General features: G+C 32.4%; 8 protein-coding genes across 8 annotated transcripts in view; 4 read left to right on the top strand and 4 right to left on the bottom strand.

Annotated features, from left to right (window-relative positions):
* Positions 1–375: 375 nt before the first annotated feature.
* TRIADDRAFT_57917 (uncharacterized protein) lies at positions 376–4,172 on the top strand (the record flags this gene model as incomplete). Its single annotated transcript, XM_002114240.1, has 8 exons — positions 376–450; positions 1,476–1,550; positions 1,819–1,910; positions 2,519–2,581; positions 2,779–3,004; positions 3,299–3,373; positions 3,834–3,887; positions 4,080–4,172. The coding sequence occupies 8 exons, from the start codon at positions 376–378 to the stop codon at positions 4,170–4,172; spliced, it is 753 nt and encodes a 250-aa protein (XP_002114276.1).
* Positions 4,173–6,187: 2,015 nt separating this feature from the next.
* On the bottom strand, positions 6,188–10,472 carry TRIADDRAFT_57916 (uncharacterized protein; the record flags this gene model as incomplete). The annotated part of the gene is made up of 4 exons (XM_002113922.1): positions 6,188–7,327; positions 7,870–7,927; positions 8,622–8,731; positions 10,413–10,472. 4 exons carry the CDS (start codon positions 10,470–10,472, stop codon positions 6,188–6,190), a joined length of 1,368 nt encoding a protein of 455 aa, XP_002113958.1.
* A 1,423-nt stretch (positions 10,473–11,895) lies between these two features.
* Positions 11,896–14,737, top strand: TRIADDRAFT_50465 (uncharacterized protein; the record flags this gene model as incomplete). The annotated part of the gene is made up of 7 exons (XM_002114239.1): positions 11,896–11,986; positions 13,632–13,754; positions 13,881–13,951; positions 14,139–14,231; positions 14,351–14,420; positions 14,496–14,545; positions 14,636–14,737. 7 exons carry the CDS (start codon positions 11,896–11,898, stop codon positions 14,735–14,737), a joined length of 600 nt encoding a protein of 199 aa, XP_002114275.1.
* A 6,867-nt stretch (positions 14,738–21,604) lies between these two features.
* Positions 21,605–22,678, bottom strand: TRIADDRAFT_57914 (uncharacterized protein; the record flags this gene model as incomplete). Its single annotated transcript, XM_002113921.1, has 2 exons — positions 21,605–22,065; positions 22,174–22,678. 2 exons carry the CDS (start codon positions 22,676–22,678, stop codon positions 21,605–21,607), a joined length of 966 nt encoding a protein of 321 aa, XP_002113957.1.
* A 13,728-nt stretch (positions 22,679–36,406) lies between these two features.
* Positions 36,407–38,914, top strand: TRIADDRAFT_57913 (uncharacterized protein; the record flags this gene model as incomplete). Its single annotated transcript, XM_002114238.1, has 8 exons — positions 36,407–36,490; positions 36,717–36,877; positions 36,986–37,128; positions 37,311–37,416; positions 37,709–37,812; positions 38,405–38,511; positions 38,620–38,743; positions 38,847–38,914. The coding sequence occupies 8 exons, from the start codon at positions 36,407–36,409 to the stop codon at positions 38,912–38,914; spliced, it is 897 nt and encodes a 298-aa protein (XP_002114274.1).
* A 750-nt stretch (positions 38,915–39,664) lies between these two features.
* On the bottom strand, positions 39,665–44,723 carry TRIADDRAFT_57912 (uncharacterized protein; the record flags this gene model as incomplete). Its single annotated transcript, XM_002113920.1, has 12 exons — positions 39,665–39,757; positions 39,975–40,050; positions 40,180–40,238; positions 40,395–40,467; positions 40,575–40,696; positions 40,770–40,858; positions 40,971–41,042; positions 41,129–41,222; positions 41,789–41,881; positions 42,100–42,146; positions 42,229–42,284; positions 44,626–44,723. The coding sequence occupies 12 exons, from the start codon at positions 44,721–44,723 to the stop codon at positions 39,665–39,667; spliced, it is 972 nt and encodes a 323-aa protein (XP_002113956.1).
* Positions 44,724–47,495: 2,772 nt separating this feature from the next.
* Positions 47,496–53,908, top strand: TRIADDRAFT_27868 (uncharacterized protein; the record flags this gene model as incomplete). The annotated part of the gene is made up of 15 exons (XM_002114237.1): positions 47,496–47,834; positions 48,710–48,949; positions 49,166–49,231; positions 49,370–49,462; positions 49,569–49,776; positions 49,947–50,254; positions 50,481–50,636; positions 50,704–50,844; positions 50,953–51,102; positions 51,274–51,493; positions 51,637–51,836; positions 51,992–52,151; positions 52,228–52,556; positions 53,401–53,546; positions 53,677–53,908. 15 exons carry the CDS (start codon positions 47,496–47,498, stop codon positions 53,906–53,908), a joined length of 2,988 nt encoding a protein of 995 aa, XP_002114273.1.
* Positions 53,909–69,685: 15,777 nt separating this feature from the next.
* The window catches only part of TRIADDRAFT_63331 (expressed hypothetical protein), a gene marked incomplete at its 5' end in the record, with an annotated part of 2,968 nt that continues 564 nt past the window's right edge, over positions 69,686–72,089 (bottom strand). Inside the window, 11 exons of the mRNA XM_002113919.1 lie at positions 69,686–70,024; positions 70,106–70,172; positions 70,278–70,353; positions 70,460–70,522; positions 70,600–70,642; positions 70,736–70,815; positions 70,943–70,973; positions 71,062–71,157; positions 71,636–71,679; positions 71,788–71,869; positions 71,949–71,975. Coding sequence (XP_002113955.1) covers positions 69,959–70,024; positions 70,106–70,172; positions 70,278–70,353; positions 70,460–70,522; positions 70,600–70,642; positions 70,736–70,815; positions 70,943–70,973; positions 71,062–71,157; positions 71,636–71,679; positions 71,788–71,869; positions 71,949–71,975 — 675 coding nt within the window. The 3' untranslated portion in view covers positions 69,686–69,958. The remainder of the gene's footprint in view (positions 70,025–70,105; positions 70,173–70,277; positions 70,354–70,459; positions 70,523–70,599; positions 70,643–70,735; positions 70,816–70,942; positions 70,974–71,061; positions 71,158–71,635; positions 71,680–71,787; positions 71,870–71,948; positions 71,976–72,089) is intronic.

The following is a 72,089-nucleotide window of genomic DNA, read 5'->3' as shown; positions in this document are numbered from 1 at the left end:
GAGAGAGGAGATGTGAGGCTACAGTGTACAATCCCATACTGTACTGTACTGTACTGTAGACAGTGGTACAAAGTTCATCCCTTACAGTACTATCCACTGTAGACAGCAGGACGTGCCAAAATTTGAAATTTCCATCGCCGTTTACGTTGGACTCCTGCCACCAATACACCAATTGCCTCAAGTTCTTCTCATGTGCATTTCAACTTTTCCTCTCGATCATTTCTTTTCTTTAATGTAGAAAGGGACAAGTAGGGAAACATCATCTATTTTATTCACCTTGTAATATCAAGACTTATTTTATCGTGTATTGGACTGGATCCGCTGCATTTTCTACTGGATAGTTCAAAAATTGGAAATTAACAAAGTGGGAGTAACATGTCTGCATATACTGTGGCTAAAAATTTACGAGATTTAGCAATACAACCGCAAAATCGTGTTGCAATTGTAAAGGTAAAACTCACCATTGACAATGTATCCATTGAACCAATATTGAAAAATAATGCTAGAAATAGTTTCTGTAAAAGTTTATTCAATCCGTTCAATACAATGTTATGGTACAAAGGATGTCCATGAGTTTCGTCATGATTCAAATCGTTCTGAAAATGATATACTCTACAGGAAACTGTATATTCTGTCCTCCAGCACCGCAGAGACTTTACTCGATATTTTATAAATTGCTTGTAGTAGGATACTGCTAAGATTCATCAGCCTTGTGGACATGTACAACAAAGTAAAAATTGTATTAGTTTTCCTTCTAAAGTAAATCAGCGATATTTGATTCAGAGGATAGTCAACACTCTACACTGCATATACTGCATATACCATACTGTACAAGTAGACATATAGATATCATATACTTACACAGTAGAATACCCATATATCATGAAGTATTTTCCATTAGGTCAGAATTATGCGAGTATTATAGGTGTCAAGATTTGAGTCTGTAACTCTTCTTACAGTATTTACTAGCGAAAATCACCAATGTACATATAGTTAGTAGACTATCATGGATTACTAAATATGTCATTGAATAATAATAATAATAATAATAATTACATTTATCCATCATAGTCCTGCGTGCAACTTCATCAATCCCGAATGTAATCAATTCCTACTGTATGGTAACAACCAGATAGTACTCATTGCATGCTCCCATACTGCATATTAACTCGTTTCAATTTTATCACCCTCTATTGAGCAATACGTAAAGTTATTGACTATAACCCCAGTTATTACTCTTTCAAATTGCCCATGTTGAATGCTGTTATGATGGGAGGCCACGCGGATGTCGCGTAGCTGCTATCAAAAATACAAATACTATCTTACAGTTCTTATCCTCGACATTCCTGTGCGATTTCAAGTGATTGAAATGACTTACTCGTTACATCAACAATGCTAATTTAAATTTTTCTTTCAATTATAAAATGACTTAACTGATGCAACTTGAACTATTTTTATTATTTACGTGCATTTAGGATCAGGGATGCCTTCCAGGATTGGTTTTATTTCTAGATAACGATGATCCTCGTGTAGTAGTATTGGCGTTAGAGGTGGGTATTGTAACGTACATGTATGATGGTAAAAAACTTCAAATTTTGCTTTCAGTAGGTCAGTTTATTAAAGAGTTTCAATTCATCTGTTTATCTTGTGATGATAACTCTTTTACAAAATACGATACGTCTACGTTATTACACAATATCTCCTCAGTAATTTGGTGTACTAAACTATACTCTTAAATGGTTAAATTGCAACAATCTACGTATAGCCATAGACGTCTAGTATTATTATCCACTAAGGATGCTTTATTTAAAATTGAAGGCACTACGTTATCTATCACTATGTCCATCTAACCGTACTCCTATGAGAAGTGAAATTGGTATGTTGGTTAGCTTGAAAGCTATTATGAATAGGTAAGAATTTGCTGTCAAGTATTGCTACCTCCTGCAACCCTTATCTATATAGCCGTACTATTTGTAATATGAGATATTATTCAAGGATATGTTAGAATCCAACTGTAATTTTTTAACTTTTCAATTCCCAGTGGTAGCAAGTATCCAATAAAGTAACCTTTTCAATTTAAAATATTTCATGAACTTGAAATATTTTGAGTACACTTAATATCTGCCTAACATTCAATTGCAGTTGTTGTGTGAATTAAAATTAAAATTATAATATACTGCCGAACGATAACCAATACCAAACAAACATTCCTTAAAGTAGGATAAAATAGTAGTAAGATGCCCTATATTGGCATAATTTAAACAGATAAATTCTTTCTGCTATTGCGATTTAACTGATTATAATATTACAAAACTGAAATAGCATATCAAGTATTTTCTTCTCGATCTTTTAATCAAAACAAACATTGTACATAGTAAATTAGAGGCAATTATAATATAAATCCATCAGATAAGATGTACTTTAGTCATTGATATATTCTGACAAGCTAATATGGTTTACTTTGAATAAAATTGTTTATAATATGCTTCTTAATTTGTGATTAATATCAAATCTATAGCAAAGATCAGAAAGCTTGCCAGCTTGCTAGCGAAATTCATACTACATTAGTCCCAACCACTAGGTATGGTCAATATTACATCATGTTATCGAAATTTTACTGCTATGTTTAATATGACTAGTGTAGAAATGATTACTTTAACAATTACTTGTCTACGAGATATATTACACTATAATCATATTTTAAAATAATATAAATAAAAATGGAATATAAGTGATGCTCTAACTGTTCTTTATACAAATATTGATACTTTATTTTAGGAATACTCGCAGTCGTAGGGCCGGTGCCACTTCTGGACAGTATTTTCTAAGCAATGCAAATAAAAATGCACGAACAATAATATTGCAAATTTCTGGCTTAACTGATAGTGCTAGCAGATTTAAATGTGAACAGAGATTGCTTGCTACTCCTGGAGTAGTAAGTTTTACTTTTGATTTAGTCAAAAAACGCTGCATCTTACGAGCTCGTCCAAACCTTAAAATAGAGGTAAGCTAAGTTATCGTAACTATAACACTATTAAATTGCAAAAGTCAGCCAGTTTAATAGTCTGTAATTGTAGTCTTAGCAAATTTTCATAAATTGCTTTTTATTTTTTACAGTTGCTAGTACATCGTTAGGTAAAACTTTATCAACTGACATTATTTTTAATTGATAAATATTCTTCAAATACTGTCAATATAGATTTTTATAGTATACTGTTAGAGTCATTAACGATATTCTAAAGTTCCCACTATAGGTTCTAGCAATTATAAGCATACTATTTCTTATTTATAATTTAAGACAATATGCCAAGCTGTTGCTGAAACTAAGACCATGACGGCGCAACAAATTGTCAAAAATGACATGGGAGAAGAGGTAAAAGATTGTTGGTGTTATATATTAGTATTAGCGTCTACCTTTGATGCAATTACCCTTTTTTTATTGTATACTAGACAGATGTACGCGTATTGCATTAGTAGCATGCAATAGCTATTACTAGTTTTTGCGTAAATTTTAAGATTCACCGTCACCGTCAGTACTTTAATAGATGATTAAATTGCCTTTTTGCGATTAGATATTTTTAACCTTTGGAAGCAGCCCTGTTTCCTCATCAGAAGATAAGGAGGCAAGTAGTTATAATGACAAGTCTTTAAGACTAGATTAAGAGCATAATTTGTTAGTATAGTCCTTTACTTCTTGTAAGGCTAGCCGTATTTGCATTTAAACATTATGAGTCTTCTTAGCTTCTTGAATTTACTGTTAAATATAATTATCTTTATTTATTTAATGACAGTAGTCATGACGGCACTCTAAGATTTCTGTTTTAATCGTATAGAATGCTATGCCAGATTATTTACCAGAAGATGATGATAGTACAACAATACAAAAGGTAAATAAACGTTATACGTATTATAATTAGAGAAGAGTTACGTTAGTGTAAATGAATATATCTATCGATAAATTTTTTATAACATGTAAGTAGTATTTAGTCAAATTATCAAATAAGTGTACCATTGTAGCTTAATAATAATGATCTATATTTTTGAAGTATAAATATAAACTTGTTGCTTAATATTTACAGGGAGCCGTCGCACGAATTGATGATAACAACGGAAATGGCAATGGTTGGATTAGTAGTGTTACTAGTTTTATCAGTAAATCGTTTTATTGGTAAAAGAATAAAATATTTCAGTGCAATTAGATATGGTAAAATATCGAAGTTAGGATAAGAAAATACTGCAAAAATAATGACAAAAAAGGCTGTAGATAAGAGATTATTATCCGTAATCACATGCAGAAAATTTAATATTTTCCATACGCAAACATCATAAAATAGCCCATTTCTACGGTTGCATCTATCGTAGTATTTTGCCATCGTGTTGTGGTATTAAGGTGATTATAATGTTAATTATTTACCTTCAAAGACTTCAACAGCTTTAATATCAACATATTATTTGTGTCATTTCAGAATTTGATACTTAAAATGTTTTTAATATTAATAAGCAAAAATCAATATAAACATTTTAACTACAAATTTTGAAAATAATTTGTTTATATAGCTAAATTTCTGATATGTTTCTAATTGGTTTGTGAATTAACGACATTAATTTCTAATAACTGCTGTACCGTGAACTTTAATTAATGAAAGCACTGTAGAAAGTCATCCAGTGATAGAGTTAATGCTGGAACTATGTTTTCTATCAGTACAGTTAGTACAAGATTTATATAAGTTAATCTTCTGATCGATCGACTTGCTGTTGCTACTTAATCTGCTTGAAAAGTGTAGCTTATTGTACTACTGCGTAGAATATATATACACTGTCATCGCAACTTAATACAAAATACTCATATAACATAGCTTTTCTGAAATTTTTAACGTTTTAAGCAAACTGTAAATAAAGAACGTTTAAAGTAAATTTTCTCTATTCCAATTTAAACTAATATAAGCGTCTGAAATTATAAAATGTAGTCATCTGCTGTAGTTTGTATTAAAATTTAATCGATTTGATAGAATAAAGACTACGCAGAACTGCTGTATCTGATGATTGATATATACCGAATAGCGATTTATTGCACTTACGCTTGCGCGACACGTAAATTCGTTATGCAATCAATCACATTAAGTGCTATAAGTTACGAAATAATCTTCAATTTTTTGACTACATATTTCCGAGCAATAAAATATGCGATTTTAATTCCAAATATAATCATAAGCAAAAATGTTATATAAGTCGTGATTACTATTACCAAAATCTATGTCGTATATCGATTATTCTTGCTGAAAATTTGAACGTAAGAACTATTTGAATAAGTTTCGCTACTTCAGCGCGTACGATACACAACTACAATACGGATAATACCACACAAGACAATAGTGTAAAATTTTAAAATTTTTAATCCAATTTTGCTTCTATGTCAATTGAAACTGTACTTTAATTCTATGTTAACATAATTGTCCTATACTTGCCCTACTGTATTGGATAAGCAAGCTTCGTCGGTTCTATAGTATCGAGGTTATAAAACGTAGTAAATCTATATTCTCTAAGCAAATTTAATAAACGAGTATTCAGATTCCAGTAATTTCATTAGAGAATATAGAATAAGTATACCATATCAAATGATAACTCTCAGAGCGTGGCTATTACAGCATTGATCAAACCTGTCATCTGACAATGCCCACTTTAAGCAATTTTAAAAAGCCAGGGTTACATTTATACCCAAATAATGGTGATAATAACTAGCGGTATCTCGTAAGAATCTACCTTATCTAGTTTGATATCTATAATATTACACCAAATTCTAATTCATAATTCAGTTTATCAATTATTTCAGAAATCAATTAATGATCAATTAATGAGTACATACATATATATTAATTGATGAAAGACATTTAGGCATTTCATGATTAATTTCATTTGACGGCATTTCCATTTAAGCCAATAAAAGTAAAGTTATTGTAGTGTATTTGATGGTAAAAGTATGATATTTGATCACAGCTGTAAATAGGGTCAATAAGTACACTTTAACTAAATACGTTTAGCATAGAGTGTAAAGATAAATTCTCTTCTATCGAAAAAATATAATATTAATACAGAACTATATCCGGCTTATAAAGCAGCAATGCGAGTTAAAATATACTTTCATCAATCATCATTGCTTATATAGCTACATTTAGCTATAGAATTATGCCTATTCTGATTTTTTTGAAACTACTTTCGTATCAGTTTTTAATTTCATACCAGCACTACTAACGTCGGTATCCGAATTTAGCATTGCATCCCAATCATCATTCCAGCCACTATTATCATCCTTCTTATCTTTAGCGTCAGTTTGCTTAGCTGTAGATCTAGATCCTATCACAAACTCATTCCACTCACTATCTGCTTGTACCTTTTTCGTCGATGTATGAGTAGCTTTTGTATCAGGTTGATCTGAAGTTTGTACGTCGAATTTTGATGAATACTGCTTATTTTCAGAATTAGGCTGTCCCCAGCCGTCATATTTACCCCAAGAGTTCCATTCATCGCCTCCATCATCTTCAATACTAAAATTTTTCGTTTCCTCTGTCAAGACATCATCATCATATGGATCATGATCGTTGTCCATTCCCTCAGTATTTACTTCTTCCCTTTGTTTCCCCTTCATTAAAGTTTGTATTTCAGTCATTCCACTTTCGCCAGCAGTTTTTATTTTTGTTGCAAATGTAGTCATAGATGTTGACATATTGTCGAGTATTTTAGAATCATTAATCTTTTGCTTGGTTGGTTTGACTACAGTTTGATCGAAAGTTGTCCCAAATTCCTTAGCTTTCTCACCAACAGGTTTGAAAACGCTATCATTGATAGATGAGCCAAACTTTACAGCTTGATCTTGTACAACACCACCAAATTTAGAAGCTCCTGCAGTAAATGAGGTCCAGCCCGATGAAAAACTTGACCAAGCGTTATCTATAAATTCGTTTTTATTAGCGTTGTTGGGAACCTCCTTTTTAGATCCAAATCCGACGTAACGTCCTCCTTGGCTAGGTGGTAGATCATTTGATTTTTGAGAGTTTTCTTCCTGCTTTCTGCGAAAGAAATCGTCACGTTTATTAGCAATTTCTTCATTCGAGATACCTAGCCTAGGATCAACAGATGCTGTCTCTTTCGGTGGTTCATAATTAAACGCAGGTGAAGCTTCCATTGACCAAGTACGACCATCTGCTAAAGTAGCGATCTTATCACGATATAGTGCAGCTGTCCTAGATTGGTACTTTTCTTTTATATTGATTCCATCATAAATATCGCCCTGAGATTTAAAAAATTCCTTGGCTTGTCGGTTTCCGCCAGTCTTTTATATATTTGAATATATGATAATTTTACGAAATTAACCGAAAAAAATCTCAATTAATAGATAAGTTAAAATGTTTAACTGCGAAATTGTATTTATAAGTAAATATCATTGAGCTACTATTTGTCGTAGCTCTTTACAGATATACCATTTCTTACAATGAACTGCGGTAATACGGTCTAATATCAGCTGTGACGGTTGCTATATATACATGGAATGGGAGTAGACTATTGGCACTCTTATGTATTAATAATTACGACGATGTTAAAGTGCTTTCGAAACGATCATTAAAAAGATTTATTTATTTAGAACGATATCTTAATAATTCTTATAGCTTTTTAGAATATCAATTACTAAAATTAATAAAACGATACAAAATCTAAATACTATTTATGGTTGCAGCCAAAAACGACGTGTTTGTTTAGTAAAGCAGTATCGAGTATCCAATATTATTATGAGTGACAAAATATTGTATTAATCACAATTACTACTTTAGTATTAATGAATTAGTCTATTATTTATCAAAACATGGTGAGCTTTACCCTCATCTTTGCTAATTCTTTATCCTTCCACTTGTCCATGGAAGTTGATCTTACAAAACTAAAATGTGTAGAAGAGACAAACAATTTCAATAAATGATCCTTTTGCAGATCGTTGTTGACACTAATAGGTATAACGCTCACTAATTTTTTATGGCAAAAATTTCTAGTTGATTTACGAATAAGTTAGTTGTACATGAATTCAAGATTCGCATTATAGGATAAGATATTCTCTTTAACTATGATATTGCGAAGTAAGAAAGTAATAAAATGCAACAGCTTGAATTAGAGTGTACACATTGCTTGGAAATATCGGTACGCATAATATTTATGCTTTTCATCTATTTTCTGTGATGATAATATTATAAATAGTCACTGAACTATATCTATTCGATATGCATACGTAATTAAGTATTTGTTAAATTTCTTAGCAATTAGCTAATCATGCTCAATTCTAAATATAGCTATTGAGAGTAATGACAATATTGTTCCATTGAGCTCGAGAAGTTTGATATTTGGTGCAATAAATTATCAAGACAGATATAATTATCGTTTCCTAAGAAATGAATATTATATAATGTAAACAGTACTTTAATGGATGCAATAAATTTAATTTTAAAACTTTAAGATGGTAGCAAAATTGTAAGTATACTGGCTAAATAGAATTTCGTTTCTAAAATTTTTACGTAGCAAAGAGTTGTAGCTGTCGTAGAAAGTCAATAATTATCAATTGTAAAGATAACTTGAGATCGAACCTGATATGAACACCAAGACCTCGATGTTTACCAGAGCATTCTAAACAGATCCATGTGCCATAACTAACGGAGGCCCATTGAGGACTGTGAGCACCGCATTCGAAACATAGCTATGCAAAAAGAAAGAAAACACATTATTTACGTTATTCATTGGATGTTAATATCAATTGCTAAGATGCAATGGTCAATCACGGGACAAATCGATTACATCATCGCTGCTTCATCACATCCAAGTAATGAAAAGAAAAATTTACAAATTTCTGTATGACTGAACGATAAAGTGAATAATACAGGTAGAGCTATCGTTATCACCATAAAGTTAGTTGAGCTATATGTGTGGAAGAAGAAATGGCTACGTTTCAAATAAATTATTACTACAACCGATGATCAGGTAGCTGATATAACATACGAAAGCGAATACCAATGTACCTTACTTATATGCGTATACTCGTAGTATAAAATTATCTAATCTGGCTACACTGCGTACGTATTACTATATATATTGTATATCCGGCATTTTCATTTGTAATATTGAAGCAGATCTTGAGAAGATTTACGAGCCACTTTGTAATTAATGTTCATATATAATATTTACATTACTACCTTGTTACCTCAAATACATGTCTATTAATGAATAAGGTATCGCGGGAATTAAATTATGCAAATGTACACAGACCAATAGCAAGACAGATTAAATAAATTAAATTAAATTAATTTGCTGATGCATTAATGGAGCATCATTATATGATTATATGGTATGTAGTGATGTAGTGATGAGGAGGAACGTGAGCATTTCTACAAGTATCGGATTAATTATGATTGAAGTAGTAAACTTTACGTTACTGTCTGATAGTACAGTACAGTATTGTAGATACCAATTTCGCGATTTTGATGTATATGGTGTACTGTATAGTACAATAAAGTAGTACGTTAACACTTCTAGTAGCCTACAGTATAAGCGATAAGCGTCAGATTTAATCGTTATCCGAGAGCGCCCATCAGTCTTACTTAAAAATGATTGAATACTTAACTGAAGTCATTCAATAACTAACTTGATGATAAAGAGGATTAAGGCTCAGGTTATTAATGTAAAAGTTATTATACCCTCTGATGAACTGAAATTTAAAATTCTAAACAACAGCAGTATCGTATCATCTGTCAGCGATGGAAAGTTTGTTAACCAACATTGTCCTGGATATTTATAGTGAAAGCTCAAGTTAAAACAAACTTGAAGTAATTACAGATCAATACGGTATACAGTACTACCATACTCTTATACAAAGTATAGCATCGATCATGCGAGTACATACAGATCGATCGAAAATACAGTTTAGTAATGTCGAAGTATTGCAATGGTTAGTATTCATTATACTATACAGTATTATTGGCTTGAAGATATGAAAAGTCTGTGACTGACGACTACGGTACTCTAGATTGACCACAACGATTGTTCACTATGTAATTTGAAATTTTTTTTAATTTGTCGCTCAAGCCCACTAAAGGGTATAAATGAAAACTAGTCATAGAGATTACAAATATCCTATAATGTAACTTCAATGATAACAGCGTGTCTAAAAATAAATAGTTTAAAATTAAGGAGAATCAAGGTCGGTGCAAGTCAACTGTACCCTATACAGTACTGTAGAGCAGCATCGCACCTTTCCTCATCGTGACTATGGAATCGTAAGATCAAAATCGACTTTGGTCTGTCCATGAGTGAAAAAATACAGCAACTCTATCATTGAAACTGTCGTACAAAGTAGTTGTGTCAAGTAGTGCTATAATACTTACATTGTTATCATCTTTAAAGCGTAATTCTCTTAAAAGTCGCTGTGTTCGAGGACTAGCCATTAAAAATAGTGCTAAAGTGGCTGCTGCTGCTTAACCAAACTAATAGGTTCGTTGCTGTTAAAAAGGCCTGCAAGAACTAGTCTCAACTCCTTCTGTCTTTCTCTTAATTACAACAGATAGTCTCGTTTGTTGTCGAGTTTGCTTGGTTGTAGATGAGGAAATGCAATAGTAACAATTATGAAACTATGAAATGATTGCAAAATCAATGAAAAATCCGAAAATGGTGAGCGATTTTATTCAATGAATTGATCGTCTGCGACAGATGACTTACGGTTCCCTTCGTTGCAGTAGCTTGTGACATAATCCTTGACTGCTGGTACTGTACAGTACAGTACCATACTGTCAAACCATCCATCTGCATACAGTACAGTATGATACCGTACAGTACAAAGTTCTCGAACTGGCTGACGGCTTGTTCGGGTCACGGACGGCACGGATCGGAGCGTTGCGGCTCAGAACGCTTCAGACTGGGACTGGAAATGAATCGTGTCTGCGAAAAGCAGAATCCACGGTCTACAGTAGTTGTGAGCCACCGTAGGGTACTGTACACTGTAAGCATAGTACTGTAACATCTTTTTTCTTTCTTCCCGTACTACAGTACTGTACAGTACTGTACTGTACAGTTGTAAGCTTTTCTACCGACAGTACCGTACTAAGTACTGTACTCGATGGGAGCGGTACTGTAGATAGCTTCACCCGACAGTAGTACAGTACAGTACAGTACAGTACAGTAGTTAGGCACTTACCGTACAGTACAAAGTTCTTGAACTGGCTGACGGCTGGTATGGATCACGGACGGTACGGGTCACGGACGGCACGGATCAGAACGTTTCAGACTGGGACTTGAAATGAATCGTGTCTGCGAAAAGCAGAATCCACTGTCTACAGTAGTTGCGAGCCACTGTAGGGTACTGTACACTGTAAGCATAGTACTGTACTGTAAAATCTTTTTTCTTTCTTCCCGTACAGTACGTACAGTGTGAACCAGTTCGAATCAGAGTACTTTAAGGTGCCCTAAAATGACGAGAGTCAATCAAAATGTAATAAAAATTATACGAATAGAAAACTGAATAACTTGGCCTTTTAATTGAATTGATTAAAATGAGGTTAATGGAGCCACTTTTACCTAATATTGTATTAATGTACTACAGTGTAGACTGCAGTACAGTACTGTACAGTTGTAAGCTTTTCTACTGTACCAACAGCACCGTACTAAGTACCGTACTCTACAGGAGTCGTACTGTAGATGGCTTCACCCGACAGTACTGTACTGTACAGTACAGTACACTGTACAGTACAGTAGCTCGTAGTTAGGCACTTGAGCCTGGTCTGCTCATGCTCAATGCAACAAACGACCTTAGTCACGGTGATTGAATCCCTTTTGCGGCAGTGTATTGCTTGTACGTCGTTCTTAACTTCCAAGATGGAGTTCCTTATTGGGCTAACTGGAGAAGACTTTGTTCTTGTTGCTAGCGATTCAACGGCTGGACGCAGTGTAGTTGTCATGAATGAAGGTAATAAATCATGGCTATGCAATATCAATAAGTTTTAAGATTTTCCGTCTTTGAATTGACAATGTAAAAGTGGTAATACGAATTAGAATTCGTATAAGCGCTGTCATTTTCTCTGAAAATTCACTGTCAACCATGTCAGTGAACTTTGATGTCAATGATTTTAGTCTATCATATACACTTAAAACATAGCAGTCCTAGTGTAGTCTACGGTATGAACAATTTTAAAATGGAGAAACTGCTTTTTTACTGTATTACTATTGCCTAGTTTTAGTCAACAGCCTGATATCTACAACCTATCCATAGGAGGCGCATGCTTGATACGCAATGATAGTCCGGTCGACTTAATCCACAAAAGTCGCAAGCGCATATTCTGTAAAGAGAGTTTTAACTTTTTTATAGTACATATTTCATGCTGGAAATAAATCAATGTCGTCAATCTACGGTTCTTTTTTTCAAATTGCAATAACCTGAACTTAAATTAGTAGAAATGTATCATGGATACTGTTGAAAAAAAAATGACTACTGAACCAGTGGTCATCAGTTGATCGAATCAAGTAGTAACGAATCCCATCATTTTTGTGACTTACGATCATGAAGAAGTTCTCAATTTCTTGCCTTGTTACTTGTACCGTAAATAGTAGTAATACAAGGATATTGCTTTGAACGGTTTCATGTTACATAGTAGAGAGCAGTACTGTTGCTAGTAAGATGCACGCTATGCTATCAGTTTGAATACTCTCAAGTACAAGAAACGCTATTTCTGTACTTTTACCTTATTCTATACGTAAGCGTTTAGCAGAATTCCAACTACTGAATCCTGTTGCAGCTATAATTATTACCTGCAAACGAACGGCTCCTACGATGCAATGATCATTTTTGTAGCTATTTTAATTCTTGTCAATAAGTCATTAGTTATACCGGAGCTATAAATATTACAAACAGCCAAATCTTATTATTTGATAAAATTAGATTTAAAATTGCACGATAAAAGGCAATGCTAGCAGTGGTGGATTATGTTGAAGCAGATGACATGTCATCATGCCATCATAAAATGTGCTTCTCGTTACCGCTTCCAGTTCGAACAGTTACTATAAGTATCGTATCAGTCAGTAGAATAAATTTAGAATTACTAATACATTGTCAGAGAGAAAATTTGGCGTGCTTATAATGAACAGTTAGAATCATCATACTGTACATACGGATTATATGCAATGGTAGAACAACACATGTTAGTATTATACATAAATTATCAAAATAGGACTAAATTAAAATCCGATGTATAAATTAATTTTGCTATTTATCGCTTATCTAACGATTTGCTACGATACAGTCAGCAACAGAATATTTCATCTTCAACCCTACGTAAATCACTTTACGCGTAAAATGTTCTACTGTCTATACACACACTGTAATTGTAGTATAATGTCAAAGCAGTTGTTCAGAAATCTCCTCTGTGAGTTACAATATCCGATAGTATACTGTACACATTTAGTAAGAATATATCACTGTAATGTCACTAGCTGATTCCTCATCAATTCGAAAATGGAGATTATGATCTAATGATGATAGTTGAGCTATTTTGCCGTACCAGTAATCAGTAAACCGGTAACTTTTTCTAATCACCTTTACATGGCAATCTATGTAGCTTATGACAAGACTTTCAAGCTTGGCGATAAAGTCATGATGGCATGCAGTGGCGATCCCGGTGATTCTGTTCAGTTTGCTGAGTTTGTAGCGAAAAATGTAGAATTATATAGAATAAAAAACGGTTTGTCTTACGAAAATTTCTTGATATAGAGATAAAATTAAGTAGTCATTTGTACTACAGTACTAATTTACCACGTTTATCATTTGCAAATAGACCTTCTAATATTATATTTGAATACATATTTAGGCTACTCAATGACGCCCAATGCTGCAGCAAATTATACGCGCCATCAACTTGCTCAGAGTTTAAGAAGCTCGGTAATTTTTAAATCATTAAATCTTATTTAAAATAGAGTACCAGAAATTGTAATATTGAAACTGGATGGGCTTTCAACAATTGCCATAGAATAGAATTGTTTGCAGTAATTTATTTAGCAAAATTTTCAATAGAAGAGTTGTGCTATCAATTATGATAATTAATGAATGACAATATTCGTAATGATAGACACCCTACACAGTAAATATGTTAATTGGTGGTTATGATGAGTATGATGGCCCGTCGCTATACTATTTGGATTACCTAGCATCGTTACAAAAGGTAATATGGTTTATTTTGCTGAATTAATTTCAATTCGCTGGCAAAAGCTGCTATCAAATTTGCACTATTGTAAAGGAATGATCTAAACATAATTTATTACGAAATCTCTCTTTGTAAAGTTACCTTTCGGTGCTCATGGTTATGGATCTTACTTTACTTTTAGTATTTTGGATAGATATTACAAAAAAGGTATGATAATACCATAACTTTATTATATCTTTATAGTATCTACTCAACAACTAAAATAATGTGTTTAAAATACAGGAATGTCTAAAGCTGAAGCCTTAAAGGTTCTAAGTTTATGTCTTGATGAGGTATTAGTTATACTACGCCTATAAATACGCTAAAATTACACCCTGCTATCTGATACACTAATTTGTCTTATCAATGGTAAACATTTACAGGTGAAAAAAAGATTTATAATAAACTTGCCATCATTTAATATCAAATTTATCGATAAGGACGGAATTCATGAAACAAGCTTACAAGATATACAAGCATCTTAAGTAGTAATTATTGGTATTAGTTAGCGAGGTGTTATCAATGTTATAGAACCTAGAATCAGTTAGCTATTCAGCTGACTTCTACTATTTTATCCTTTTGATCTTATGTATTGTTCGTAAATAATTGTAATAATATCATATTCTCATTGATGTATTATCGTTTGGTACTATTTCAAGTTGTAATTTCTTGCTGGTTTACAGTATTTGATGAGAGAACAAAGTAGTACAGTTTTGTACGCAAGTACTGCATTGTTAAATTACTGTATACTGTACATAAACATAGTGGATCAGAAGTAATGAGAGCTTCCGCTGCGACATGCAACTACCTTATGAGTTTCTGTTCTAATCTAGAAATAATTCGTCAGACGGTGTTTAAATTTAAGTCTGTATTTCACATTGTCACGTTGTTTTTCAGAAATATTAAAAGTATTTAATGATTCTAATATAAAGTTGTCGTTAATATAATTGTAAACATTTAATTCAGAGTTAACATGATATAATAGTTCGTTTTTAGTTAAATGCCAAGCAGAACCTATCAGTTATATTAGACTGATCCGCTGCTAACACTTCTACCCTGCCATCTAGGGAGTGCTTCATCTTTTAAATTGGCTAGCTATTGATATTTTAATTGACCGAAAGTATAGCAGCTAGATTACATAATCATTTGTAAGTTTAAATGACTCGAGCTGAACATCTACTAGACGATCAGTGGCTAAGGTAACATTAAGTCTTACCTGGGTCGTTCATCTTAACTATTAACGAGAAATGTACTGTATACTTTAAAGTCTATCAGTTAATCTATTTAAGATTCTATCACCTTCTACACGTACTATAAATTCATTTCAGCTGATTTCGAATTGATTCTTTCTTTTAACCATTACTATCTTACCCAAAATTTCTCTTAGACAAATGACACTACAGCATATAAGCGATAAGAACAATTAATCAATGATGAAATAGTTTTTTTAATTTTGATCATTTTATCCCTATTTATAAAAATACCACTGGGCCTCAACACTGTTTACTGCGTTTATTAAGCTATACACGACATTGCTAGGCCAAAATACTGGTATAGCTGTCAAATTCTCTTTTTACAATGTACTATAGTCTATTGCGTACTTGATGAGTGGTTACTTTCGATGATACGAATTCGTTAATATCGTATTCGTTGCGTTTACTACCCGAACTAGGACTTACTTGTATAACAGATTCTTACAGATCTATCGTGTATTTTTCTACTTCTTCTAGCTGGTATATTGATCTTCTCAACATTTATTAAATGAGCTATTCTTGGGGCGAATATATCAGTTTTTTGCAATACCCAAAGGTATAACAATGATTTTGTAGTTTGTCATGAATGTGAACCTTTCTGTTCTAATACACGTGTATGTAGTGATATTATAAGCGCCTTAGATACGTAGTCGCCTAAAATTGTAATCGAACCTATAGAGTAGTAACGTTTTATTTGAAACTTTAACTTCACTCAATATCTTACTCCATTTAAGGTATTGTATAAGTATACAGGAGTGTAAGACACGAACAGACTAGGTTTCTACTTATCTAATTTTATAACGACTAATTCTGGCTGTACTGTATTCCATATGCCAGTCACGAAACATTTGGCGTTAGTTTAGTAATAGACTGTGTTTTGATACTACATACCTTAAGCATTGATCTTACTGTGATAAAGCTAAAATTCTAAGGGTAAGGACGAAATGTCAGTAATACAGAAATTATCAGATCTAATTATGCATAAAAAAGAATGTAATCAGTATCATTACAGTGAACGTTAATAAATAATCTTTTTTTAGAGACTCATTAATTACTAAAAACTGCTGATTAGCATCTGTATTTGTAACGTTAATATTAGTAAACAGTTAATAAAATAATAATTTCAAAGTTACGAATTATTAATGATTTCTAGAGCGCAACAATAATAGTCTCGATTAACTCTGGCTGTCACAACAGTTTAGAATATACTAGTATGTTTATTCCGTTGTAGAACCACAGATTTGATTAGATTCGTTTAAGTTAATGAGCATCTTATGTTCAGTATATTTGCTATAAATAACTTTAATGTTGTTCGCTCTTGCTACCTATATTAAGATACTCGTTATACAAATTGCCAAGAAATTCACAATAACAATTATGACGAAATTTTACCCATAACATATACCGTACGTTATTAATAGCGAAGAGGTTTGTAATACGTACTGTTACTAAAAATTTTATCATTTTTTCGACAATGTGATCTATATTCGCCGATATCACAGTGATGTAGGATAGGAAATTGTATACGTTAAGAGGCCAAGCGATGAAGTTGATTACTATATTTTTATGTACTAACTGTATATTCGAGTATAATACCGAAACCAGTGTGACTTATTTACCAACACCATAATACGATGTTTTTTATCATTTCTATAACAATTACAGTGAATATATTTATATTAGTAAGCTCTAAGAAAATTAATTATTGAAAGAGTACTTTTACTTTGAACTTGTGCAAATGAGTGTTAGTTCAATGATTGGATAATCTACAGTATCACTACCTCAGAATGTATTGACGGACGTAGTATTTGCTTAAAAATGATCGTTTATATCAAGAATAGAAGATAGCCATCATTAATCGCTAATACTTGATATCGTAGTAATTAATTATTATCAAATGTTATTTATAGCATTCGATAATGATTAGTGGATGTATTAATGGTTTCATAATTTAGCAGATAGAACTGAAAATTTACTTGGCTTATAGCACCAAGAACAAAGATAACTGCAATTTCTGTATAAAGTATCATTTAAGATAATTAACTCTAAAAGACTAAAATTACATCTCTACGAATTAGAGTGCGAGTATTATTGTTTTTATTTTATTCTATAGTAGACTATAATTTCAAGATAACTTATAAATTATGTTAATGCATACCATACTATACTATTACTTATTAAAAAAGAAACATTATTTCCGTCAGCTACGATATTCGAATGTAGCAATCATTAGGTAAAAGGTGAATAGATTTATTTAAATAGACGATTCAACACTGATTTAAATTTGTTTCAACATTTTTCCAGATAAGATATACTGTCTTTGGTTAAATCACAGATTCCAGATTTATAGAAGATAATAGTGCAGTGATTTGTTTTCTCTAAATACGATGACATAACTATAGCTTCAAAAGTACGATGAGATTGACTGTATCCGTATACACGTATATACTGTGATAAACGTCTAGATAAAATAGAGTACTTGGTGAATGCTGGATCAATTTCTAGATAATACTTGACACAGTACATTACGTGACTTCCGAGGAAATAGATCAATTAATTATTAAAGTAATTAGGAAATTAAACTTTCTCTTGTATTATGTTATAATCGAAAATAGGAAAATAGACTAAGATAAGACAATTATTTCACATTTAAGTATTACAACAGTATTCAAAAAAATACGCAGATATAAGATCGATCTCTACTGCTACTGTACTCTGGATAAATTATCGATAAAATCAATCAATTAAACCGAAAGCTATTGTACAAGCTGAATCTCAAAAAATTCATTATCATTAGGGGTAATAATATTATATCATTCTTGGGGAAAACTAATTAATAGCATCGACATGACGACATATGGAGTTTCACTTATGTATGTATATCCATGGTATTTATTTATATATATATTAATTTTTCTCAATTCCTATCTATAGACTAGCTTCTGAGCTCTTACTATTCGATTAGTAATCAAGCTTATTAGCTATATAATATAAATATATACTCGTATCTCTATGTATAACGTATATGTATGCCATACGAGTATATATCATGTAAACAGTATATTTCTGCTAGTACGAGGAATTTCTAATTTATCCCATACATGATTGTATGAAACCCATATTATAGTACTACCCGTACTGTACTGAGTGTTCTATAGTCTGGTATGCCTGATTGGGAAGACTGTCTGATCGAGGATCGTTCTGGTATAGAATTATACTGTACACTGTACAGTAATAACGAATCTCTATTTCTACAAATGAGTGTACATGCTGTCCATCTCTTTCTTTTCTTTTCATGAGTCACAGGAATCACTCACAAAAAAAAGATAATAATAAAAAAGAATAATAGGGAATAAGAATAATAAATAAATAAATTGGATGAGGAATCGCAGACGACGGTAATTTATACTCTCATCTTGTTTTTGGAGTAGTCCCCGACCTCGTTCAGTCCGGCACATACAGATCTCTAATATTTACGATAGAATTGGACGTGTTTTAAAGAATTGTCTGAAACTTGTCTAAACTATCTTACACTTAATAATAATATTTCTTCAAATTTGAATTTTTAAAATTTACAGTCTACCCAAAGCTCGTTTGATTAAAAATCGTTAAATTGTGTTTACCCTTTGTTTTTATATTGTACAGTACAGTACCGTACTGTACACTGTAAGTGCAATTTGGTTTAGTCAGGTTTTGTACTGTACAGTACAGTACTGTACCGTACGGCCTAAAATACTGTACAGTACAAGATACTGTAGTACTGTACTGTACAGTACGGTATGTCGCATCTTTTTCCTCCTCATGATGCTAGTGATACAGTATACTGTAGCTTATTGGTAGGACAGCCTTTGAATGAAGCACAGTAGTAGACTGCAGTAACTGGATGCAGCAAATTTGTGTTCTAAACAACAATTTGTTGGTAGTATTGTTCTTTTCAGGACGTACTTTAAGCTGCTTTTATCTAGATAAGAGATTTGGGCAAAACATTTTCTAACAAATGTGCCTGCAAGCGTTTTGCAATCATTGTTTAATTGTACATACGTGTATTGAACATTAAACAAAGAAATGGACATTGTATTGAAACCAAGTTGAATGTTAATTAGTTTGATGTGTGAAGACAATCACCCTTCGCCAAAGCTAAACAAAAGAGCCTGTCTTCTTTCGCGCCAAAATCGACCGCCACATCTGGTGTCTACTGTGCTGTACTGTACACCGTGCAAACGATACATAATGTCGCATACTGCTCGTTTATCAATACAGTATCGTATGATCATTTACAGTACGTAGCAGATACTTTTTGACTTTAACAGTACAGTACTGTACAATTCAGGACAATTCTTTAAGCAGGTTATCGAAGATTCCCTGCAGCTGCATAAATTATGTCGGTTTTCATACTAGGACGACTAAAAAAAGGAGAAAAAGAGATCAATGAAAGTAAAAAGTATTCAGTATGATACAGTGTATGTTGTCCCTGTGTAAGTTGAACAGCTCAAAACAACAAAATGGCAAGAGCGATGGAAACTTTGAAAATTTTCCATCATGACTTGAAAAAGAAAAGGGATTAACGTATTTTCGGTTATGATTACTTTGACTCTCATCCATTTTGATCGATAGTGATGAGAAGGAGTTAGCTTCGTAAGTGAGCCAAATAAATACCCAACTTACAGATGGAACTGTTATCCATCAAAAATCTTTTCCACATTCGTCACGTTACTTTCGTTACCTTCAGCGTAAACAGTATTATCTTCTCCTTTTACAATGTGTTGAAAGGAAACGCGAAATTACTTGTACTATCGTCATGACATAACTTGAGAAGACTCAAATTTCACGAACATGAAAATAAGTTGGAAGGCATCCACAAATAGTAAAATCTACAGTACTGTACATAACTCAGAAGCCTCCAACTGGGTGTCTTGTCGTTTTAGCATAACCAATCTTCCATGATCCACTTTACAGTGCTGCTGTACTATAGCAATGGAGATGACGCGTACGATACGATAGTGTAATTAATTAATAATAGACTACAATTCTTGTATCCTCATTTAACGTACCTACCTGTAAGTTTTATTGTCTATATTGTTGCGGTGTTTGTTAAGCAGACTAAAATCACAAATTTGCAGGTGGCCAAAGTACAGACAGTGTCAGACATCGATACTTCGATTGTCAATTTGCTACCGTTAAAAATTTTAATCGATCCATTACCATCCATGGCATTATTGAATTTTTAGATTAATGATCGACTCGGCAATGAGTAAACTATGCAATGTTACAACTTTGTAATAAGGTTCTGATTCCCTCCGTATTGTGCTGCTTGAGCGTTTGTCGGTACTGTTCCTTTTTTCAATTGATTGATTTTAGATTATTTGTCAAGACGTTTGATCAAAAGAGACGTAAATTAATAAAATTACTTTTAAATCTTGTTGGATTGTTCACGCGTAGAATAGTACATTTTATTACAGTTACTACATGATGATGTCTACGAACTAACGATACTACGCAGCTTCAGCGAGTTAAAACCATTTATATTATAATAATCATCAAGATCAACAAAGTTGGTAGTAGGGTTGATATCAGGCTTATTGTATATGGTAGTTAACTATAGTGTAGTAGTTACTGTAGAGTACATTGAAAAATAAGTTATCGTGAGCGTACAGTTTTATTACAGGCTGGAAAATTTCGTTTTCGTACTGATACTGAAGATAGCACAAAAAGCAATACAATAAGCAGGCCGTGAAAATAAATAGCGTAATTTTCCTTCTTTATTTGCTAAAGAAATGAAAAAATTACATAAAATTGTGTAGTTGATACCCTAAAACAGGTCTGTTTCAATAATATTACTGTAACAATCTCATAGCAAACAGTTACGTGTCGGCTTTACAAATTGTACATTGCCTTCCATTAGTAACTGCAGCTAAACTATGTAGTGCGATCAACTCAATTTCGAAATTTGTCAAGGTATTTTACATTAAAAGAGCACTAAGCATACATACAGTACTGTAGTGGCAATTTTTCAAATTGATACTTTGCATAAAATCTTTTTATCTCAGCTACCAACATCGTCAACGATATATCAGTGAACCAGAGTACATGACGATCAGTCTAATTTCTTTTGCTCTTTAAAATGTCGATTTTGGCCAAGAGAGCTTTCCTTCTTTCTCTTTCCGTTTCTTTCATCGAGATTAGCTTACTCTCCTCCTCTTTCAAGAACTTGATGTACTCTGTTGACTTCTTTAAAATGTTAACTTTCGGTGCACGTTCGTTATCTTCCAAGTCCGGTATTTGATCACGGAGCGTCTGGAAACTATACCTCAGATCATTGCGTCTCTTCCTCTCTAAAACATTATGAGTTGCACGTTTAACATCATTATCAATATCCGGCTTTACGGATAACCCTCCCTTCGGGCTACAAGCTTCTTTGCCTTTGGTACTTATTTGCGGAGATTTCGCACGTTTCGTAGGGCTTTGTAAATCTTCGGTCACTTTGTGCTGCTGAGGTAATTCAATGGAACTTAGCTTTCGTTTATTCGGTTTTTCTACTGTTACTACATCAATTTCCTCTTCTAAAAAAAAAACAGCGTAAACTCGTCAGACAATCAAAATAGTATAAAAAACAAGGCTAACTATACTACAAAATTTTTGAGTTACATACTATTATTTCAAAGCAATACCTGAATCGGACTGAGCTTCTACAAATTGTTGTTGTCCTTGATCGCTAAGAGTGTAAGGAAATACAGCGATGGGATCGACACAGTCACTAGTCGAAATAAACTCTTCTGCTCGCGGTGGCGTTGCACAAGGCGTATCAAAAGCACTAACGTTCGTGTTAACCAAATTCTTCTTGTCGGTTTCACAAATGCCAGCATTCCACATGCAATCCTGGATTAAGCTGGATCGAAGTTTCGAACCACCATTGAAAATACTATTGGTATCCCCTACCATGTCAATCAAGGCATTGTCGAAATCTAAATTTTCGGTTACTTGCAACAATTTGTCAGCGAGATAATTTGATGAAGTATCAGTTATGTATTGCTGGCGAGCCGGTGACAATGGTGGAGTTGGCATGATGTCAAGACAACTCCATATGTTATCATCTTCACTATCTTCACCCATGTAGTAAGAGCCGTAAGGCTCAAAATCTAACTTATTTGAAAAGGCTTCCGCATGAACTGCCATCTTGATAGATCTATATACATAAAAATTAAAATAGAAGTTAACACTTTTTCGGAAGATTGCCAGAAAGTGAAAATTTCTAATAGACAATTGCAACAAGTGTATAATACATCTAAAAAAGTATAACCATACGGGATAATCTCTTAACACCTACAATCGGCTGTACACTCAAAGTATTTATAGGATTACTATTTGTTTGCCAGCATCAGCTCAACATACTTCATGTGCGTGTTTTAAAATAGGCAATATTTTGCTATTTACTAAATTTGAGCGGGCATTAAAATTTCCTGTCCAAATTTTCCAAGTTAAAACATTCCTTTTAGCCTAGTAGAGGCGACATCTTTATCGTTCTCTAATGACCTTTGGACTATACGGCGTCGTACTAATTGCTAATTATATCATTTAGGCGTATATCATAGTATAATACTGTTTGTATTGCAAGGATGTTAGTATTAACAAATCCACCTACCGTACTTTAATTTCACTTATACTACATATTCCAATTACTTTCTGTGCGTAAAAATGTTAAAATCTTCTCTAACATAGTGCAACAAATTGTAGCCATAGCAGATTACAGTTCTAGTAAAGTGATATGTACCTTCTGGAGAAGGATTAATAGCCAGGACTGCAAACTGTGCAGAGGAAGAAAAGCGTCTTTAAAAAGGATCGCGACTGTCACAAATGTAACAAACGCCGGCAGACGTTCTATCTTGCTACCGACTGGAGGTACGGGAAAAGGAGCGAAAGAATGTGTAATCATCGTACTTATGGATTACGAATAGCCAATCACGTAATAGAATATTTGTATAACTATGGCAACCAGGCTCACGCAGAGTCATTGACAGTATTCATTCCATTTACCACGTCAATCAATATACTGGCTATTGTGTGTTTAAAAAATAGGGCGGTTCAAACTTATCATGCAGAACTTGGGTTATGCAAACATCACAGATTATTTGAACACTACCTCCAACCACATTCCAATCTCAGTTTGATAGAATAGACTTTCTAAAGTTTACAAGTCTAATTTTCCTATTAATTTGCGGTCTATAATAACAGGCCATACCTCAATCAAATAATTTCGTGATTGACAGACGCGTTTTAAATTGGTGGCATTATGCAGTTAGTGGGTTGATAAGTATGATACATCATTGTACCGTAGAATTATGACTCTTAACCTGTATTTTTACACCTTACAGTACACCCCTATTTGCTGTTTAGCTAGCTAAAATTCAGACACTAAGTACAGTATTCATCTTTAAGCTAAGGTAAGTGTTCAAAGTTTAGTAGAGCCAGAACTGTAGGCATACTGTACTTTTGCCGATCCCACGTATGCATTTTCCTAAACCCCATCGTCAGTACGTAAACAATATCTTATTACAATCTTGCGCTCATATGCTGCAGCAGTGTTGGATTGTAGCAATAAACTTCATGCGACCAACATACAACATACTATAGATCAGAATTTGTAGCAAAGTCAAATGCAGGTCTCAGTAAAGGGCTAATGTATTATAGTACAAATAAAAAACTTAGAAGACCAGCATCTTGTGCAAAACTGATATAGTCATGTAGTCAAAAAGTTCTATTGCATTTCAGCTTGTATCATATACTAGCTCAAAAACGATAAGTATCATTTGGTTTGGGTAGTGAAATACTGTATTTTCAATGAATTAAATTTATTTATACCATGCTCTGAGTCAAGTTATACAAGAAACTTAATTTATTTGCATAGCATCGAGCTGAATGTTCGTATTCGTATCTGGTTCCATCCATAATTATTGTTAAGTGCAGCATACTACGTATTTAGGATAGCAGAATAGTAATCCAATGTACGATACAGTACGGTACAGTATGGGAGTAGACGCAGACAGTCAACCGTAATTAGATTAATCTTTTGCAGTCTAGTGATAAGGCGGGGAGTCGCAAGGTCGGCAGAAAACACAGATTAAAATATTCATTGCAATTAATTCTATATTATTTGTGATAACCGAGAAAATTACTGTTTGCCCACTCCTATGTTATTATAAGAACCTGCTCACATCGACTAAAAAGCTGCAGAAATGCTCTTTCAACAGACAACGGTAATATTACGAATTCATTCTTGACAATGCGCATGCGTAGACAGTGCAACGCTGCAAAGTGCCATACTGCAACTGCTGTAACCGTGCGCCATATGGAGTCGTAATGACTCAGATGTTACTGTATGTAGTACAGTACTAGCGTACAGCGTATTAATGATACGCAATCTGGGGAAGAATTTTTTAAATTTTTGCCTAACCCCTATAATGATGAGTGTAATCTCCACTACTACTGCTTTAAAATAGACCACTGCTTCTTTGCACTAGACGCTAAATTTATAAATTAGTCACGACTTCTTGCAGTCCATGACAGATATCCTTTTCTTGATGACTGCACGCAGAACTACAGAAGCTGAGTCTGGCCCCAACAGAGAAATCAGATGGGTGATGGCTGATGCCATCTACCACAGTCCTCTACTGTAAAGCTCAAAATTGCTGTTTTTGGACATTTCGTAGCATAGAAGCACCGAAACTTCTTTCTGATAACTTTAGGGAGTATACTTTATATATGCAACGCACGTAAAAGTACTAATTGAATGATAAAACCCTATATTTCCAGTAATGCATTATGCACAATAATTATTGACATTTCATTGTGTAAAACTTTTTATGTAAGTTGAAATAATGTTCATATGGACCCACCCCACCTACCATCCAGTTAATTAAAAGGTTAACTAGCACAAATGCTTATATTCAATGATGCTAAAATGGGAGGTTGACAACTAATAAATTACTAACAAATAATATAATTATCATATTTTTACTTTAAAGCAATAACTAAGCATTACTCATAGATTATACCTTGATAAGCAACAATATATGTATAAATTATAATTATTATTTTATTATTAAAAAAAGTGTGTGACATTACGATGAGTGGATGGTAGGATTGAGTCAGCAGGACTTACTGGCTTAGTTTTTTTTACTACAACACTAAATACTCAACAGTTATGTACCATAAATCAACTGACGGGCTTGGTTATCATTTTTCAGAGGGTAGTTACCAGTTTTGTGCATCCAGTAACAAAAAAATAAAATAAAAAAGTAATTGTAATTAATTACTATCATTTAATCTATACCGTCCGGTTCAGTAACGGTCACCGTAGTCGTAAAACTTGAGCACTGTACCACACCCCTCTACGTCGATTTTTGGTTGATGCAAATTATGCGATTAACATAATTGATAATTACGACTAATTAATTTGTATTGTATTTAGTAGTGATCATGCGAGACTCGCCTGCAGTGTCATTATACAGTTTAACCGTCAGTAGTGTGAAATTGCAACTTCGCAAGGCATATTATGCACGTAATATACAGCAGAGCTTTAAAATAGCCGATTTAGAAAAAAACTTTCCATCAGCTAACCTACTATATAGAATAAATGGCATCGTGCCATGGATTCTATTTTATGCCAGCTATTTCACATTTTTACAGCACATGACAGTTGCAAATCGAAATGAATTTATCGTACGACGCGTTACTCACTTTAAACTATGACCCCTGATTTCGTAACATAAATAATGCTTTATATCATACGATGAAAATAGAATAAGTGCTATACTTTATAAGCCAGAAATCGATTTTAATTTAATAATTACGATAAATAAACATGAATAGCAAACACAGTACAGTATATGCCGCATTCTGGAAGTATTTGCTTCTGTATAGGTAGTAGAGTACAATAAATTAGAGCTTCAACGGATCGAAGTAGTAGAGTACAGAATTATACAGTTAATTAATTTAGGTTTTTGACGTACGCTAAACCGTAAAGTGATGCGATGCATTTGTGAGCCAAACCAGACTACTGCACTAGACTAGAAACGTAATTTGTAGGTACTGTATTATTAATAAAGTAATCCCCTACGTACATTGACGTAGATTAATTAACCGTGTATCTCATAAAATTTTTTATCACAGGGAAAAAGAGGGGTAGCACATTCTATGCGATTATGATAATATCATGTACGGTACGTATAGTATAAATCGTTTAAAAATATCGGTTAAATGACAATGTATATAATAATCCGTAATACGTTGCAGTAAATTAAACGATACTAACCGATTTGAAGGCGATTTCAGCATTGAAAGGTTCGTTGCTCAGGATTTTATTCCAATGGAAAGACGTAAAATAATGCGCTGCTTTTATAGCTGCAGCTGCTAATTTTAATTCTCACAGTATTAAAGTGCGAGATTGTTGGATATATTAATTAGTATTGCCTAGTAAAAGCACTTCCGGTTTACCACATTGAAGTGTATATTACTGTACTGTACTTCACAAGATTGTCATGACCCTAAAATTAGATGTATCCTTATATAAATGTATACTGTAAAATGTGATGGCAATCAACTGTTCGATACTGTAACTAGCTCTTGGTTTAAACCTAATAAAACTATAAAACCGTACCTCAGTTCTAAATTTAAGGAAGACGTACGAATCGATTCAAGATACATCTATCACTTTCTTGACATAACTCATAGTAAAATTTAAATTTTCGATTTAATTTAAGGAGGAATACAATTAGTGAAGGTAATAGACAACTAATGATTATTCAATATATGTCAAACAGAGGATAAATTGTTTCAAGGTTTGAAATTTTAAACAGTTCATAGTTTAGTACGTTTCGGTAAATGCCGAACTTGTACAGAAAATTGATAACCCAGCGCCCATTCGTAGTCAAGGAATTCACTAACCATAAACAAGCTATAAATGAGTTACACCTACAAAGTGTTACAGAAAAAAATGTATTTTACTCATCCTTTACTAACACTTACTAGAACATTATCAGCTGTTGTAACAGAAGTATGTACAGTATTTTGACAATCTACTGAATTGAGCACCGCGTGATCGCTCCGTGAACTGTTTAATACTCCGTATCAAATATGGTATAGTACGGTATATTCAAAAATTTTATTCCTTATAAGTTTATATCACGTACTTATATTGCATAACAAATTGCATTACATATTTTAACCTTTCCATTGTGGAATAAATTGTTACCTTAATAAAGTTACGTTTCAATTGCGCAATATAGCAACTATCACTCCATGTTATAATTGTAGTTTCCATAAGTTAGCTTAAAAAGCCTTATTTAATGCATGGATAATTTCATGGTGTGCTTGTACAGATTGTAACAGTTTTGGATGATTTTAGAGCTATACTCTTATGTCAGTCTTGATACTTCTATATATGAGATAGTAACAATGCTGGCGATATTTAGGATTTAGGAACAAGTTGTTACTATAGCTGGAGGCGTTAAGAGAGCAGTAGCAGCTATACTGAGGATAGATGTTTGGAGATTAGATAGTAATTTTAGATCGATATTATCACAACTTACAGCTATGTACACAAGAATATCAATAATAGCTGGTGCAAGATTAAAGATTTTAATTTATATTTGTTATCCTCTACATATGGTCTACCAATGTAGGCATACAATCTGTGTATTGCAATAAGGAATAATACTACAGCGCTGGCTACTCAGTCAGTGCAAAAGCATAACATGCAACCGGACTCGATGAAGTAACTAAATTTCATGTACACCAGCGTCCAAATAATATAACATTACTGTATATGATGAAACACAGAGGACTGTATATCTTCTGATTTCTACTTTGCACCTGCTCATTTTGAAATAGTGTCTCCGCTAGTAATTAAATGTGATACAACTGTTGTAATTATTTGTAAGGCATGTAACATTATCAGTGTAGGTAATTAAATTATATTTTATTAGTAACGTCCTTTTTTAAATTTCGTAATTCATAAATCGCCGATAAATATGGACAGAAGATAGCAATAATGTATCAACGATTGTAGAAGCAAATGTACAGATTTGATGACTTTCAAGTCAAAAACGATCTACGTTATCATTTTAGTATACTGTACATCTTTACAGTCAAAGTGGCACTTTACTGTATGGCAACGTTAAGAATAATATTCGCGAGCATCGCCTATTGGTTCTTCATCACTTTAGAATTTAGAAGATTTAAACGTAGAATCTCTAAACTAAAAATAGCACCAATTATATAACTAATAGCACACTTAATGGTGCGATATGTTACATACTTTTATGGCATTTATTTAATCCTTATATCACTCCTTTGCATCTAATTAACTTCATTAAGATAGTATAGCCAAATTAACGCATATATTTATGTATACAGATAATTATAAAGCTCTTAGAGCTAGTTCCCGTTAGTTCTAATGAACGTCGCATTCTGTCTGTATAAGAACATTAAATGTTCAATAAAATATTTTCAATAACTTTCGCTATATTAGCTCTAGATATGACTATTATATACAGTGGTGATTTAAATTGAGGTTTTACCATGTTCCATATGGGCTGTGCTTGGTTGTTATAGCGATATAACCTGAGTGACGTATGTTTGCATGGATGATATTGTATGTACTTATACGTAATGTAAATTAGCGTTATCATGACTACAAATGTGCTTAGTGGATAATAACATCCAGTAAAATTACGATATTCTACAAAAAATAAATTAAAATTTTAAATTTAAATTTAAACTAGATAAATTGAAATTAAATCATTCGAGCAATAATCTTAGAATGCGCTTGCCAGCTTACGACTTTAAAACAGGAATTTTGGGAATATTATATTAATTTATAGCTATATTACAATTATTTGTAGGTCTGTTTTTGCTAGGGTGGTTGTTGCAGATTGGTAAAGTAGCGTATGTTAATGCTACTGCCACTTCTCCACTAAAGCATATTTTTGACCTTTAGTTATCCGGTACTTCTCGCATATAGTAGAAGAAAGTCAATGTTAAAATATATCAATGAACAGTTACAGCATGATTCTTGAAATACTATATTCTAATATTTTCAGTTATAATCAGGTAAGCGATTACTAATTAATTAAGTATAGCAAGCGTACGATTATCATACAACGAGCAGTTGGTAATTCCGCGAGCCGTACGTGTTTTTCTACATGTTCAGTTTATTTCTCTTTCATTTGAAATATCTCAATCATGCATATATAATAAAGTTTTAAGTCACAGCAGACGACAGACGGTATCATTCTATTAGATGTCAAGTAGGAGCGCATACGGTAACTATTGACGCTTTCATTCATTAACATCAAGTACTTATTTCATTGTTATTTATTGCCCTAACCAAATAGTATCAATAATAATTTTTGGCTGATAGTAAAGCTAATGGTGCTGTGAAAGAGTATTAATCTGATTATAGTTACTGGCGTATGTGACGGACATAGATCTGATTGTTTACCTGATGGTAGAAGACTAGATAATAAACAAATGTTAATTTTATCTTTTTTTCGTTCCCATTGGATTCGGCATATTTATTTATTTTTTTGTTTATTTATTTGTTACTCAATACAGGAATGAAGTAATGTTGCGTATTATACCGTATGACATAAAGACAGCTTTATCCAAAAATGCCGATGAGATTTCGTGGCTGTAATATCACTTTTATCGTAATTTACTAATAGAAAATAACCTTACAAAGTTCTATTTGCAGTCAAATCATCTATACTGTTAATATTTATCTCGATGTATAAACGTCAACTGATTCAAGAATTCTACAAAATATTGACACTTGATGTAAGATAAGCGGCACGCCTTCTGATAAATTAAATCTAATAAGGCGATGAATAACAGCATAATTAAAATCATTCGACGAATAAATATAATTTAGTCCTTATACAGTAAATACGCTAATCCTTGCGTTTAATATCTTACTGAGATTTCAACGTTATGTCATCACCATAATATATCGGAATGTTTCTAACATTTTATGGTTTTCATTGAAAAATATGGGACGATCCTCCCATCAAGATTTAATAACTTAATGCGCATATGGTAGATTGCCAATAATAATATGCCGCAATACAATTATACTGTTAGAGAATCAAAGAAAAGCGATCGGCATGCCAAGTTGTAAATTTAGCAGTGTTGTGTCACGCCAACATTTGCTAGTAATCTTTGTAAAAGTACGGTATGATTGTAATAATTCATTAGATTAGTGTTTCATATGTTAATCATGAAATCGATATTATCATTGTATCCTTTATTAGAATCTGTAACCCTGATATCGTATACTAAGTAATCTTTATTGATTATGTGATTGCGCTACTCGCGTCTTATCAGATTAATAGAGAAAGTCTTAAAATTTTACTCGTATACACAAAATGGATAATTCTTAACTAGTTTAAAAAATAAGACATTCGATATATTGACCCGGGTGATTCTTATATCTACAAGTATTTCACAAGTTAGAATATATGATAGCTTTTATAAAACGTATGGATCAGTTCATCTTACTGAAAAAATTACGTAGACAGTTCTTCATTCTTCGTGTGATGGTTGAGTAGATGAAAGGCCAAATAAATGATTCAAAAATGGAGTCGTGTAACGATTACGTGATCATTTGCTTCGTAAACTTAGAGTATACTGTACGTATGTAAGCAGTCTTTAGCATGTGGATAGTTTCTGGATTAGCTATTTGACAACTCAAAAATCATCTCGAGATAAAATATCTTGAAAACTAAGATTGCTAGCTCGATAACAAAGAAGCTATATTACTGAAATCGATTAAATAGATTTTTAGGTTACGTACGTTCATACAGTAATAACTGCTGTCAATCTTTAATGTTTCTCAAGCCTCTGCACAAGTTGAACGAGGTTATATCATTATAAAACAGCAAGGATAGCATTTTAATATCGCATTGTTACAACCACGTTTGCGATATTTAACTCCATAATTTACTACCGTTAGTTTCTATCGCACTGTATCCCTACGACTAAGCGTCACTAACTTCACTAACCTAGTGTATGACCTTAAGCAACAGTAAGTCACAGACAAGAAGCTTTTTGGTAACTATTTAATGTGATCTTTATCGATGATAGCGTACTCTACTCAGTAACTTCAATTAAATCTCTCCTATATTTATAAATGCATCCTCTTTTATTCATTTACCAAGCTTTCCTGTACAAAACAATTGATTCTTATTGTAATCAGCTTACATCTCATCATCATCTAAAAGCCTCACCGTCGTTGATGGGAATCCATTAACGATTTAGCATCACAGTTTTACATCTATAATAATATTGACAATGGTATTAGATCAAAGTTACTCTTAACATACAAAAATATCTACATTTATTTACGGTAAAGCAAATCCGTAACACGCATACATATATTACTAACAGAAAATTAATTTAATATATTTACTAGGTAAAATACGGGTATTTACAATAATAACTGTCGTCAATTTTTTATACTGCGTACATTGCTACATAAGTTGAACTAGGATGTCATTATAAACTATGAGGATAATATATAAATATATATTCTTTGTGCGGCATACATGAAACAGTTGAGGTCATAATAATTTCTTATATATGAACAATGGTCTGTAGTGCTACAAAATTTTAGAAATTATTCTATCTTGACTGATATATTGGTAACTTGGATAGTTACATTTTTAATAGCGCACCTACATAGATGTAGCATCTATTAAACAAAAATTTTATGATTCCAAAAATTTGCCTAGGACGCAATTACGACCTCAGGAAGATACATATTGAATTAAGAGAATAGTAACTCTATAAAGTTATATGTATTTAAAACTGGTGATAGCATAGAAGCATATTAATTGCAGAGGTTTTCTTCTTAATATACTAAATGAACTGTATTGCTATTGCAACAATCCTATAATCTCTTTCTAAATATGACAAAAACAATTCAAAGCTCTATAATCTCTTAAAATAACATGTTATTGGTTTAAGTTCTCAACTTGTTGCACATACTATAAACGTATGTTTCGTACATTAAATTCGTTTTGAGTCATATGATATTATTAGGATAGTTTAAGTAAGATTTTGTATAGATAGTTAATTTATTTATGAGAATAGTTTTACTTAAAATGGTGTGATCATAGGAAAATCGTCATTCTATGTCTTCCTTAAATAATATAGATATATATATTTACATTTTCAAGTTTATGCAATGAGAATAGGCTTACAGTATAGGGTATGCGGGTTATTAATACTTACTAGTTTGTAGTACATCATTATTAACTGGAATCGAAGTATTGAAGCTACTACAAGAGATTAGAAGTTCATTTCAATTTTCAAAATAAGCAATTGAGAGATGTTGATGTGTACCGGTAATCTGAAGCTGGAAAATTTATTATCGGTATTAAGCTATGTATTTCTTTCTATACTCTAAAAAATTCTTAAGTCTCCGATAAATTCGCCAATCTGAGGTTGAATAGCTGCATGATAAAAGCATTTATATATTGCAGTTTTGAAATAGCATCACGCAATACCTAGTCCTTTTTGAATTTGTTAATTTATGATACAGAGAATGAAATATCGAGCTGAATTAAATTTATATTAATTGAAAATGGAATCATTGCTAATGCTTCTTTCAGATAGGTGATCTTGATACCAGTAGTTTTAGCTATAGAGTTGTAGAACGATTTGTTGGCTTACACGTACCAAGATAAAGATTAACTGTATGATACCACCAAATGAACGTCATGACGATTTTGAACTTATAACGGGATAAATTAATAAATGATAGAGAGCATTTCATTTCATTTAAATTTCTTACGGCACTACAATCTTCATTATTAATCTGTAACATTAAAATCGAGATAGTTTAGTATACAGATAGTTAAACGGATATATACCTAGACGCGTATACCGACCACTAATTCTAGAAGGGAAATACTTTGGTGCAGCTATTTCGCTGCTATATTTCATTGTCCTGTTTGAGGAATACTCTGTAGCTTTTTTTCCTATCTGGTCTGCAAGGTCTTTTTATGTCTGATAATACTGGATAAATAATGATAGCGTTTCTAATCTCGAATTGGATAATGCTAGCCTAACTAAACTGATATTGCTTCTTAGTTACTGGTAAAGGTAATCGAATAGTTAATCGTTAGGTGAAATTAGCCAAAGTATTATTTTTACACTTGAAGGAAAAATTTTTTCATCGTATTAATGTATGTTATACTATATAATGCATGGATACTCATCAAAATATAGCAAGACTTTAGCATAGCACGATTTTAGCCTAAGTATTACTATAAATTGATGCTTTAGCAGAAAGCTCAGAGACGTATTATAATATACTCATTGGATTATGTGATAATAAAAAATATATTTAGCATGATATCCATGCAGTTTATAATCTCAAGTATGGATGTGATTATAAAGTTACAGTATTTTATGCTTGCAGTGATGAAATGTTAGCGTATTTATGTTCCAGTATATATTGCATCAACTTCTTACCGAGAATTTCCACTTCGAAGTCCATGACTGAATATAATATGAATTAATATTATCAAAACTCTCATTCTGACAGCACGATGTTTATTTGAAGGTAGATGTAGTTCAGTCATTATAGTTTCTTCATGGTATGTTGTTGATGCATGTGGTGATAGTATACTTCAAATTGGGTTAACGAAATAAAAAAGGAAATTTGAGAACTTAACAGAACGGACTGATAGTTTTATGACAGTCCTATTCTGGCCATTTTCCTATATTGTCTCATTGAAACTGTGCACGGTACAAACTAAGGTGCACATTAACCTAGCCGCTTATTCAGATAACCTTAGACAGTACGGTGTACGGCTGCAGACATATTATATACTTCAAATGATCAGTAGAATAGTCGGCCTAGTCATTTTAGTAAAGGGTTATTTCCTGTCCGCTATGTAGCCAACCATTTTATTCATTCTCTTCAAGCGAATAGGTGCAATAAATCCAATCCAAAGTCGCAGAGATTTGTATAATACATTGCTGTACGGTAGTGTATTGTACTGGTGATACAGTACTATACTACGCATAGTGAAACATGCGCAATGTAAAACTCAGTCTAGAGTAACTAGAAACATTTACAGTAAGCAACTGCTGCAAAATGAGATATACGAGTACTGAAGTCGTGAACTAATTTCCTTCCTATGTCAAGCCGAGACTGCTGAGCTTCCTCAACACGATATTATACCACTAAATCATCTTGTATCCGACTCATGAAGAGTTGAAATACGAAGAGAATTCATTATTATCAATCAAATCAACGCGAAGCAAATTGAAATTTTGCGTCCCTTGATGTTATTACGCAGAGTAATGAGCAATACATGCAAAATATTGTCTACTCGTAGGCCTATAATATTCATTATGGGAGCTACTGGCACTGGCAAATCCTCTCTGGGTTTAAAGCTAGCCTGTGAACTAAATGGAGAGATTATTAGTGCAGATTCGATGCAGGTTATAGTAACTACGTACATTTTATTCTCAGTGAAAGATTATTAATCGATAGTGAATTGAAAATAATAAACAGTTCTTTATAGGAATACGATACTGGAATTAAAAGATTGATACTCTTTGATTAGTCTATCTTCCATATGATAGTGTAATGGTATGGAGTACAATTCGTCGATGTCAATGAATAGCAAGTATATTGAGTCTAAAGGAATTGCATTTGAAAACGGATAACACCAAACTTGGACAGTATTGCACTAAACAAATCTCTTGTCGAATTAGTTAATTAATGGCTTAAATCAAAGCATACATCCATTGCTAGAACAAAATATGAAACATTTGTATCTTAGCTACTTTTAAATCGCTGTAATCGGTCAGCTTTTACATCTTTTTTTTGCTGTTTACATGATATTTGAGATGATGATACTGTACCACAGACGACTATATCCTAGGATTGAGTAATCCAGCAGCTGTGCTCAATTTACAGTTGAAATTGTGTATGACATATAATATATATATACGTATGATACTTGACGAGTATCTGGCTACAGTAAACAGGTGTACTTATTGTACTGTCTAGTTTAGATCTTGGCGACTAATTCAAGAAGTACTCTATCACTCTATCGTCTTGCATTAAACCATTGCAAGACGTACGTTATTTTAGAATGTGACATTTACAGTTTTTCATTTTGTACTTATGTAGTAAACTAGTATTTCACACAACTCTAAGGTGCAGTACAGTTAACGAGTACGAATGTAAGAACGTGCTTACATGTCTTCAGAAGTTCTTCAAGTAACCCTAAGCCTACTACCGTGTTTGGCAACTAAAAATCTCAATTAAGCGCTAAAAATTATCTTTACTTACTAATAATAATATTCAGCAACAACCTAACAAGTGACAAAATTTTTCTCTTATTTATAGGTTTATCAGGGATTGGATATTCTTACGAATAAAGTTAGCAAAGAAGATAGAATGTTATGTAATCATCACTGCATGGACTACATTCATCCAACGGAATATTCTACAGTAGTCTCATTTAGGGATAAAACACTCCCTATTATATCCTTTACTTGATTATACTTGTGCACATGTTAGTTTTTTGTTTATGCATGTAAAGAAGAAATCATACACATAGTTATTATCTTTAAAGTTATTGTTACTGTAGTCTTTCTCAATTGTAGTAAAATTTCTCGACCTCTCTTATATTAAATACCACTGTATATAGGCCTAAGATAAATTTTTTTATTATTGTTTGATTAATATTACTGAACAAGCTACCGAAATAATATAAACGATTACATTTCTTAATTTCATGGACCTCATGATCACTGCAATCATTAATCTTAGTTTTATACCCCTGCGGACATTTCCTTTACTATTAATATATTGAAGATATAATGAAGCGTCAAAAATTGCCCATAGTGGTTGGTGGTACTAATTATTATATCGAAGCATTATTGTGGGATTATTTAATAAAGGAAGTAAGTGATCTATTGAAGTAACTTTTCGCTTTTAGATGTTTATATATATACTTATACTGTATATGTAATACCATAATATACACAGTAGAAAGTATTAGATTTAATAGATTTAAAATGCTTCAGATTCACAATCGGGAAAATCGATAAATACGCGTAATATAAACACTCGAATTATGTATATTACCAGTAACTGTTTACTGTACGATCTCCATAACTGGCTTTTAAGGAGAATATATCAGCAGATGAAACTAATGCCAATGATTATCAAAATAAACCTTTATCTGATGATACCGAAAAAAAATCTGCAAACTCGTACGAAGAATTGAAATTATTAGATCCTGAAAGAGCTGCAATGTTACATCCAAATGACACTAGAAAAATTTTACGGTACGAACATTGATGTATAACTGATAGAAGCTTTCTGTCCAATATTGGTGAATCTATTAAGATATTGTAAACCACAGTATGTGCTGAATCTTCTTAATGTAACAATAGAAGTTTAGAAATTATAAAAAGGAATCAAGTCAAACATAGTAGCTACATAGAACGTCAGCGACAACAACCTGGTGGAAGTTTCTATTCAGGACCGTTAAGATTTTCATCTGCTGCTATATTTTTATTGGAATGCGATCAAAATGGTAATATGCAAATATTAAAAGTGATCTAACTGGTATTGTCTGATAGCCATATGCAGAACTTCGTATAGATACGCATTATAATTCAGCTGTGATTCATGTTGATCTCTTCAGATACTTACTTCTATATTAAACTAGATTCTATGAAAGCAAACTTGAGGCTTGTCATTCATCAATCCTGTTAGTTTTAGATCAAAAATTAGATGCGAGATGTGATGAAATGATTGAAAAAGGCCTTCTACGGGAACTGTATACTTTTTATCAGGATTGGCAAGTACATTCGGGCAGTAGGTAAGTAACGATAATTATATTCAGCAGATCGTAAGCGCTGGTGTTATAATTAATTAAGTTGTTATGTGTGGGTTTCATTGATTATTTCACTTTCTGACTAGCAGTACCTAGCTTACATTGTGCTACTATTTTGAATGATGTTGACCTATGTCCTGTATTATATTATACGATATGTAGTATTTCACACTATATCCCAAATACGTATAGTAACAAGTTCATTTGTGTTGATAACTTATATGGCAGATATTTCGCTACAACTGATATTGCTATTTTACTTTTACCTTTACGCTAGGCCGGTCAATACTGAAATAGGCTTATTTCAAAGTATCGGCTTTAAGCAGTTTATGCCATACCTTCAACTTATAGAAAAAGAAGAATGCTCTTTAGATACAAAAGGTTTGTTGGCTTGTTAAGGCGTCGATTTATTGCAATTTTTGACCACACCTTAAGCTGTATTCTAAGAAAATATCATTGGTTGAAAATCGCATTACCTATACCATATAGTAGTGATTATATGTATGTGTATCAAAGTACGGTTAGTGATAAATATTGTAACAACAGACCATAATAATCCCCACCGGAAAGTATTGGATGAATGTATCTTAATGTTTAAACAAGCAACTAAGCGGTACTCAAAGATTCAGGTAATGCTCTAATTTATATAAAATAATTTAAAATTCGTATATATGACAGATATAATATAAGCAGGCATACATGTGTTTATGCGAAGTCGGTCCGTTACAAAGTATTTTTTTGGAATTGAAAATATAATCTCGCGTATCAATTTCATTTTAGAGAAAATGGATAGAAAATCGATTTTATAGAAGTTAGTATATTCTAGACTTTAATAACAAAGTTGTTCATGATGTAGCTACTGTACTTATATACTGTAAAAAGATTATGTTAGGTAATTATTTATAGTTTATAATTATAATCGATGAAATTTTTTTAAGTGAAAAATATTTTTTATTTGAATTAATATCTTTAGGACCATCCGATAATGTACCAGCAATTTATTCATTTGATGTTACCCCTAATAGTTTGAAATCTGAAATATTGGAGAGATCAGTCTCTATTACCAAAGCTCTGATCGAAGTACAATTTGCATTCTATTATTTGAATAAACTACAGACGTTACGCTACAATCAAGCATTTGTTGCTTATCAAACAATACTTACTGAATGTGAATTAATTCTTTTGTAGGGTAAAACACCTACAGAATCACCAGTAAGGAAATATACAGGTTACTCGGAGATCAGTAACAGATTACAACGATTCACGTGTGATTTATGTAATGTTACTGTAATAGGAGAGAAATCTTGGATAGGTACAGTATTTGAATAAGAATTAGAGCAGGTGTATGATATATTTAATACATGTTATACTATCTTATCACGATAAAATGTTCATTCAATGAATTTATTTATTAGCTCATAAGGGTTCTAGAAGACATCGCTATAGCCTTAGGAAAATTCGTCGAGATTCTAAATCTTCGTAACTTAATATCTTATAGCAATTTAATACTTCTGTATCAGATCGTTTTGTCTCAAACCAACTACGATACAAAATTTACCGTTACGTAATTTAAATGATATATTAAATATCATTATTAACTTACGAAGTATATGTAGTATAAAATTACTCGATGATACAATATATGTTAATAGAGTTAGAATTAGATTTTACTAGTTTATTTTCTTTGGAACGGTGTAGTAATTAGCATAGTTTTTACCAATAATTATAAATTTGGAATGTTACAGACGATATGGTAGAAAGAAATTGCCTAAAATTATTACATACTGTACATGGAAAATATTTGCCACGATATTTTATAGTTATTTTAAATCTTTGAGCAAATTCGCTCTCTTATTATTAATTCTATTTATTGATGTACAAGAGAGTAATGGAATGTAATAATGTAACGAATATCTGGATGTTACTATGACTGCATAATTTATATCACGTATTTTATGACGAAGAAGGTTCATAAATTAAAGTCATAAAGACCTTTCGAGCAAGGAAATTAAGACTAATTGTAATAAATGTTTCGAATTCGATAGTTTATAATAATGGGCATGGCATATATTCGGATAATAGTGAGAGAATTTCTTGCAAAACACATAAAAATGACTTTTTCCGTGAAGAAATTAATAGTAACAATAAATGTTTTAAATTCGAGATTTTAAAAATTGATATGGGATGTAAACGAGTAATGAAAACAATTTAGAATTGTATCGAATAATTTTAATTATGTAGAAAATAGACTTATTAGTTTCCTTGCTGTAAGAGGCGTGCAAGCACCGGCGAAATCGATTATAGATGAGCAAGGGTGTCCATATTTCTAGATTAAAATTAAGAGACAGTGAATATAAATTAATTTTTGATTGCTAATATCCCAATACAATGCTAACAAGGTATCTAGGGGAAGTGATTGATTGTACAGGAAACGGTAATCCAACTTTAGCCTATTACGTTATCAAAAATTTCGCATGGTGCCGACTCATTAAAGTGGCAAATATTAACATAATGAGGCTAAGAATATATCATGTCTAACTAACCTGCCAATAAACAAATCCACATTGATCACAGAGATATAAAGGTTTGCATTCTGAGTCTTGTCGAATTCCATATTTTCTGTGATGAGTTGAAATGAGAATAAGTAAAGCTGAAATTAATCAGGAAAAATTTAACAGCAGTACAGCGCGTAAGGCTATCTCACAAATACCTCTTAGCGAGATATTTTAAATAAATAGAATAACCTACTTATACAAGATCTTAAAAATACTTTTCCAATCGTAATCCTTTTCGGAATACTTTTCAATCTACGTAAGTGAAATATTATACTGGTTAATAGTACGCAATGTTACAAAGCGCTTATATATTCATGATAAAAAATCCTTTCATAGCCGAATGGTAAATATAATGATATGTTTAATTTAGAAATGCCATATAATAACTGCTGAAGTACGTGTAATTACCTCTTCTTTCCTGAAGTGATACTGACAAAGCTTTCTCCAAGTGTACGATTCATTAGTGAAATAATTCAATCGCCTGATTTTTTAAAATGATTTATAACGAAAATCATTTCTTATTTAGTGCACTAACGATAAACTGGAATTGGGCCAAGTTTTAAGTAATTGACAAATTTGGTAACCTACTTATTCACACCCGATAGTGATATTATGTCTCGGTGATCAGAGAGAAATAGTATAATGTATTGAAGACAATCGTCAGGAATATCCATCAATTGCAAATGATCATTTTCCGAAGAAATGTTAACCTAAGATATTTTTTGTAATAAGCAATAAGTAAATCAAAAACAACCAGTATAACTAAATATTTAGGATGATTACCCCATCATTAGTTAGCTTTAGTTCACATTGTCGGAGATGTTTTAATCTATCTTTCCAAACAGTTAAACTGCCAATTAAGTGATAGTATTCTGAGATAAGATTATTTATAAAAAGAAGAAATGTGATACCTTTCAGTTAGTGAAATAGATGTATAAACTTATTGTTACTTTATATAATATCCCGAATCTCTGGTAAGTATACCTTTCTCAATTATCTTCACCGTGATATTTATTAACCGCCTGACATGCAACCTGAAAGCGTGCCACTGTAAAGCTATATTGATGTGGAAATTACTATCGTTATTATTTAAGGCATAGGTGATTGCACAATTCTATTATCGTTGCTTATAAAATATATACCTAATTTTACTGCGTTATCAATCAAATTATACAGATATGTCAGAGATGAACTTCCAAGCGATAATAGTTTATGTTCGACAATTTCTTGGATAATCTTGCGGTACAATTAATTGGTTTTGAATCATCGAGTAATCAAAAATAAGCAGAATTGCAATTAGTTTTTAAAATTATTGATACTGGAATATGTAAATATCAATTAAACTTTATAATTTTAGCATTATATAGTGATGTTGCGAAATAGAGATTTGATTAATAAATTCAACACAGTACAGTAGTTTTAATACGGTAGCTATAGTACTAAGTAATTCCCATAGTGATTATATGTAAGTAGTAACCTAAGCATAGCTTTATAGTAAGAAGTTGTAGGAAAGATTCTAAGCGAAATATTTGCCATAATGTATTCATCTGATATATTATTTAAACTCTAACAAATTACCACAATAAGCAGAGAGCAACTGTGCAAAACAAATATTAAAGTATAGGTTGTTCTAGAATACAAGGCGTAAGCGGTAATAGTTGAATTAGATCGAATTTAAATAGTTGAGTTATAATCTCTGTGGTATATCTAATGCTTGATAAGTTACTAATTATACACGCGAGGAAATGAATCACTTCATTTTTAACTCAAGAGTTGAAAATTTTACGTTTAATTTTACTTACTTTACAGACGTATAGAAATCGACTATAATCGTGCAATGCTCCATTTAAATCTAACTTGTCCATGACATCACCAAGCGAACGATAATAAGAGAGCTATGATTAAAATAAGGAAGAGAGAATCAAGCAATGCCAAGTCTCATTTCTTTTATCCTAAATTACTTATTATGAAATTAGAATTTTAAGAGTATATTTGTTATCCTGTATTTCCTTACAGAACTACAATTACTGTGCTATCATATCAGTCTGTATAACTCGTGCATATTAAGCTATGGCGATCACGATTTTATGATTCTTACTGCGCTATTGCTAACCTCTCGGCTATTTCTGAAAATTGAAATGTAACGGGTGGGCTGATTTACTTTGAAAAAAGATATCATTAAGAAAAAAATTGTAGTTATTATTCGGTATGTATCAAATAATTAGATTACTGGGATTCCTACCATCACTTTCATTCTTTCCAGTTTTTGCTGGTAAAGATGGTTGTTCTTTCGGGTTTCTGTATAACATAGAATAATGCATAATGATACGTAGATTTTAGCACGTGATATATCTTTGATGAGCAAGAAGATAATGATGTGTTTTACCACTATCAATATTCAACAAAAATACGAATACTATGATAACGTAACGTAAGCTTGTGGTACTTGTTAAATCCATCATACCAGAATGGAAATTTCTATCTTACATATTGATTAGCTTTTCACTAATGCGATTGATAGTACGCTAATAAAAGGATCAATAATTCAGATTTAGGCGTACTTTTTACGATTAATTTTAGCAGATATCTTAATTATTGCGAGGTCTGAGACCGTCGATAGAAGATTGAACATTATAATCGGTTATAGATGTTCTATTCGCTAATTATATAACAAAGTATTGATAATAAACAGAATCTTTCTCGTACGATAGAAGATATCAATGCTATAACACTAGTTGTGGCAGACATAAAATTGTAGTTACTGTATACGTGAAATCTCGATTAGAACTATTGTAAAAACGATATATGATACGCGTATTGTACTGAATAAAGTATTAATAAGTGATTGTACTGTATGTATTATAACTAAATATTATTGCTGAGATGCTATAAGAATCAGTATATAATTTAGCAAATACTGCATTGTGCCATTAGAATAATCGTATGATAGTCACTATTAATAAATTGATAGAGAAACAGTACAAGAAATCTTTGGACTATTTTAGATTATGGGTTCGACGATATAACATACTAGGAGGCCGATTTCGCGAGCTGGGTATATTATCATTCATTCTTAATATACGCGTATATTTGCAAAGATATGAATATCGTTTACAGCAGTATGGAAGAGTTGTAGACAATGAATAGCAATCTTATATGATCATCGTTTAATTGTATTAAATTGATGATAATTTTATCAATGAATATTGGTATACTATAAGTAGCATTGTCAGTACAATTTTTTTACAGTCGGTGCTATTAATCCGTTATCATCTGTTATCGTAACATTATTATTCATGATCCTAAATCATGATCGATGAGACATAATATGTCTGTCTGTGCTATTCTCATCGTTGGATATATAGCGCTGTATTGATTGTAATTATCTACTGAAAGCCAAGTTACTTAGTCCTGTATTGCAAACACGAATTACGTTTATCAGAATTGAATTAAATTTAATCTAGTTTAATTGAATTATGGGTGAGATAGGAATGTACTTTTTTGGATAATGCATTATCATTAAGGACAATCTATGACGATCCATATAAGTATCCTCTTGACGAAACCACCCTGTCATTCTCTTTTAATTGGTTTATTATTATTTCGTGATTAAGATGAATGTACAGTACTCTATTAGAGGGAGTAGAGTGGTCTTTTCAAGTTCTAACGACAGCGGTCGTTACTACTGTCGGCTAGTAAGTATTAGTTTAATTTACCGCGATAGTAGTCCATATGCCTTATCGTTTAAAATTCATATTTAGCATGGTGTACAACTTTCAATTATGAATAGAAGTTAATTTACTAGTTACAATGTTGAACGAGAAAGCCTCAAAGTAATCAGTTGGATTGACTTTTAATGCTGTCTCTTCTATATAGTATGCAGTGTACTTCATTGGATAGAAGAAACTATACAGTACACTATATACTGTAGTATGGATGCGTTATTATGAATGTATCAATACGCTGTATTGTATTATATAATGTTATTTCTGTCCAATTTCTTAATGAAGTGTTCAAGGTTGTTTTATCCCTTTTAGTCATTCTTAATCGTATGTGAATTACTCATTCGGTGTGTATACTTCCCTTTGAAATGATCCATTCTATAGTATTACAGTAGGGCGATAATTACGATTCGATTTCAAGTGAACAATCGCTAAAAAATGATAATAATATTACGAAGACGGTAAGATAGCGAGCGATCCATCGGAACTTGGTATGGAAATAATGGATCGCTCTATTCAATTCATTCACGTTCCATCATTTCTTTTTCATTTCTAGCATTAAAAATACCCATATAGTATCTAGGGAAATAGATTCTGTTCTGTAGAATGGACAGAAAGTCAAGTCTATTTCTATTCGTCCATGAGTCGGACCATGACTGAATGGATTGACTATCTTACTTTGGAGAACGAATCCATTGATTCATTTGGCGCAATAACACGGCATAGTAAAGTAATATTATTATTTATTGGGTTTCATCGTTTAAAGTACCAATACAACTCTATCGTAAGAACAACAGAACAGAGTACTTTTCATTTTTCTAAATCCTCTATTTGTGATGAAAACGATGAAGATAGTGGATGAAAATAGAGTCGAGAGTAAATCCATCTTGGATCTTTCTGTGATCGACAGTACTTACGTCATCGTCACACGAGTAGCATCGACTGTTTTCCAACCGTTCTCCGTTTTTCGCCAAACATAACCTGATGTACGCCATGCACCACCAACATAAGCCATGCTTGTCTTTACCAATTTTGTCAATGAAATCTGTCAAGAAGTCAAGAAAAATAGACTATCCAAAAATGCTCTTCCGCGATCTACTTTAAAAGGAAAAAAATTGTTGACGATGATGGACTGCTGCTACTACTACAATTTGGAGTTGTTTGTTTACAGATTGGCTAGTCTACAGTGTACAGTACTGTTGAGTAATCGACTGGTACTGTACACTGTACAGTACAGACTGACTAAGTGACCATGTCTGCCACTTGAAAAACGGACGGCCGGACACCCATCTGGAAATGACAAAAATGGACCATTTGAATAATATCCAACCTTTGCTTACCCCTCTCGGAGCTCTCCCAGGGACTACTCAATTAATTAATTAAGAGCTCCCCCTCCCCCTCTAAAGCCACTAAGTAAAAAAATTTCCCATATACTAAAAAAAAACTCTCGGAGCTCTCCGAGTACACGGTAAAAAGTTACTGAACCTCTGACAGGTCTATCAAATGGTAATACTATCTGTTAAATGAGCACATTATCGTAAACCGTCAGCAAAGCGACGGGAGTTTGCAGTAGTACTAAATAAAAACATCGGCTGATACTCCGACCAGTATACAACGGTAATAGATTATATTATATATTTTTAAAATGTTGTCGATTAGAGAAAGTCAAGATTAGAAATCATTTTAATATGTTTGGATGGTCTAATGTACTGTACTATACAGTCGTGCTTTTTGCAGCTTTCTTCTTATTCACTCCGATATAGCCATTTTGCGTAAATTAACTTATATACTTCGTTTCTTAATTATAGCTGTCTTATTAATGATACATTAGACATATATGGATATATCTAAAAATGGATCAGGAGGACAACTTAAATCAAGTGTGTAAAGTATTTTATGCAAAATGGCTAGAGCTAGTTTAGTGTACGTGCTATGCGTCCTATTTTGCAAGGCACTAATGCCTAGTGCGTATGTAGATTACTATGTACAGTACAGAAGAGGAACAGCGCGCTCACTTGAATCGAAATAGATCACCGGATTTATCGTCAGATCATTAGTTATTAGTGTTAGCTATTCAAACGATTGATGGCGTTATCATTAAGCTTCTCTGCGATGTTTATTTGAAATGATACAGTAGTCCATGTTGGAGGAATTTATTTTGCGCACTGCTTGATGATGTACCTTGAGTACAAGTACGTTGATTTAGTAGTCGACTGCAACTATGTCCTAGTTCCATGTAGTAATTCATATGCATCAAGAAAAAAATTTTAAAATTGGTACAAATTTGGGATAGTATACTTACTGTATCAATATTCTAGTGACTATTAAGCAGGAATATCCGTCAAGCATGTGCATGCAAGCGCTACATGTTAGCCGCCGAATCATACTTGGTAGATAGAATGTTCAATGCTCTGGACTCAATGGAATATCAACGCAGCTAATTAATTATACCTGTGCATATATAATTATTTCAAAACGTCACTTGGGGCCTATTTTCGACGACCCTACGGTGCCATAATCATTCCTACAAAGCCGCTAGAGTACTTTGACCGATCGTTTATCCAGTAGGGCCATTTTTATTTCATCCTAGTTGAGTTCTGTTGTGGTAAAAATGGAAAACAGAATGATTATGATTTTAATACTGTCGTAAATGGTCTTGCTGTACCTTGATTTGATTTGATTTCAACTGACTCTATCTCGCTGATTTAGTCAATAAAAATGTTGCATGATTTGAATAGAACAGCTAAGTTTTTCTCTACAATGTACCATTGCCTTTTTATACAAAACATTAGCGAGTAGTGCTACAAAATAGAAATTATTTCACCGTAACTAGAAGAACTTATCAGAATGAATATGAAGCTTCTTGTTCTAAATCAGTAATAACATCAAATTGGGTAGATCGATTGCCCTTTCTTACTAGATGCTATCAGAATTTTCTAACATGAATTTTTTCTCTTATCGTGCCTGAGCAAATAATAAAAAAAGCGCATAGGCTGATCTGAAGTAAAATTCTTAATGTAATCACATAAGGTATCATGAATTTATAGGGTAGATGAACTCGAGAAAGATTGATCGATGGTAGACTAAGGCACAGTACATGGACTACTGGCAATTATACCTTCTATTAGTTCATGCCGGGTATGAATTATTTATTCGATGTACAATCGATGTAGTTAGTTAGTCTATTCTTACAGTAGAGTAGTCTAGGGGTGGGAGCAAATTGATTATTATACAGTATTTGCATTCTTGAAATCATTGGTAGACAGTTGGAGTCGAATTATTTTTGATTACTTATAGTGCTAATAGACAGGTGAGCGAATTCATACAGTGTCATGGAGGGTGATAGATTACGAGTAAAGAAAGCATTTGAAAGCAGAGTCATGATCAAGCTCCAATTAGATTTTGATTATTTATTTAATAACATTGCGGTGGTCTGATTCGTTGTCAAATGCTTAATGTACTTCGTACGTGGAAAGAATCAGGTAAACAATCCATTTTCAATAAATTTGCATAATAAAGTAAAATTTCAAGCATATTTTTAACTTCTCAATAATCATATTCTATATAAATTTACCAATTTCGCAACTGCTTTTAGCTAGATTAAAGTTCTAGGCCACAGAGGGGGCATACTAGGTGTCATTGAATTTTCACGGAAGATAGCAATCGAGGAGAGAGCAACTAGAAATAAGATAAGAGAAAAAGGAAAAAATTACCAGATTTCTCCCTTTATCCTTTATTAGATTATCGATTGATTATCGATAAGAGACAAGTCCATCTATCAGAGAATATGAAAGCCGTAGATCAGTTTATCTCTTCAATCATTTTAGTAGTAACTTTAACAGCGTCGTTAGTACAAGGACAAATTTTAGATGCAAGCGTTCGCGATTTAGCACCGTCTTCTTCTATAGCTGCTAGCGCAACATGTGGTACTAATAGGCCGGAAAATTTTTGCCTACTGGATCGGCCAGATAGTTGTTCAACTTGCGATAATACTGCTAATGCTCCAAGCAATCAACGCCATCCAATAGGATATGCTATCGACGGAACAGAAAAATGGTGGCAATCTCCAACGTTAACAAATGGTTTCGACTATAATAACGTAACCATCACTTTAGATCTTAAACAGGTAAGTTAGCCTGAACTACAGTGTCTTTCAAAAATTCCACCTTCTTCTATTTTCCTTATTCTACTCAAGTCTATATGCTCTCAAGAAATTTGGATATACGATCAACGCTTTAATTAAATAAATGATAAATCACAATATTTGATTTATTCGATAAACGCGTTATACAAATCAATCATGCCCGGGCTATTTTTTCTTATACTAACGATTATTAATGATGAACGTTCGATTTAAACTGCAATCTAGCTAAAAAAAATAGCAAATTTCTTGACTAATCATCATCATACCATTAGACTAAAAGTCTTTACCCAGTTTGATATTCAGATAGTTATAATGTAACTGAATAAGATGATATAGTCGTTCAAAAAATTTACTGAATATAATGCATCGTAGCAATAGACTGAAAATCCAGTACATGAAGTCTATGATAACAACAGTATCGTTGTGCATACTTGTATTAGGCCTAAAAAAAACTAATGTCGAAGTTGTTAGAACACTTTATTGCCTCACATTTTCATCATCATACACGTACTGCACGTTCTATATGGATATATGTCTATATGAATGTACGCGACCATACTATCGAAGTTGACAATTAGTAATGCTTGCATTTTGTTAAAGAGTTAATTTAGTCAATTACTGACATCAGTCCTCATTTCGATCTTAGTTTACAGTGCATGTGCGTAAGTATCTTTAATTAACAACGAATAACATCAATAACTATCCCAATTACCTATGATATCCATAGCAACACACATTAAGGATACAATTAAAGAATGCTTACTGTACCCGTATAATTATGATTTCATCAATCTTATACTGTATTATGTACCGCTATGTATAATATTGTATTAATGAGCAATGATTGATTTACTTAGATTTTTAGGGTAACCTACATTATTTTGGCTACCGCTAATTCTCCTGCACCTGCTCGATGGGTCCTTGAACGCTCTTTAGATGGGCGAAGTTTTACTGCTTGGCAATATTACGCACAATCTGAATCAGAGTGCTACGATCAATTTAAGACTGAAACTAATCCAGATGGTATATTTTCCAGCGATAGCCAAGTTATATGCGTTACTACCGGCATCGTTGCTAATCAATTTCAAAATGCTCAGGTAATGTATAGTGCTATCAATTTCTTTCCTGCACTTATTATTTTAAATTATTTCTACCTTTAAATTATATTTAAGATGTTAAGCTTTACTAAATTTATTTATAGGATATCAACAATATCTATCTTAGCTTGTAACTAGGCATAATATTAATCCCACTAAGATTGCAGGATGCATTTTTAGATTCCATTTTTAAACGATAGGATTCTACTTGACTAGGTAATCGCTCAATTTTTAACTGGGAGACCTGGCTCTAGAATTAGTGGTTATACTGAAGAATTAAGGGTAATATTCACAATGTCAACAATAAGGAAAGAAATTATCTTTCCGTATTAGTTTAGATCTTGTCGATTACACATAACCATAATTTTGTTCCCATATGCATTTTATTTTTAATATCGAATGCCTATTGCTTCATTATAGAATTTTCTATCTGCCCGATATGTACGATTAAGATTGTTGCAAATACGTACCCTAGGAGGTGATATTCAGAGCCCTGAAATACAAGATGCCTCAGTTACTGATAGGGTAAAATGCTACCAGTATTATGATATTGACAAATATTTAGGACAAGTTTTAGCAATTACTAATTTCTTCGTTGATATCATTATCTTGCTATTAGTATTTCTACTCTATCAAAGGAATTACAGTAAGCGGGGAATGCATGTGTAATGGACATGCTAGACGATGCGAATATAGCAGCACAACCGACAGCTATAGTTGCTTATGCGAGCGTAATACTTGTGGACCATCTTGTGATAGATGTTGTGACTCATTTATTCAAAAGTCATGGAAACCAGCTGCTGAAAATTCATCCAATGCTTGTGAACGTTAGTATAATCAACTGTTATTTACACTCATTTTTGAATCTATCACGATTAAAATACAAACAATTATTTAGAATGATTTATTATCAGCATCCAGAAAATAATTTTATCGTAGCTTTGAGACTGAATTATAGGAATCGATTAAACCTTTTATTCTTATTTTAAAAATCCAGCTTGTCAATGCTTCAATCATACCAATCAGTGTCTATATAATCAGACGATAGCGGATCAAAATCAAAGTTTAGATATTCATGGTAATTATCAAGGTGGTGGAATCTGTCAAAATTGCCAGCATAATACTGAAGGCATAAATTGCCAACGATGTAAATATCTCTATTATCGACCAACTGGTGTTTCACGCAGTGCCATAGATGCATGCCAAGCATGTGGATGCAATGCAGCTGGAATACGTGATGAACCAGGAAGACCAACTGGATCTTGTATAAGAGATGAAGAAGAAGCTCGTAGTTATCCACAAATGGTAAGTCGATTTCTTTTTTATCGATTTAGCTATCCAAAAAATACCAATACTTTAATTCAATCTCTCTATTAATAACGCTTTATAGTCTTATTTAAATCCAACATTACTGATATTTATTATTCCATGTTGTATTATCCCTGCAATAGATTTACTTTTAAGTGAGCATCCTATAGCTCTAGGTAGTCATATACTATATGTTTTAAATTCTCATGTTATATATAAATAGAACTCTGGAGACTGTTTCTGTAAGCAATATGTCACAGGAAGCAAATGTGATCGATGCGCTATCGGGTTTGATGGTTTTCCGATATGTAGCCCTTGTCGATGTAATCCATTCGGCAGTGTTAATTCCACTTGTCAAAGTACTAATTGCCAATGCAAGGTATTATTTATCGTTAATATTGAATATTTTCAATTCTTACCATACTATAACTTGATCAATTGTATAGCCTAATGTTCAAGGAAGTGGTTGTCGTCAATGTAAACCGGGTACATATGGATTGGATAATAATGATCCTGTCGGGTGTACAAAATGCTATTGCTTCAACTTGACATCAACTTGTAGTAGTTCAAATTTAGTTAAGAAACAGGTAAAATAATTTTATTTATATAGCAGCTACATTAGATGGCCAACGTGACACCATAAGCTAAGGATATGATGACGATACTAATTATTTCCTCTTTCATAATTACTACAGGTCAGCTCTCTAAGCGGCTGGAAAGTTTATGATGTCAGAAATCAAAATTCTTTTTCAGTAATAGTACAGCATAATAGACTTAACTATAACCTTACTGATGGAGCTGACACATTCCACTGGCAAGCTCCTAATGAATATACCGGAAATTTGGTACTTCTAATAAGATTGATTGTGACATATAATTAATTAATAATATTTAATTTATTGTAAATATTTAACATTTATTTATTATAAAATACCCACTAAACTACCAGCGTTGCAATGCACCATAGCTTATACTCTCTTAATTTAACTATTTTTCTGGCTATTTTTAAATCTTAGTTGACATCGTATGGTGAAAATTTTCGATATACATTACAGTACGTTACCACATTGACAGTAACTCGAGAATTTCGACCAGAAATAGTTATTATTGGTAGTAATGGCATGAGATTGAGGAATCAAGCACAACCTTTAAAATTCGATGTTCTAGGAGAAGTTCAAGCACGACTATTAGAGGTAACAACTGATTTAAGACGAAAATTAATGATTCAGATACCATGTATCAATATCTATGAATTAATAACTATTTCTATTCTCTTTTTAATGGGTACATATTATTATTATCAATCAATATATAATATTGCTTTTGCTGTATACAAAATCAATAGACTGAATGGACCCACAACAGCACTGGCAATCCAGTAACTCGTGAACAATTTATGATGACATTGAATCATGTAACAGGAGTATTTATCCGTCTAAGTTTTATTTCTAATCAAAGAAATTCCTACGTTAGTAATATCACTCTGACGAAAGGAATTGAAGGGACTTACAGTTCAGATGGCACAGTTAAAGTAGAAAAATGCCAGTGTCCTACTGGATACGCTGGATTATCATGTGAAGTAAATCAAATCAATATTTTAAAGTAACACCGAATTTTTTACGTTTAAATTACTGGATGGCATATCATCGACTTTAATCATGATTATTACAATATAAAATTAGATGCAATTGTACTATCGCTTTCGTTTTATATCATATTACTTGTCTTCAATAGAGATGTACAACTGGATATCGTCGCGAAAATGGTCAATTAAATGGCAAATGTATACCATGCAAATGTAACAATCATACTGATTCCTGCGACGATATTACTGGTATCTGTTATAACTGTCAACATAACACCCAAGGTAGTGACTGTGGACAATGCCAATTAGGTAAGCGACTTGATTAAAGGTAATAATCTTATTATCTTAATTCAAAGTGTTTTTTAATTAAATGATCATTTATAAGGTTATTATGGCAATGCTACGTATGGAACGCCTAATGATTGTAAACAATGTGCGTGTCCTTTATCTGTGGCCAGCAATAACTTTAGTCCAACATGTCAATTACTAGCTGATGGCGTTAATTTACTTTGTACTAACTGTTCAACTGGTTATACTGGACAAACTTGTCAGAGTTGTTCTGATGGCTACTATGGCAATCCTAAAGAAATTAATCAAACTTGCCGACCTTGTAATTGTAGTGGTAATATCAACCTTTCGCTACAAGGAAATTGTAATACAACAACTGGTGTTTGCTTAAAATGCCAAGGCAATACAACAGGAGATCAATGTCAAGTATGTGCTGATGATTATTATGGTGATGCAGTCACTTTAAAAAACTGCAGAGGTAAGCACATGTTATGGAAGCTCCTTGAAACTCATTCTACAACATTGACTTTTTTATCATTTATTTTTCATGATTTTAAATGGCTTTATAATTTAGTTGAAATTTTCAATTTTATTTGACGATGAGTTTCGGCTATTTGCTGTAACAATTTCAATCATTACCAGTTAATCACATATAGTCTAAATAAATTGCAATTTATATTACATAAGCATGTGGATGTAATCAGTTCGGATCCAGAAGCCAAGCATGTGACAAAAATAACGGAGAATGTCCTTGTAAGCCATTTGTTATTGGACGAACGTGCGATAAGTGTCGAGTACGTAAGCATAAAGTTTACAGTTATTATTATTCTTTAAAATTATCCTGTAGCTGGCGTTCCTGTACTTTAATGATGTAGCAACTGGGACGCCGTCATTAAAATATGCAGTAGGCGTCGAATATGTATGTAGGTATCTATGAAAGGCTTTGGTTTCATTATCATGAAAATCACCCTGTAGTCAGTTTTATTCCTGGCTTAATGATCGATTTGAGCGACACTTTTATTTTGTAATAGATATCGGACTTTATAGGCAAAAAGACTTATAAATATCATTACAACTATATTGTAGTTCTTGTCTATACATTTAATGCATCTATATTTTTATACCGTATTAAGAAGCACCATAGGTGTTCAATACTTATTTGTAAACACATCATAGAACTGTTATTAGAATCTTCCATAGGTTCAATTTTTTTTCTCTATAACCTGTTTCCTGTAATATCTTATTAAGTAAAGGATTTAATTTTATATAGGTTGGCTATTATGGACTAGAAAGTAACTCAAGTTGCAAAAGTTGCGATTGTCATCCAGTGGGCTCGGTTAGCCCTTTATCAAGTTGCGATACCAGTTCTGGTCAATGTCCATGTAAGCCTGGCATCGGAGGACGGGATTGCAGCAGGTAACATATTTTCTTTAATTTATGATATTATGACTAACATTGATCAGTATTGTGTATAAGCTTTCCTTTTAGGCATGTTATCCATCAATCATTGTAATACAATATTAAATTGAATCCGCTTTATATGTAGATGCGCTAGAGGCTACTGGAACTTTACAAAAGATGGTTGTGCGCCTTGTAATTGCTCAAAAACCGGAGGTGCATGCGACGCTTCGACTGGAAACTGTGACTGTCCACCACATGTTGAAGGAAAATATTGTGATACTTGTGCTCCACAAGCCTACGGCTACGATCCATTGGAAGGTTGCCAGGTAACCAATACCAAAGTGATAGTCTGGTTTACATGCCATTCTTTCATTTGATGTTTACGTAAATTTTAAATGAGTTTTTAAATTATGGGCCGTAACTAGCTGACTCATACGAGATCTTTCTCGGAGTATGGAAAACGCCCTAAATATTTGATTTTACACTTCTGCTAAAAACTATTGATTACATATCAGTAACTGCACGTAAATGTGCGAGCCTAAAGCTGACAATCTCGGCTGTATTAAGAGCGAAATGCTAACTATACATATCTATTTGCGTTAGTACCTGTTTGATATACATAGTTGCTTATGCAAATCTACGGTGAAACTTATTTTTCGAGTAAGGGCTACAACTACAATGACTGTATCTACTCCAATTTTGACACTTAATAGTTTTGAAGTTGAACAGAATTAAAAAATAATTGTAGCAGCCTTGCGCTAATAGAGACACTGGGAGGGCAAGCCGAGCAAAGCATATAATTGTAGTTATGGTGGTACTACATTAAAACCTGTTAAGTCTTGGCATAATCGCTTTCAAGTTATTAAGGATAAACAACTTGATATAACAAGTGCAGTCAAAATGATTAGAATAGTTTGAAAGTCTAAGGACATGATACATGTTATCCAGAACACTAACAAAAGATTAGCTTACTTAGTTAACACGTATCTAAATCAATTTGTAACATAAATAGACTGGAATAACTAATTTAATGTACAATTACAATTATCGATGTAAATGGTCAATTAATGTCTTAATAAAGTTTTGTTGTATTGTTTAAATCATTTTATGACATGTTATAATTTCTAGTTATGCAATTGTTCGCCTTTTGGTTCTCATTCGCTACAATGTAATTATAGCAGCGGACAATGCAGGTAAAGCAAATTTCACGCTTCCACTTCGGATATAATTCTGATCAACAAATGATTGTGAGATACACGTTTTTTTTGCGATGACACTTAATTTCATTATAATCATTCCCCTACTCTTTAGTTGTAAAGGAAATTACGCCGGTCGACGATGTAATCAATGTATTTTTGGCATGTATGGATATCCAAGCTGTAAAAGTTGCCAATGTAATCCGTTTGGAGTATCAACATCATCATGTCGAACCAATGGTACTGGTAGCCAGACATGTGATTGCCATGATACCACAGGCCAATGTCAATGCAAAGTTAGTTAATGTCGCATGTTCTTATATTTGATCAATTCTAGGGGGATATTTGATTCTGTTACATTAAACTTGTACCCTGGATTTTAATTGTAAAAATTAATTTTTCCTTTTAAGGCCAACGTTGAAGGATTGCAATGTAATCGATGTAAAGCTACAACATATTACTTTAATTCCAATTCCGTTGCTGGTTGTACACCTTGCTACTGCTCTGGCTTTGCTTCTGCTTGTACCTCATCAAATTATAACTGGACTGTTGTAAGAAATTATTTTCAGTTATTTGCTATAATTATACTTTAATAATCTAATGGTAAATAAACTAACACAATGATCACAATGCACGTTTAATAGCAACCATGGCCAATCTCAGCGGATTGGATAGTTATTGATAATCTTAACGCCTTACCTGCTACTTCGGGCGTGAATGTCACGACAGGACCACCTAGAATCAGAATAAATCACAATCAACTGAGTAGCCAATTACAACGTCAAATTTATTATTGGAAAGTGCCAGAAGTTTTCTTAAGAAATAAGGTATCACTTTCTGCAATCATTGCATTAAAATAATCTACTGAAAGCAATGACGAGGTGTTATGACTTTATAATTTCAACAAAGTTGTTGTAACTAAATTTTATCTTATTCCAACGGAATCAGATCACGTCTTATGGAGGATTTCTTCGATTTGATATTCAATATGATAGCCAAACTTCCAGTACCATGTCGACCGATCAGGATCTTATCTTTACTGTATGAAAAATATTTGTAAAAGTCCTTTTTTAACATATGATCATAGAATCAATAAAATGGAATCAATTTGTCGAAATAAATAACTTCGACAAATTGATTTCTTTTTACTGATTCTGTAATTTTAATAATATTATGGTCTTACGATTAGGGTGGTGACGATAACACAATAATATACAGAAGTTTACCAAATACACTAAATCATGTAACAGTGAATCAAGCTGTTACATTGCGAGAAGATGGATGGAGAATTAGTCCTAGTAATAAACTTGTGACAAGATCTGAATTTATGAGAATTTTGGCCAGATTATCATCTGTATTAATAAGAGCTCGTTTTGGAGTAGACCAGTCTACAGCAGAGTAAGCTGTAATTTCAGTTTCCCTGTAATTATTGTTTGAAACTGGTATTCCTGTAAAATCTCAGATCAGTTCCTTGTTTACGTTTCCTTAAGAATACTAACGATTTATCGATCTCACGTCTCATACAGTCTCAGTAATATCCGAATCGATGTTGCAGTAGCTAATAATACCGTAGGAGCTGCTGCACCTATTATTGAAGTATGCAATTGCCCTATTGGTTATGCCGGTACGTCTTGTGAAAAATGTGGTGCAGGTTACAAAAGAGCTAGCAATGGAACTTGCATATTATGCCAATGTAATGGACATTCCGGCGTTTGTGATTCTGAAACAGGCGTGTGCCAGGTATGCTTTATATATAATTCCCTTACCATAGAGAATAAAAGTTAATGTATCATGAGTTTATCTTGTCTTTCATAACTCAACCTTTCATACCTGTCACATTCATATTAAATTTTGATATATTATAGAATTGTCAACATAATACAGATGGAAGATTTTGCGATCAGTGTAAAGTAGGCTTTTATGGAAATGCTAAGCAGGGCAACGTAAACGATTGTACTCCGTGTGCTTGTCCCTTAGTGTCAGCAAACAAGTACGCCGATCTTTTGGATTATTAATCTAGTTAACTAGTTATTTTCTGTAGTATAAATATGAATACAAATATGTGTGAACATTTACTAAACATCAGGCGTAATAATATATGCAGTATGATACTTGCTATAAAATACTGTATAATAACATTAATTACAACTGAATTTAAGTTCTGATACCATAAATTAATATTTTATAGACATTGTATGACATACTTTTCATTTTTTTTAGCTTTAGCCCCACCTGTCAATCAGATGGGATGGGCTCATATACTTGTCTAAATTGCTCGCAACAATATCTAGGCAAATACTGTGAAAGGTAAGACCCTTTTACCGTAATGAAATGACCTTGATATTAAATTAAATCAGTGTTACATCCGAAATCTTTAAACAGAGATAGCAATCACTGTTTACACAAGTTTCTAATCAAATGCTTGCACACTGAGCTCAGTGTGCTGATGAACTATAGTACTTATCGCCAGGAAGCTACAGTCAGAAAATTGTATATTTCTCCTTTTAAATATAACCAGATAGCATAGCTTAGCTTTGTAAACTCATTACAAACAACATTTAAAATCACGCAAATCTATACTAGTCTAAATGAAAATAGACATAGAATTGCTATCAGTTAATCCCAGTAAGTTAATTATCTACCAAAAATAATGTTATGATTAAAGGGTCTGGGCCATTGCGTAATAAATGGATAACATACGTATGCAAATCCATTCATAATCTTATATCCTGATACCATTGATCGCTGCATCTTACTGTAAACTAAGGGACTATTTTTTAATATACGTAACAAATACAGATGTGCGGATGGCTATTTTGGTAATCCAAGGAGTGCTGGTGACATATGTAAACCATGTGAGTGCAACGGGAATATCGATCTAACACAAGCTGGTAACTGCAATAGAACGACTGGCCAATGTTTAAAATGTATTCGGAATACAGCTGGTGATCAATGCCAAATTTGCGCTGACGGTTACTTTGGTGATGCAATTGTAGCTAAGAATTGCCGCCGTAAGTTTGTTTTAAAAATCTGCGGCATGGATATACGAGTAACAAAATAACTGTAACGAAATATAAATACATGTTAACGACAAATTTTTTAGATATTGCTAATACAAATTTTCTTGTTCGATGCTTTAAATTCTCTCATTTAATCTACTTCGTAGAGTGCAGTTGCAGCCAAACAGGTTCATTATCTCACCAATGTAATAGCAGTGGCAGATGTACTTGCAAACCAAATTATACGGGATATAAATGTGATAGCTGCATTGTAAGTTTACTCAGACAGGGCATTGTGCGTGATTTCTATCTGCAGAGCACATTATAAAAGCATAGCATGGTTAAGTACATCCATGAAATAGTTAATCCTATCATTTTTCGATATTTTACCTCGTAATTTATCTTATTTCATTTCTCAGAGCTATCAATTAGTATATAGCTACGGCAATAAAGTATTACTTATGTGTAGCGATGGATAACAATTATCATAGATTCAATATAGGATACTAAAATGATTTCATAACTAAAAATGGCTATCCCTTTGATTATGTTTGTTCTTTTTCTCATATTTAGACTAATACTTTTATGTATTTTGGCCAATGTATTGATTGCCTTTGCGATGTGGATGGTTCTATAAGTTCTGCTTGTGATACTAGTGGACAATGCCAATGTAGAGCTAATTATACGGGTATTCGCTGTGATAATTGTCTTCCCAGTCATTATTTTACCAACAACGATTGCCAAGGTAATGACAAAAATACAAGTATTGACGCACGAGTAATTTAAGGGCGTGTATGTATCAATCTTAAGGAAATAGATACACGAAAAGAAAAGATTCACTAAAGTATTAGTAAAGTAGTGGCTGTTTCATGTTAACAGCGTTATTATTCTTTTATAAGCCTATCATTTAAGATTTTTAAATTTGAATCGTCTAAACTATCTAAGGTATCAATTCTTCCTATTGAAACTGTTCTTTCTCCCACATTGATAAAATTTTGCAAATCGTACTTTTGCTTATTTGAGCACTATTGCATATATACGCATATTTTACTTTCCAGAAACAAAGCGTCTATAATGTGCATGTTCATATACTAGCATCTCACCTGATATCGGACTAGCTAGTGTCCACCTGCTGAATCTCTTTATTATTTTTTATCCCTTCTTGCTCACCACAATAAAGTAAATGTGCACTATGGTTGATATAGGCTATTCACTTGTAGGCAGATTAGAGTAACGTAAATGTTCATTTTAAGGATTGAATATGATTCTCAAACTATTTGAATGATTAAAAATTATTATACACTACGTAATTCGATATATCGTGTATTATTAATAAGGCTAGTTATAGCAGGCTGAATAAGTTTAATCGCATGTTGCAAGTTAGCTGAGTTACAGTTCGTTATGGTGGTCGGCCTCATGATTGATTCTTGCCTCTAATTGTGTTATAGCTTGCAATTGTAACGTTAATGGATCTGTCGATGGAGGAGCACTATGCGATAATCAAGGTCGGTGCTATTGTAAAGATGGCAATATTGGCGATAAATGCGATCAATGTCGCCCTATGCACTACAATCAATCAGGCAGCTGCGTTAGTAAGTACAAATATAAAGTTATTTTTGTTCCATTAGAACCAGTCACAAGTTATATTTGACTCTAACGAAATTTCTTATTCATTGAATGACATAACCTCACCATTGAAAAAATTAACTTGTTAATGCTATGTTATCGTAATATCTAGTAATTTTACTGCTGCACAATAAGCCAGTATGAGACATCTTGTTCGGAATGATATTGTATTATTACTAATATTTTCATTATACTATGAAAGATTGTGGAAACCAGTGCATCATGCCATTAATTCAACAGTTGAACAAAACTCGTTTACAAGATTTAGCTCAAGATGTGGCAAATGCACCGAATGATATATTGCGAAGATTGGAACAAAGAATTAATCAATCGGAGGTATCCCTTTAAAGAATTTTCAAACGATATCTGTTGATATAAATTAAAATGACTTGATGATTTTACTAAATATTCTATTACCCGTAGATTGAACTTGCCCAATATCGTAGTATGCTTGCTAATGCGAGCTCTATTTTGGGCATTAATAATACCGGCCAGGTAATTTATTTATCCATGTCGATAGTGATACACTAATGTTAATGATAAAAATGATGGTTAAAATCTGCTATATCAGGTGATCCTTATGCGTTAACTCACATTATATATCTGAATACCCAAAATTATAACTATTAATTGGATACAGTTACTTGAATAAAAAATATATTTACTACATTGTACAGTCGTGTTTAAATCAGATGTACTTGTAGAGTATAGACTGGAGGGAGCACGCAATCTTATTTGCACACTATTACGTATTTAAATACTTTACTTAATCTTCATGGCAATAATTTAGATATGGTAACACTAATAATAAAATTTTTATTTTTACATTGACCTTTAGTGTCATCCCTGTACTAATAATTTTCATTATCTATGGAAATACTTAAATTATAGACTATCAATTTAGATAGCTTGGCAAGGTCACTCGAACCTTTATCACTTCAAGAAATGAGAAAGGTATTATTACTTATTTCTATACGAAAAATGCATTTCATGATCATTAATGGCAATAATTTGATATGCTCTTTCTTCAATTTAACTCAATTATGTAGGCAAGCGATGCAAAAGAATATGCTACTGGTATACAATCCTCTATCGGAGACGTGTCAAATCGATCTATTGTTCTACATACCTACGCCGTCGCTGTCACTGCTCGAGTTAATGGTTGGTTAACATCGTTATACATTATTACTCTACATATATTCATACACTATTTTTTAGCCATACTGAGTTTACTTGTCCGTAAAGGACTGAGTTATATTTTACTAATGTATTAGATTCAATCCTTAAGTAATATGAACTTAAATCGATTGATTAACCATTGTAATACCGTTAACAGGATTAATCGACGAAATGAAGTCTATTGTGCAACATGCATTATGGTATAACACTACCAAATGGAATGATACGAATATGCTGCAAGAGGCTCGTCGGCTCTTTTACTTGATACAAAATGCTCTAGGCGAAGTAGAAGTTTTAACAAGTACGGTCTTGGCCGATTCCACGACTCTACTAAGAGACGCTAACAATGTTGAATCAGCATATCATCAACAACAGAAGCAATTAACGGATTTAGACCCTCTTTTCAATCAAATACAATCTAAAGTAGTAGAAAGTGTTAATGTAGCCCGCAATGTTACTACATTGGTGGCAGCTGTCAACACAATAAATAACCAAAATGATATTGATGTTAGAAGAGCAGAGGTATAGCAAATCATTATTAATGTATGAATGGTTTTTATTTTCACAAATAAGGTATATATTTTCTAAATGTGCACTTTTTATTTCATTCAATACTTTATACGCTTAATTGGAGTCAATTAACAATGGTGTTATATTTATCTTGTGGATTAATAACGGTACCAACTGTAAATCTCTATTCAATGCAGAATATTGATACCTGTCTACTTTATGATTTAGGCATTATTTCAACAACTCAATTTAATAACAATGATTATCAGAAAAACTATAAATTATACCAATAATGAAATAGTTCGATCTCGAGTTCTACTTTTGGATGCAAGCTATGTTTATAAGGTTAAGATTGAAATATTATCGATTGCTAAAAGTGATACTAATTGACGAATGATGTAGATTTCTCAAATTTTAATATTATTCAGTGAATGTAATTCTGATAGTTTATGAATAATGCTCCTCAGTGCTATTCCGTATTATTTTCGACCGTTTCAGGCAGCTATATCCAACATGTATCGATTAGATACTAATCTCATGGTCATAAATCAATTTCGGAATTCGATTGCTGCAAATATGACCCGAACTGAAGGATTATTTACCATAGCTCAAAAATATGCTATGGAAATTCGAAATATTTCTGGTCGTATCAATAAGTAATCTTATTTATAATTAACCATTTAAACTTTACCTCGATTTATTTCAGGATTTTCAGATATGAGTTATGAGTATACTTTCAGGTCCACATTATCGTTTGATTAAAATAACATTAGATATAGATGATCTCAGTCCATTATTAAATAAAAATTTAGTGATGTTCAATATCAGCCAGGCGATAGCCTATATGTGATTTTTGAATTGACTTACTATGACATAATACTCTGTTAAAACTTACTGAATACAAAAATTTTAATACTTAGGCTATTCGAAGATGCTGAAACTACTCGCAGTGTCTTCGTTAATGGCAGTGTAACAATCCCATTATTGGTATCTGAAGCGAGAGAACTTAATAAAAATGTTTCTGAATTAAGTACTAAAGTAAGATTATAATCGTCTTAGCTTAAAAATAAGTTGATGTATGTAATTAAATGATATTCTTATAATTTGTTTCCTTATCGAGATATTTTATCACCAATCATGTATGATTTCCATCTATTATATAGATGAACCAGCTAAACGGAGAGATTGGAATAGCAGTCAATGAAAGTCAACGAATTTATCAGAATGCATCTAAGCTAGAGACAGTCATCAATATGACAAGTAAGAAAGCCTTAGAAAAGATAATCTATTAGCAGACGGTGTATGCATGATCCTATGATAAAGCATGAAATTAGATCTTATAATCGTTCTTAATTTATTATAAATCCTGCATGCCTCTGAAAAATGACTACATTGAATTATTCTACCCGTTTTGATCTGAATAGATATACCAAATAAATTGTCACAGCTTCAATCCGATCTTGATAGGCTTAATGCTTTATCAATATCTATGGAAGAAGACCGAAGTAGGCTTAACCAATTTGTAATTGATGCTGAAATTGAAAACTCAGGTATACGGAAAAGAGTGGTGCGAAATTATATCAACATTCAATAATCTCAATTTAGGCCATTATAGTTCACTATTTGCTGCGATTGACCAGCTGATTTCATGATATTACCTTTAAATATATGATCATTTTATATAGCTATCCAATCTCGGTTGGAGCAAACATGGACAGTGCAAAATAGGTCACATGATTTGCTTACACAAATGCAGCAAGAATTCAACAAATTAAGTCCGTTGATAAAGGCAGACTTAAGTAATACAGATGCCATTAAAAATGACATTTTATCGGAAAGTGATGTGATTAGTAACAGTAAGTATTTCGATTTGAGTAGAGTAACATCAAGAATAAAGTCTGGAACTAGTCTGTAGATGGAGGTTGATATCTTTGTAATGCTCTTAGTAACCTATATTATTATTTACAATATCAATTTTGATTCTGTTATAAATAAGATCAGGAAATAGGCTATGGACACAGAATAGATATTTCTCTGATATTGATATTAAGCTTTGCTGTAGTCACCAGAATTAAAGATATAAATATTGTTTTAATATTTGTATAATACTGCTAATAACTGACTGTGTTACTTGCAATGTTATACTAATATTTTACTTTATTTTTACCTAGTCTCTGTGGCCGATAGTGTGTTAACAGATGTTTCAAATGAATCAAATGCTGTTCAAGAGAATTTAAATTATATGCAAGATTTTCAAAATCATCTATTTTCCAACATGTCTCGCATTAAACGGCAATTCCAATATGCCCAAAAACAATCTGCTAGAGTAAGTTGGACCAAGAATTTATATCGACAGGATTTAAACTATTAGAACGCATGTATTTATCAATCTAAATTTACTATATAGAAATGAGAAAACGACTGTTACATAATGTTCTGTCTATAGCTTGTTAATATTACATGGTTAGAAATATGTAGCATTTATACGATCGGTTGCAGATTAGATGTGTTGTCTCGGACAGGATATCTAGTCTACGAAATCTTTGCTTAGGAATAGGATAAGGATCAAAAATTTTCTAGATCTCATCACATTTATCCTACACCATTACTTAAAGACCCTTTCAATCTAATAGAATTCTTGAGATTGAAAATATATCAGTTCATATTTTCTATTAATTTATGCTTCAGCTCCGTTTATCGCTTCAATCAGCCAGTGGAAATTGTCATCGTCAATATGAAACTTCATCAGCTTTCACAACATCTAATTCACTTCAGGCTACCATACAAGTTAATCGAGCTAATGCTGCCATTGTTTATGTACCTGGTTATGCCAACGTAAGTAAATTTATACTTAAAGAAATGTAAAATTTCATTCTTTATAAATAATTTTGCTCCTGATAGTAAAGGTGTTCATCTTAAAATAACATTTAGAATAATGTATCTTGTTCATAATTTTCCATCAGTGGTATTTAGGTATAATTCATTTTGACGGGGCTACATCCTACCCCACATTCACTTTCTCACCCTTTTTTCTATTAAAGGATCAATTTCTGTCTATTGAAGTAATCAATTCGAGAGTTGTAGGTAAAATTAATTTAGGTGTTGGGGTCACAACATTAAACCATCCAACGATGATCAATCTCAACCAATGGTATACTATTGTGATGAGAAGAGATGGAAATAGAGCTTACCTATCGTTAATTACAAATCACACCTTGAACAATCGGCAAGAAGTTAATGCATCCGTTTCATACCGAGATTCATATGTATTTCACGATTCTGGTAGCGTATATGCTCCTGGTATACCCGACAGTGCATCGGTAAGCTAGTTATTGACCCAAGATAGTTTCAAAAATTTAGAGGTCTTATGTGTAGTTGGCCTCTTTCATAGTTTTTTATGAATAATTACTAATAGATCCAACAAACTGATCACATATAAATCTTATGACTTATATGGCAATATTACATACAATATACAGTATAATATTAGTCAGTAGTTGCCATTTTGCTATAAGAAAAATTTACAAATAACAAAATGTCATAATTCGTCATTATTAAAATCTACTAAACTCTGATATATGCGGTAACTGTCCATAAATGGAATGAAACTTGAAATGCATGTTTTTCTCGTAACTAATGCTGAGCTGAACTAAAATATAAATAAATTATTCTTTATATTGCTGATTCATAGTATGATAAATAATTTTGTTTACAAGTCAGTCAGTTACGAATAGTATATTTTATCCAGAAGATAACGAAAAACCTATATTCGATAATAAATTGAAAATTTATAACTTTTATTCTAAATTTTATAGTTATCTTCAGAAATACAGCAAAGACAGTTTTGGGGATGCATTGGTGAATTACGATATAATGACCGATTAATTCCCTTATGGACATATAAAAATAGTAGTGGACAATGTCAAGTTTGCTCTGGAAGCTACAGGTTAGCAATGAATTTGGGTGTAACTAGTCTGAGTCTGTCCCATAAATTGGTAATTAATAATTATTAATAATATTCGTGTTATACGAATGATATTTTAAATACGTATTTAATTTAATAAACTACAAAAAGGAGTATAAGAAATTGATTTCTTTTATTGATGTTAATTTCTTTATGCAGACCTTACTTTCGACTTAGTAGCCAAGCGTCTACATATAATTTCGATGGCGATGGATATATTTATTCCTATGTTGGTGATTCCTTCAATCCTACGGACTTTATATGTGAATTTGGAATTAGAACATTTGAGTCAGATGCTTTGCTATTTTATTTACCCCGTTATAGCAATAGAAGCAGTCAAGCGGTAATTTTTATAAATGAATGTATAACCTCAGTATTGATGTACCATGTTTGTATTATTATGCAAACTCGTATAATATTACAGCTCCTTCAATATGGTTAGGATCTAATCACTGTCACTAATTTCTAGTTGGCTGATCATAGTTACATGGCTCTCGAAATTAAGCAAGGTCACATTATTGGTACAGTTAAAGTTGACAATGTTAAAAGCCTTATCCAATCATCTGCGATGTATAACACTGGGAAATCGTATTCTGTTCGACTTAGCTTCTTCACATCGACAGTAAATAATCGAGAATTTCGTATTAATATTATTGATGGGAGCAACAATAGGAACTTAGAAACTATTAACGCCGGAGATATCAGCGGTTTTCCCTCTAGCGTAGGTACTTGGCCAAGTACTATATTCTATTTAGGTGGAATTCAAATTTCTGATACCATACCGTAAGTTGCATTATTTTCAATTTAATAAATGCAAATTCTGATATTATTAAAGATCACTCTAATAATTTTATTGTAGCTAAAAATTGTTCAGAAAATTTAGGATATTATGTAATTACAGCCAAATAAATTCGTTTTATTTGCTCTTTGATACGCCTATTCACCTGTATCACGATTATCAATATCTTTCCCTCTTATAATAGCTCAACGAATCCATGATATTATTTATTTTACTTATAGTCAGGGACTGACTAGAACTGGCTATATTGGATGTATTACCAATCCGACCTTCCGTGGTCAAAGTATACTTATTCGAGCAAGATATAACATACTTGATGGATGCCCAAATGTCGCGGTACTATATGCTAATATTTAATAGTTAATTTTCAGTTGTAATCACTAACATTTATGATCTAATGCATCACCGACCTCGTTACAGTACTTATAAAATTTGGTATTATATTTGTCTATTGGGTTAATAGATATGCTAAATATACTGCAATTTTTAGCTTGTATTTTCGATATTGACAGCGCTTATTGATACCAGAGATGATAAGACTTCGATATACTGTAACCTATTTAATATGCTTAATAGCTTATCAGATTTTCTTTTAAAAGTTTTTACTCTATTATAAAAATTAAAAATGATTTAGTTTTCGTATTCTTTTGTTTTATAGATATCCTCTTATCAAATATCTTTTAATGGTAGCGGCATGGTGGTTTATCCTAACATTAGTGAAGCTAGTAAAATGGCTTTTGCCTTTCGCACTAGTAGTAGTAATCAAGTAATAATGACAGGATCAAATGGAAATGCAATGGTGATAAATTATACATACGTTTACAGATCCATTAATTACTTTCAGTCTTAAGATACTGATCAGTTATGATCCGTAAATATTTTTATTTTTTCATTAGAGACGCTTTGTTTTCACGTTATTAAGTGGTCGTCTGCAAGCAGAATTTAGATTTGATGGTGTTCAGGTTTCTGTTTCCTCACAGCTGCAATTAAATGATAGCATGTGGCATTTTGTTCAAGTTGTTAAAAATAATAGAAGGTGAACTATGTGTTAAAAGATTCAGTCAAGGCATAAGTTTTTTCGAGTACCTAAAATATAATATATACTCTTAAAAAATGTTCGAGCACGTATGATTCTGTTAATAATGACTATGATAAGTTATAGCTCAGTAATAAGTCACTATTTCTGCATAACTGCTATTTATGATGAAATTATTAAATACTTATATTTCTCTGTATGTTACATACTTTCATGCATATTTAGATTCAGTGTCATCATAGATAAACAAGCGCCATTAATTACGAATGAACTTGGTATCAACACTACTACGGAATCTTTTTCGTTTGCAAGAACGGGCCACTTTTATGTTGGAGGTATCCCAGCAAACTATAATCAACCTATCGCCACTCGAAATAATTTTGAAGGCTGCATAAAGAGTATAATTTTAGTCGATCAGTAAGTAAAATACTTGCTAGATATGTAACATATCCAATGAATGGTTTTAATCATATTAAATGTTATGATTTATGAATTTTTACGAGCAATGCATTTATTTTATTTTTTAACCTCGTAGAACTCAAGAATTAAGAAACGTCGTTTCTAGTAGTGGTGAAGTATTGTATGGCGAATGCCAGTTGTCCTATATTTAGTAAAATAGTATGAAAATTAGCAGTGTTAAAATATTTTGATTCTGTTTTAAATCCTTTAACAGTTATACTCCTATTATTACCTATATGATTTCTTTAATAATAATTGTATTCAATTTCAGTAATAGCTTTTTAATATCTTAAATCACATATATACAAGGAATAACGTAAAAGTTATCAAAATTATAATTATTATATTTAATCATGAAATTAATAATAAAATGTTGTTCATTCTGGTGCTAATTACATTTCTATATTAATAATGCAGAGATACTAGCTCTGTTTTGCACTCATGCTATAGATATATATGCATAATTATCTGTTTATTATAATAGTTATCGTTTTAATGTGTAGGAATTTCTTCCCTTATTTAATTAGTGAGCTTATATCATTAGTATATGTGTATCTGTAGTAAATATCGACAACTCGTTTATCACACTACAATATTTGGTTGCTAGTAATTGTTGCGGCATGAAAGTTTAATCGTAAAAACTCTAGTAGCGGATATTTGTATTATACTTATAAATAATATTCTTAGCTACAGTTTGATCGCAAATTATGCCCAGCGAAGCAGATTTATTGTTTTGGTTTGCAACTTAGCGAGAATTACACCCAGAGCTACTATCTTCGTGACGAAATTTTAGCTGCCTAGTTGTAATGTATCTACTACTAAGATTAGACTCTATCAACAGGGACTTCTCAATGATAAATTTCGCANAAATACGATTTTTATTAGTATCAAATTTATCATTGAGAAGTCCCTGCTGCTCTTGTACATTCAATTTAAATACGGGAAGCAATATTGTAGCTATAACAAAAATTCGAGTATTTCTAACAAATGTAGAAATATTAAAATTGAAATCTTTCTTATAGTAATTTAATCTACTACTCTAAAAAGCTGAAAGTAGCAGTGTATAATCGTCAATATACCGATATAGCAAGAGAGAGATTTATTTCGAATGCCAGCTATAAATTAGTATATTCCTTTTTGCACTACATTTGTAGAAATAATGAAACTTTTCTCGCTAACTACAAAAATGTACTACCACAACACGGCAAAGAGCATGGCAAAAGGTATTTAGCTTTCATTCATGGTAATGGAGTCGTTTGTGATATAAGATAGCTATTACTAACTAACTCACTAGGATTATTCACCGATTCCAGTCATGTAAACGGCTATTCTATGGCCTTACTAAATAACATTTCGTCCTCTCTCCTTTATATAATAAATTCATTCTTTACAATTATCGCAGATATCTTGAAACAACTTATACAAAAGATTTCGCTCGTTCCATAGAATCGAAGCCAAAGGTGATAAAGCTTTCAAATCATAATGGGATTGCTTATAGTGTATTAACGATTAGTTTTCTTAAATATTACTATCATTTCTGATTGTCATTCCAATAGGCTGAAACCCAAGGAAAAGCTGAGAATGATTCATCTTACAGAAGAGTAATGTCTCATTTTACTGATGTTGATAATCATCGCAAGAAAGGAATAAACACTTGGCAAGATGAATCTGTCAGTTCTGTTGATACATCAGCTAAGGCAAAACTTCATCGATCGTGTATATTTGATTCATCTTAAATGATACGTTATCTAAATGTACAGAACGTAGTTTTAATAGCTAAAACAATGTACCAACATCTCACCTTTAGGTGATTAAGATTACATATGAGACTGAAGAAAACGCTTAACCAACAATCTGATAAGTTTAATTACTAGTTTCCAAATATACAGTACGAAATAATAATATCACTGCTGCCGTAAAATAGATGTTTAATGATCTTATAGACGAATGAATATAAATACATGTATACATTTTTTTGGCAGTTGACTTTTTCATTTACTAATAGTAATATTAACAACAAATAAGTAATTCTACAGTCATTAAAATAATAGTAGTTAATTGTATAGAATGATGATAAAACTGTATAACTTGTCTCATAGCACTACCAATACTCGTTTATGATAGCTATGCTGCTGTGCAAATGAGTTGCCTAGCACTACTATTCCTATAAAGGGAGTAGATATCATGTCATACAAAAATTAAGTGTCAATATTTTGGATTAGAAATGGAATAAATTAACATAGTTGTCATGAAAGATCAATGTTGGATATGTTTATTGAAAGTAGTAAAGATATAGAACAATAAAATTTTTCAGTAAGTAAATGACATACAACTGTAGCAGCTCGAGAATATTTTACTAAATTGTTTTCGAAGCCTTTAAATTTAAGTTATGGCTCAACTAATAACAATCTATCATTAGATTACGATTGTTGCGTGTATAAAATATTTAAATTAGTTACTATGAAAACATGGGCTACTTCATACCGCGTACAGTGTAAGACATTTACAGATTTCGACAAAATACTACAAGGAGTGGTACAGCAGTCAGATCATTGAAAAATTACAGAAAAGCCGTGAAGATTCGTGCGTTGCAGATACTCGTGACAGAGTATACAATGGAACATAGATAGGCCAATTTTGTATACCAAATATTACATTCTTACAGTTCACCGCAGTCTGCAATGACTACTCTTTGACTAGTTTTACCAGATGTTGAACCAACGTTCTTAACAAATAGAAATAAAAAAAAAAATTAATTACATTTCTCCATCCAAACAAAGCAAAAGTAGTCCAATTTCTTTCTCACCTCCATTTGACGTACAATATTCATCCCCTCAATAACTTTGCCAAATACAACATGTTTATCGTCTAGCCTGCGAAGAATTAAGAATGCAATCATATAGACATTGATAAGATAATACTGTATGATTATAATAGATGGCTCGATCGGTCAAAGTTTGAGATGCTAGTCATTTTACCAATCAGTTTTGGCGGTACAAATAAAAAATTGTGATCCATTGGTATGCGGGCCACTATTTGCCATAGACAACGTACCTATATTAATTTTACAGTAAGTGGTCATGGGATTTCACCTTTTAAGATCTTTAAAATCATGAACAAATGACTATCTTTAGTCTATTTCTAATGTTGAAGTCATTACCCGGTCCATCGTGACGCAATGTAAAATTTTCATCAGCAAATTTTGCACCATATATCGATTTACCTAGAAAAATAAAATCAGTCCCAGATTGAACATCCCTATCAAATACAGCGTTTATCTTCAATTTATGGGATCAATACCTCCTGTGCCATTATGGTTCGTAAAATCGCCACCTTGGCACATCTTGATGTTATATCGATTAAGAATGTCATAACATAGTAGTATTGAAAAGGGTAATCATGATAACCGAAGGATATTAAGTTTGTATAAGGATACGAATTGTGGAATGATTCTATGAAATTTACTTCCTTTGTATCCAAATCCCTTTTCATGGGTACATAGGGCTCTAAAATTTTCTAATAAGCGTACACTAAATTAAACATTATCGAAACCGGATTTTTGAGATGATTTCTACTCCATCAATTATTAATTGTAAACGTAAAAATGAAAAATTATTTGAAGGGGTATTCCGAAGGACATTACCAGCAGTTTTCGGAACTACGTCGTAATATAACTATCGAAATAAATTGATAATTAATATTAGAATAACTAATTAAATTCACGGTTGCTTTTAAGTGACAAAATAAATATTACGAAGGTACCTCCATAATAATTTTTCCGCAGGCCTTGCTACCTACTTTGATATCAAAGTATACACGAGGGTTTGATCGACGCTTAGCATCAGTCTCTTCAGCAGTCTAGATAATAATTTTACCATGTAATAATAGCATCGATAGAGATTTCGATATTGATTAATTTAAAATTAGACTATTCACCTAATTAAGCAACTGGATTATGTACGTCGGCAATACATACATACATACATCAATAGGTATATAAGTACAAAGTATACACTAATAGACCAATTAAAAATATAACAATCATGCTGGCTTAGAGACTTTAAGATTTTTTCTATCTTACATCATCAGAAGCCTCTAAGCTACGTTTCCGATCTTCATTATCTTCTTTATTATCGGATAAAGTTTCACCTATAATCGAGACATGTTAATATAATTCCTTGTCATTATTCGTTTTGCATAACGTTTGCAAAGAAATAATTGTTATAAACCTAGTACAGACTTTCGAGTTATTAGATAAGCAAGTCAATGATAATTTATAGTTTAACTTAAAGATGATATTATGTCTCTCATCGATATCACAGTATAGGGCTACAACTGCTATACCTGCATGTTCTTTCAACCAAGAATCTTCACTCCAAACTATTACAACAAAATTTTGGCTAGTAATTAGTAAAATGATTTATACTGTGGTAAAGTTTAGCTTGAAAAATTTCCGTATTTATGCCCATTTATATAGATTTATGTTACCTGCTCTGCTATAGCCTTCTTTGATCCTCATAGGTTTTGCAATATTAACACGTATCGTTCTTCCATACAATTCAGCTTCATCCTGATATATCGAGATAGCCTTTAGATCTAATTAACTACGTAGCGTATGAATAGATGCTATTTCTATAATGAAATCTGACCATATTGTCCATAGCAGCTGCGGCCTCCTAAGAAATTAAGAACAAGGCATTTCTTACACCAGTTTCTCTTAGTCTCTTTTTAAACTTCTAAAGTATGCAGATGTTTAGGCAAGTAGCATACTATTTGTAACAATGCAATAA

The sequence above is a fragment of the Trichoplax adhaerens genome, genomic scaffold (genome assembly GCF_000150275.1).
Source record: "Trichoplax adhaerens TRIADscaffold_7 genomic scaffold, whole genome shotgun sequence".
Classification (NCBI taxonomy): domain Eukaryota; kingdom Metazoa; phylum Placozoa; class Uniplacotomia; order Trichoplacea; family Trichoplacidae; genus Trichoplax; species Trichoplax adhaerens.
Note: the sequence above shows the minus strand (reverse complement) of the source record. Positions and strands in the feature narration are given on the sequence as shown.